Source organism: Macrobrachium rosenbergii, chromosome 37 (assembly GCF_040412425.1).
Source record: "Macrobrachium rosenbergii isolate ZJJX-2024 chromosome 37, ASM4041242v1, whole genome shotgun sequence".
NCBI lineage: Eukaryota > Metazoa > Arthropoda > Malacostraca > Decapoda > Palaemonidae > Macrobrachium > Macrobrachium rosenbergii.
Genome location: NC_089777.1, coordinates 12,988,750 through 13,060,838, shown reverse-complemented (window position 1 = coordinate 13,060,838; position 72,089 = coordinate 12,988,750). Strand labels below are relative to the sequence as shown.

The window sequence follows — 72,089 nt, the reverse complement described above, 5'->3', positions numbered from 1 at the left end:
TGTCTCCCTTGTACACCTAATTCATCTATACATTTCTTTCTAACCCTTCTAACTAACCCTCCAAATAGTGAACCTCAGCTTAGTTAACTTTTTACTTGCTGTAAGCATTTCAATATCTTTGGCAATCCTATTTTGTATTTCATTTTTAAGGTTTTGCTTTGTATACTGTTTTACTTCTTTCACCAGCCTTCTCCTTAATAGCATTTTTTATCAATTTTATTCTACTTTCTTCAAGCCATATAACTATTTCAGGTATCTGCCCCAAATATGGCATAGTTAATGGTTGCCATATAACTATTTCAGGTATCTGCCCCAAATATGGCATAGTTAATGGTTGTTCCAGCAATCCTTTCATGATTCTATAACATATCCCCTCCAATTTCTTCACTTTGCTTTCCTTTATCTTACCACAGTTCCTAAATTAGTCAAGTTAGAGCCATACCTCCTATCTTTCCAACATTTCCATACTTTATACTTTCGTGAGTCATAAATTCCTTTTTTTTTTTCAAATTTTTATATTTACAGTAGTTAATAGTCACCGCCTACTTTTCCGGCATTTCTCTTGCCCTCTCTTACTTCCTATACAGTACTAACTCTTTTATTTCCACATTCATTATGAGTAAGAGGCTTCTTTGCTTATTGTGCTTACCTTGTCAGTGTCTATTAAGCACAGTTTTGATCTAAATACAGTATTGAGCCTTGCTTGAATTTCTTTCATATTTCAGTGTCTTCTGTGTTCTATACAACAGCATCTACAATAGGTCTGCCTTTCTTATTCATTTCATGAATTACAGATACTGAACTCTTTCAACTTAACATCTTACCAAAATATTTGGAAAACAGCCTTCAGACATCTTACCAAAATATTTGGAAAACAGCCTTCAGGGAGACAAATTATAGAAAAAGGTGATAAATAAATTAATAAGAGGGGATCCAAAATAAAACTGATACACGAAAATTCATGAGACATCTGCAGCGAGCGGGAATGAATCTGCCACTCGCTTAAACATTTGCAGATCAGAAGATTCCACGACTTCACTAAGCAAACTATTCCACATTATAGTTGTAGCCAAGATAAAACTCCTAGTAAATTGAGTAGTATTAAACCAGATACTACAAAATGACACATTATTTACACTAACAGCCTGCCTATTGTTACAAGCCAAAACAGCTAGATCAGGTAAAGAAAAGTGCAGAGGGTGTTTAACGTTGTAGTACATTTTATGCAACAAGCACAATTAAGAGTTGGCAAAATAAACTGGAATGATGATGTAAGTCTATCCAAGAGTTTGAGATGAGAGTCAGCACCATAAGACCACACTGGAGAACAGTACAGTACTCCAAACGAAGAAGATGAAAAGTTATAACACTTAGATATAAGTTTCATCCTGAAAGGTTCTAAAACATTTCTGCACCACTTCTTCAAGAGAGTACTTTGTGATGAACAGAGGAAGCAATATTTTACGCATGTGATTCTCAAAAGTCAAATTCTTATCAAAATTATGCCTAAAATCTTAAAAGAGTACACTGACATTTAAAACAGCACCATTTAAATGTAAATCAGGATGCAAAGGCAAAAGTGTTCTGGATTAACTATCATACTTGAGTTTTATAAGGGTTAAGCTTCATGCCCTAAAGCCTACTTAACTCATGAGTACTTGTCACATCCCTTTTCAAGGATTTCGCAACTACAGACCTAAGGCACAGAGATGGAACAACAGCTGCAAGAGTAGCATCATCGCCACATGCAACCAGTTTGTTCTCCAGACCTTGCCACACATCACTAGTAAAGATTATAAACAGCAAAGGTCCAAGTACCCTACCTGGAGGAACACCTAAAATAACATTACTAAAAATGATATTTTTCATAATAAAATAAAGTTTCATATATACTTACCAAGTAATTACATAGCTAATGTATCTACCTCGCATGGCAAATTTTTTAAATTTTGCAGTAGCACTTCTTTTGTTTAAGTAGGTGACTCCCTGTCCACTACCAGCGAAAGACGGAACAACCAGCAGCCATATTCAATCTGTTTCTGCCCTCATGTCCATAGAGGGGAGGGCGGGCTTTGATTCTGTAATTACTTGGTAAGTATACATGAAACTTAATCTTATTATAAAAATATAATTTTCATGTAAGTAACTTTCCAACTAATTACGTAGCTGAATCCCACACTGAATGGAGGTGGGATACATGGACATATTCTACTCCAAAACATTAAAGCATTATAATGACTTTGAAATAAAAAACTGCCAGCACTGAATGCAATGCTTGTTGTTTCCTTACCTGGTAAGAGAGCTACTGCAGGTGAATACTACCTCTGGTTGGTGCTCATCTTAACCTGTAGTGGCGTTGCTGTTGAGCTATGGGGCACCTCTGCATAAGTGGGAGCTTTGTAGTGGAGGATACACCTGATGGTTAGCAAAGGATATAATAAGGTTCCCTTGCCCTGGGCGCAGTACCAAGATTAAAAACTAGACAACGCTGTCACCTACAGTGAAAACACTTGATAAAACCATAACCTATTCACTAAGACTGGTGGATACTCCAAGTATCTTGTACCCATAGGCTCCCCAAAAATCGAAAAAGAGCACTTCCTATGATTTTCCACCTAATACCATGCCAGAGACCTAGAATGGACCCAAGGTACTGGAATTGTTAACACTGTTTCTACTTCCTTTAAGCAGTAAGAAGCGAAAATGGACTTGCACCTCCAGTGAGTAGAATGGATAATGACGGTCAAAGACATGTTGCATCTACAAGCCAAGGAAGTAGACACCACTCTGATATTGTGCGCTCTCACTTTAAAGTTTGGTAAAATCTCCCCCTGGATCTGGGAATGTGCTTTTTTAATTAAAGCTCTTAGGAAGAACAACAAGGCATTCTTTGACAGAGGACGAGATGGGTTCTTTAATGAACACCAAAGATTCCTAGATGGGCCCCTGGTAGTTTCTTTCCTATTCAGTTAGTATCTCAATTCTCTGACAGGACACAGTACTCTCTCTTCTTCCCCTTGACTTAGAAATTCCATTAAGTTCTTCACAGTGAATGAGCGAGGCCAGGGCTTGGACAGGTCCTCGTTCTTGGCCAGAAAGCCTAAGGTGATGGAGCAAACGGCATCCCCTTGAGAAAAAACCCACTCTTTTGTTAATAGTTTGCATTTCACTGATGCGCTTAGCCGTAGGTAAGGCAAAGAGGAAGAGTTTAATGCATCAGATTCTGAAGAGAAGCAGAGCAAAGGGGCTCAAAAGGTGGGCCTGTTAGCCATTTCAGGACCACACACAGATTGCATGAGACCAAAGTGTTGTCTCTTTCGTGTTCCATCGTATCAAACGACTTTACCACGCCTTTAATGTCAGAGATCAATGAGAGATCCAGGCCTCTATGCTTGAAAATGGAGCCAAGCATTGCACGATAGCCTTTAATGCTAAAGAAAGACAAGTTCTTAGTATTCCACAAAAAAAGAGAAAATCTGCAATTTGTGTCAAATTGGTGTGATAGAAGAGGCTAGAAGACTTCCCTCTGCACTTTGCAATAGCCTCTGAAGCTTCCCTTGATAAACCCTTCACTCTGATAAGCTTACAGACAGACTGGAGCTTGACAGAGCGAGAGTCGGCAACCCCTGGTGGTGTCTTATGAAGTGGGGTTGTCTAAGTAGTGATACTTTTTGGGGAAGCAGTCTTGGGTAAATCTACCAACAGACGTAGGAGGTCTGGGAACCACTCCCTCAGAGGCCAAAACGAGGCTGAGGGTCAAGGTCGCAGTGTGGTGAGTATCAAACTTGTTCAATACATCCCTGGTCATGCTGAAGGGTGAGAAGGTGTAATGGTCCAGATTCGACCAATCCTGTAACATGGCGCCCATGGCCTATGTAGGAGGACCCAGAGATGGTGAGCAAAACAGAGGAAGAAGATGGTTTCTGGAGGTGGCAAACAGGTCTATCACTGGCTTGCCCCACAACATCCACAGGTCTAGACATACCAGGGGATCCAGGATCCACTTGGTGGGAAGGACCTGCTTTGACAGCTCAGCTTGTCCACCACCACATTCAACTTTTATTGGATAAAGTGAGTGAAAAGAGTAACCTGTCATGGTCTGCTCACAGCAGGAATTCTCTTGTGGCTTGACAGAGAGGGAAGGAATGGGTAACGCCTTGTTGCGAATGTAAGCTAAGGCCCTGGTATCATCCGCTTGCACCACGACTGTTTTGTTGTGGACTAGGTGCGTAAAATTCTGAAGGCCAAGCTGAACTGCCTTCAGCTCTCTTACATTGATGTGTACAGTACAGTAAGTTGTGCTGTCCTGGAGTCCATGTCCCCAAGACCTCGTGATTGTTTAGCTGGGCTCCTCAACCTACGTCCGAGGCGTCGGAAAAGAAGTCTGAGTCGGGGTTCAGAGGATGAAGGGACTTCCCTTTTGACAGCCTTTCTTCTGACAGCCACCACTGCAGGCCAGATTGTATCTCTGGGGTGATCAGAAAAAACCCTGACTGTCTGGCTGTGTCTTCTTGTTCAGCTGGCCTTCAGGTAAAACTGGAGTACTCTCGTACCTGGCTGTCTTCTTGCAATCTGCCCATTGTGACAAACATTTCTATGGACGCCAGAGTCCTTAATAGACTCATTCATTGTTAAGCTGAACAATATGATAGGGTCAGAAAACTCCTGGACTGTTTGAAAGCAGCTAGATATCCTCTTGGGGGACGGAAAAACCAAAAAAGCCCGAGAGTTCAGTGTCATCCCAAATAGAGAATTTCTTGAGAAGGGCTCAACTGGAACTTTTGGAGATTTACAAAAAGGCTCAGTTCCTGGGCCAGAAGAAGAATCTTGTGCGTCCTTCATGCACTTGTCCTTCGATGGGGATCAGAGAAGTCAGTCGTGTTTCTACTTCCCTCATCTAAGTAAAGACTGACGTTGATTCCCACTAAGTGGAGCTATTTCGAAAGTGGAGCCAGGACTTGGATAAACACTTGGGAGGCTGTTGAAAGACCAAAGCAAAGAGTCTGAAACTGGTAAATATTGTCTTGGAAGACATACCTTAGATACTTTCTGGAACTTGGATGAATGGGGATATGAAAGTAAGCACCTTGTATACCTAAGGTTACCATCCAGTCACCCTGGTAAATGGATGCAGGACTGAATAGTTTGTCTCCATCTTGCTTAAACTTTGTTTTCAAGACAAAGTGATTGAGGGCACCACGATGCCTTTGGTACCACAACGAGACAATTGTAAACATCCCTCTGAGCTAGTGTCCTGAAGCTCTTCTGTGTCCCTTTGTGTATGATGCAGGAGACTTCCTCCCATAGGGCTGAATGTCTCTCGGAGCCTACTGAGTAAGCTGTGGTTGTGATGGGAGAGGTGACTAGGGGGGAGGGAACTCTTCAAAAATGGAATGACTTAGCCCTCCTTTAAAACATTAATAATCCAGGGCTCCACTCCTCTGATCAGCCACCTCTACCAAATCTCTAGTAGGTTGGCTCTTACAGGCACACGAAGGACTTCTGTCTCACTTCCTGCGTGGTTTGGAAGAGCCTTTCTTGATGGCTCCAGATGAAAAGCAGACGTTGAGTGGGACCTGAATGCCGTCCGAGATCTCCCTCCATGAAAAGGCTGTTGCTGAAGGGGAAAGGTGGTTCTAGCTTGAAAAGGACAAGAGTCCGTGGGACACCTAGACAACCTTGTCAGCAAGTCTTGAGTTGTATTCTTCTGTAAGTTCGATGCTATCTCTTTCTTGAAGCAAGATCTAGATGATCCTCAGTTTTCTTGGCCAATGCACACAAAACCCAATCAAGGAAAATGAAGACTTCAAATACTTTGCATATGTCCTTAACCAGATGATTCAATCCTGCGGATGTATACATGACTTTGGCCGACGAGAAAACAGATCGATGAGACCAGCCAATAAGACCAGAGAAATCCCCTTGGGAGGAGGCAGCAAATCCCAAAGAGGGAGCCTACATGTAGGACAAGTACCTCCAGCATACAAGATGAGAAAGAGGAAAAGCGAAAGATGCTTTACTCTGCTCTCTTTTGTCGGAAAACCAGTCTTCTATTCCTTAAAAGACATATTAGTGGAGGATGAAAGGACCATCTTGGGGAGGCGTGTCCTGTCACCCAGCCGGTTCCTTATTAAGAACATCAAAGCAGGCAAAGAAGGAGTAGCTTGGGTGAAAAAAAAAGAGAGGAAAATTTGCCACCAAACACTGCAGCAGGGCAGCGTATGACGAAGGAGAAGCAGGGTCTGGGTGAATTTCCTCTACTGAGTAAAAAAGGAGATAGGTGGTTATCCTGAAGCAGAAGGAGCTTTCATGAGCAAGTACATAATCTGGACCAACTGTTGTTTTTACAAGAAATAGAATAATTTATCATAATATATCTTATAACATAAGTAATAGGACTAAAACAGGCTGGATGCCGGCCATGGTCTTCAGAAGGGTGCTTAAGGGGCCAGGAAGAGTCCAGATAACGTTTGTGGTGTTTCTTGTCCACCCCATAGTCGTCTGAAGAGCTAGAGGACAACAGAGTTATCTCCTTGGGCAAGCCCTCTCAGCTATAATAGGCAATTACCCATAGCAAACCCCATCGGCCTCCTTTGGAATTGGTATGCCTTCTCCCAGGTTTTGGGGAGCAGGACAAGGGCCTTGGCCTAGGCAAACTGACGAGACAAACAGTGATTCTTTCACCTGTACTCCTTGGACAAGCCTTTCCGGTGGCTGTCTGCTGACACCTGGGAGTGGACCACAGGTGTGGCTGAGGGGCCAACTACCTGTGGGCAAACCTCATCAGCCTCCCTTGGACTTTTGGTATGTCTTCTCCCAGGTCTAGGGGAGCAGGACAGGGACATTGGTCTAGGAGAACCGATGGGACGGGTAGCCACCTCCTTCACTTTCACTATCATTGCATTTTCTCTGCAAAGACCTTTTTCAAATCAGCAACAGTACTTTCTACTAGATTAAGCTTTTTATCAAATCTAGACTCGAGACTGGCGATGGCATTAGGATCGGAAGCATGGGAGCCAGGCAAGGGGGAGAAGGTTGTCTAGTAGGAAGGCAAGCATAGTAGTAATAGGAGTAGAAGGGAGAGTAACAGAGCTAACCTCTAAACTAGCTTTTGGTGCAGGCTGGTCTCTAAACTACAAGAGCATTTTTCAGCTTTAGAAACTCCTTTCCTCTTTCTATCTCTCTCTTTACATGTTTACGAACATTCCATTCTTGCCCCCTATACTTACCACAGATCATATGAGGAAAGTAACAAGCTTTAGTAAGTCTCGACTTGCAACCTAACTCGGCACATTAGCGAATACTAGATTTTGACATTTCTAATAATTCACTGAAAACTAGTAAAATCTGCAAAAAAATAAATTGCTGAAGCACTGTCTAGCATAAGCACAAACAAAACAAAACAATTGTACTTTACCAAACACGAATGACTACTATAGGTAATCCCCAAAAAAAAAGCTGCTGCAAAAAAAAAAGTATACCTTAGTTTAACCAGACCACTGAGCTGATTAACAGCTCTCCTAGGGCTGGTCCGAAGGATTAGACTTATTTTACATGGCTAAGAACCAATTGGTTACCTAGCAATGGGGCCTACAGCTTATTGTGGAATCCGAACCACATTATACCGAGAAATGAATTTCTATCACCAGAAATAAATTCCTCTAATTCTTCACTGGCTGGCCGGAGAATCGAATGCAGGCCCAGCAAAGTGCTATCCGAGAACGATATCGACCCATCCAACAAGGAACTAAAAGCTGCTGCAAATGGTGCAATATGTTTACATAACAACTGGCAGAAACAAATTGAATTTGGCTACTGGTTGTTCCTTCTTTCTCCAGCAGTGGGGCAGGGAGTCACCTACATAATACCTGTAAACAATAGAAGCGCTACCACAAAATTCAAAAAAGTTGCCACTTGAGGTAGATACATTAGCTATGTAATTACTTGGTAAGTTACTTATAAGAAACTACTATACTGGCCATGAACATAGAGCCTTTGGGTTCTGCCTATTAAAAATTCATTTAAAATATTAATAAAATAGCCACCAATTCCCAATAACCTTAGCTTGTAGATAAGTGCTTCATGATTCACCCAGTCAAAGACTGCACTAAAACCTAAACCAACCATCAAAGTATACTCTGCAAGTCAGTAGATATTGATAAGAGTGCATCACAAGCATTAACCATATCCTTATCCTTGTCTCTCCATTATTTATTCTAAACCAAAGGATTTCATGTGTTTATTTACTTTTCATTTTCACAAAAACTCTTCCTAGTCATTCCTTCAGTATCAATACTGCTCCTCATTCTCTGTCTCAAATGTTAATAAATGTCTAAAAGCCTGATATCTCTGTCATCTCTACCTAGTCCATATGAGTTTCTGGTAAGCAGCCTGTGGAAGGTTAAACTTCATCAAGTATTTCTTCCAGTGAAATCATTTAGACTTTAATCCATTTATGTTTGCAAGGTCTACATGTTTTGTATCTACTCCTATTTTTCTGCTCCTTCTTACCTTCTACAGTACCTGTATTTTCTTTTTCTATTATACCATTTACATTATCTCTTCTCTCATTCTTAGAAGTCCCTTCTTATTTCAGGCAATATGCTGGATTTTTAAACCAATGCTCTCTCCAACCTTGTAGGTAACCTGCTAACTCCACTATCTGTGCCCGTGACAGGATACTCATTACATCCCCAACTTTGTTCTTCTAAAGAACTCACTTTCCGTTTGCCCTCCTCTCCTATTCTGTTCTCTACTCTATTCCCTCAGGCTACTTTCTTTTTCCTAGAGGCTTCTCATTCTTTGGCTCTTTGCTTTCTCTTCAGCTACACTGGTTTTGCAGCCTGTCTATATCAAAATAATTATACCCTCCTATTTTGTTTCCAAAAGAGTATCTTCTTTCCTGAAGGTACCAGCAAATATCTGCTTTGAAATTTAGTATCATATCTTTTACACCTATGTTAGGCTATTACCAAAAGAATTAGCTCCTCCAATTCATCCACACAGCAGCTTGTCCCTCTTCTGCCATTCAGACTGAATTCCATACTATCATGAATTGGTCTGGATTGGTATGCCACTCAACTGTCTTCCTGTCCTTTAATACCTGCTCTTACCTGCAATGTGGATCACAAAAAGAGGCTAGGCCTAAGTTAATGTTGACTATCAGCCTAAGCTAGGATATGTTTCTTGACAATCTGACATAATAGAAAAGAATAAGGGGTAAAACTGAAGAATACTACAGCATCCCTCTGATTCAGTTACTGCTGGTTTATGTGCAGTAAGGGTGCTGTGTTTAATACCAGTTCCTTGGGGCTGAATGTAAAAACATAAACAAAAGACAGTAAACATAAAAAAAGACATATACAAAAACACAAATTAGAATAAATAGAATTTAGTGCTGAATGAGGTCATTCAGCACTGAAACACAAATTGACAGTAAAAAGGTTCTAAAGGTGCAACAGGAGGAAAACCTTGCAGTTGCACTATCATCATTTGTAAGGAGAGGTTGGAAAGATGGAAAAGAGAATATGAAAGGAGTTAAAGTTAAAGGAATGAAAGCAGTTGCAGCTAGGGGCCGAAGGGACACTGCAAAGATCATTAAGTAATGCCTACAGGGCACCACAGGAGGTGCACTGACGGCACTACCCCCCTAAAGAGTCAAAAGCATAAATATCCTGGTTGGTGACTGGATGGAACCAGAATGCGGCAGTACACTTGTTCAGTTTTACCAAATAAGGTTCAACAGAAGGGCTCCACACAGATAGTTAAATGAAAATTTTTTTACTGAACAATATAGAAGAACGTACATAACACATCACACTTAAGACAATTAGAGAAATTCACCATCTTTCACTTAAGCTTTTACATTCATCCCACAGCAGTTGGTGCTAGCCTAACCATGGGGCCAAGCACAGCTTTTCTGTAGAATTACGAATGGTAAAACTGAAGACAACTACCATGGCCTGGTTCTCACCAGTAGCCAGCCTGAATATTTACTGCCTTTCGTGCACGTTTTTGTTAATGTTTATAGGTTTTGTTTATATTCATGGTACTTACTGTCATTTTCTTATGTTTTTACATTCATCCCCAAAAGGCTGGTACTAGGCTAGGCTAACTACGGCACCCATTTTTCATGTAAACTGGTAGTTAGCCTAAGCCCACCAAAAGCAGAGAAGTGTGGTAGGTAGTCTTCAGTTTTTTGGTAATTCTAAATATTTAGCTCCGTGCCTGTTTTTACTTTTCAACTGGTTTTTTCTACACTTTTAGGGGTTCTGATACTGGCGATGCATCTATTTGTTGTCGGCCAAATGGAATGTCCCTTCGCAGTGTTTAGTACTGGCCCGGGGGTTGGGATGGGTACCCATACGTTAACAAGTTATTGCACTTGCCAGACGGGATATGAACAGTTCGAAACAGACGTACCCGTGCTCTGTCTTGTGAAGATCGCGTATGGAAACCCCTTGTTGGATGGACTTCACGGTTAATTACAGGTTATTTACACTCGCGCGCCAAAAATTAAAGGTAAGTTCATAATTATTAACCAAAAAACTGTAGAAAAAGTTGAGTTCGAAGGAAGTCGCCACCGCGGAGCTACTATATAGTTCAACCCAGTTTTACACCATGAATACACAGAGTAAGTATTAATCTTGAAAAGAACCCTATACTGTACCAAAACACAACTTGGGTAGGCCTGGGCATAGCCTAGCCTAGACCTACCATCTGAGCTCAGACATGAGCCTAAACTCGGCCCACAGCTTAAAACAAGAGGATTAGCCTAAAGACTCACAAAATATATATAAAAAATGGAAATTACCTCTACAAACCTCGATTACTCTAAGGCAAGAAGTGCAAACACTTATCAACATAAACACAAATCACAACAACGATTTCAGAAAGGTAATACTCAAAAGTCATATTTGCACAACATAGTACTTAGATTTACAACGGCTCCTCAATTTACTTATGCAAAGTCTTCAGTTCCTCACATTGACTTATATCTCTTCATTCTTTACTTCTTATATACAACCTTTCTCATTCTTCTACATATAATTCTCATCAAACGATAAATTCTAAATTTTCAGCTACTTCACTTATACGATGTATTATATAAGGCTGTCCCAATTCTGGCATTTCTTTCTTCTGCATTTTAGGCAAAACTTCAAAAACAAGACAGCTCTTCGTCTTTTTTTCTTCGAGTACAGATTTCTCATTCTTCTCAACATTATTCTCATCAAATAATACATTCGAAATTTTAAGCTGCTTCATTTAGGTGTATTATACAAGATTGCTCCATTTCTTATATTTTGTTCTTCTGAATTTTAGGAAAGGCTCCACAAGAGTAAGTCAGCATTATTTAGGAAAAAACAGCAAGCAGCTCGACCCTCAAGTGATAGGCCTATAATATGCATTCTATTCTGACATTACTTCTCTTTTTTTGTATCTTCTATTCTTAGGTTCATTTGCTCATTTACCTTTCTCTCTACACCTAAAACTCTTCAATATAATTTCCTTTACTTCCTAAGTACAGTACTTGCTAATATTAACCCTGCCATCACTTCACCCCTTTTGTATCTCACTATTTTGTTGCCTACGCTACTCATCATCTCTTTTGTTCTGCAACTGCACTTCATCAAATTTTGTTTTTCATCTAGTTTCACTATTCCCAAATTCATTATTCCATCGTTTATTTTGTTTATCCATTCTCATAATGCGTTTACTGCATAAACTGCGTAAACTCCTTCCATTTCTCGATTGTAAAGTTTCTATGCACATTGCCATGTTCTGTTGTGCATTTCATAATTAACTATACCGCACACAGTGTGCTTCTTGCATTCATACAGAAATAATGGACTGTAATAAGGAGATTTAAAATAAAAAATGAAGCACATTTTGTTAGTTTATCAAGCAGGCATAATGGCAATGCCAGCGCGGAGCCTTGGCAAGATCGAGAATTGTTTTTTCAGACATTTTAGTTGAAAGAAAGCATTCTTTGTTAGAAAAACTCAAGGAGAATCAGGTGAGGAATATATGTGAGATAATTTGCAATGTGCAGGGAAGTAATATCAGTAATGTCATACACACACAGACATATATGCTGTATGTGTGTTTGTGTGAATTAATTCTGCAATAAATATGTAGCGGGGAAACACAAATATATATATATATATATATATATATATATATATATATATATATATATATATATATATATATATATATATATATATATATATCTCATAGGCTGTCATCTAACTAAAGACTGCACCTCGATCCAATATTCTACAGAGAATACCGAATTGTTCTCGTTACATAAACATAGATTTATATTAAGGCAACGCATAAGCCAGTGATTTCCCTGTTGTTTACATAGGTCAGTCGTGCCTGGAAAAGTGGAAACAAGACTTATACCTTTCTTTAAAAGTCATTCTTTTGCCCACTGTTTCCGAAGACTCTTCCTTACTCTTTTCTGTGATGTGTGAGCCGCTGTGCTCTTAGGTCTAAGGTTTTGGTGTTAAAGGAAAATAAAAAAAGAAAGACTAAGAAATTAATATGAACATAGATGGTGGGTGAGTGAAAGTGGTTGATTTTTATTGGTATATGTAAGTAAATACAACAGATGATGGGAATAAGAAAAAAGAGGTGAATCACAAAACTGGTGCAAGCAAATGAATTGTGCTAGCCTGAGTTGCCAATAAAAACAGAGTGAAGATGTTGAAAGCATTTGAAAGAAAAGAGTTAGAAGCTGACTGTACAGTATTTATGGCGGATAAACTGAAATGAGAAAAAAATTATGAGGATTTTTATCTCTGATTATTTTTATTGGTTTTTATTTATTTTTGTTCAATTTTACTAATTTTAATTCATTTCTTTTTATAGTTTTCATTTATCTTTAGGGTTTTTTATTTCCAATTATTTCAATATATTTTCATTTCTGTTCATTGGCATCTAGTTTGCAGAATTACGTAAAAGTGGTAAAAAACCAGAGTAAGAATGAGGATAAATGAATGTGTTTTGAGATGGTTTAGTTATTTAAGCAAATGGACGGCGATGGGCTTGTGTCAAGTGTATTGTTCAGAGCTGAGAAGAAGGGGACCTAGAAAGGGTTGGTTAGACGGTTTGGAGAGGCACTGGAGAGTAGATTCCTTATTGTCCAGGAAGCACGAGAACGTGTGCAGGACAGGTGAGTGATGCATTGCCTTAAGGTATCATATGTAGTACTAATGAACCTTCAGAATATTGTAGTTGCAAGAAATTTTATGCAATTGGAGTTCATTCATCTGACTGCACTTAGAATAAGGACAAATGAGTGAGCCATCTAGTTTTCTCTGAGTCTTTAGGAGTCAGGGTACTAACCCCAAACTTTTTTTTTTTTCTTTACCAAAGCAAATGCTGGTACCCATTTCCAGTCAAGTGGTCTGGTAGGCCGGGAACGACCTATAGACATAGTGAATGTAAGCTGAGTGCTGCACCACTCAGCCATGTCATTCACTTTAGCTGACTGCACCTTTCAAAGGTGGTCGATGGGATTGGCCAATACACACACACACACACACACACACACACACACACACACATATATATATATATATATACATATATATATATAGATATATACTTATTTCCAGCTAAGCTATCACAGTCTTATACATATGTATAGGAAGAACAGTCAGCTATTAATAAATTTGTCAATGATGATGATATATATATATATATATATATATATATATATATATATATATATATATATATATATATAATACATCAGGTATAACTTACAACTGAAGGGAATTACATATGATAAATGCACATTTGAACTTGGGCCCTTTTGGGTGGGAATCTGCACAAAAGACACATGGAAAAACACATACACACACACATATATATGTAGAATGGTGATACAAAAGGAATATATATATATATATATATATATATATATATATATATATATATATATATATATGTGTGTGTGTGTGTGTGTGTGTGTGTGTGTGTGTCTGTGTGTATGACCTGTATCACAGGAATTACAACCTGATATATAAAATATAAACAGAGTACATAGCCACGAGGAAGGTGAAATAATGGAGTGCAAGATCTTTTTCCTTTATTATAAAGCATTTCCAAGCAAATTACACACAGTGGAACAAAAGTTTATCAAACAAGAATCGGATGCACAAACAACCACTAAGATTAAAGTTTATATAACAGTGGCGTAGCTGGCATTCCATCAGTGGGGGTTCTAAGTGGGGCCAAAATATTTTTGGGGGGCAAAAGAAAATTACACAAATCTAATGTACCAATTCTGTAATTAGTAAAATCTACTATTCTCGAATGTATATATATCCATGAGAATGAAGAAAAATAATAGTATTAGTAATTAGTAAACCTGTATTTGAAATTATAGAGCTCAATTTTCAGTTAATTTGCACCTCTTACTATATGCAAATGTATCAAATACTGTAATGTAAATTTCCTCACAACCTTATATTCAACACTAGCCTAATTTCTATTATCAAGTTTTAATTGTCAACTATAGTATAATATCCTTGTCATGTAAATATATCAAAATAGTACATATCATCAACAACACAAAAGACTTATGACCCTCCAAAATCTCTTCAAAATTTCAACCTATCCCATTCCCTCTTCTTCAACTCCTCTCCCTAGAAATTAACTCTAAGCAACAGTAACAAATTGCATTGCACTTATTCAAAACTGTAACTATAGGTTGCAATCACTTCATACATAAGTTGATAGCATTAAGTTGGATCAAAATATCATGAACAGACGTGTCATTTATGTTAAAATCCTATAACTATATCCATTCATTTCTCAGCTCTGTGTAAGTTGTAAAGGTAACAAGAAACAAAATAATGTCATGATGTACATAGCACAACCGTAAATAAAATAAAAAGTGAGAATATCTATAGCTATAAAGGGAATTTCAATTGGGGTGTGGGGGTGGGGGGTTCCTATCATCTGACAGGGGGACCATTGTCCTCAAATAGCGACGCCACTGGTAAATAACCATTTTGATTCCTAAACAAAGGTCATTACTTTTCGGGTAGGAAGAGGTGTCAAGGATTATCGCAGGTAACTGGATAAACCTTGGAGGGTCAACGGGTATTAACCAGGATTAGCGACAATTACATCTCCTTCAGAGGAGATTTAAAGGAGAGTCTAAAGATTATCCGTAATCCTGTAATGAATATAAAGCATGAGGTCACTTGGAATAGTATTCTCTTAGCCGTTACTGTAATAATTTCTGATGCTGTAATGACTTAATGTCTGCGTCATAATATAATGCCTTCATCATTACAAAAACAAATGAAAGGTCTGCACTGCTCTCAGAAGGATGGAAGAATGTAACAAATTTAATTATACAGAATTTCATAAGCTTATTTGCATCTTGTAAGCCCAAATTTATCTCGTAAAAAAGACTCTTAAACCTGAAAGCAAAAATTGTAAGAAAATACAAGAAATTGATATGAAAAACTTTTAAAACGCTATAAAATGACATTAGATTATAGACGCGTACGCGATGAATGCATTCGAAGTCATTAAAATTTGTTTTAGGAATAAGACATCTTTATAAACCTATCTTGGTGGTAAGCGACATTGCAATACTACGGCAGACTGTAGTACCTTAATTGTTACCTTTTATGCACATGTCGTAAAATTTGTATCCTATTTTAAAGACGCTAGCAAGTCTAGTTAAAGGATTGTCATTTAAGGAAGAATTTTGAGAAGCGTGTGTCCTTCAACGCACATAAAGTATTGCGTTACATATTTTATGAAGGGTTTGATGCTGAAGAGAAATTAGGCGACTGTGGCAAAACGTCTCAGTGACAAAATCTTTAGGAGTGTAAAAGAAAATAGTCTTACATTATTATTGCACCTAAGTTGTGTAAATTGCCGGTAGGCATAACCAAGTGACAAGTATTTTCAAGGCTGGACACTTGTCAATTAGAAAATTCTAAAGAAAACTTGAGTTATTACATTACAATACAGAGTAATGAGAATACAATGATAAAGCAGTTAAAAGAAAGTCAAATGAAAAGCTAGGCAACATTTCCTCTGTGAGAAAAAGTTTGTATATTTTTTTTTTGTATGATTGTAAATACAACATTTGACCTACGTTCGGATTAAGTACTATACCCTATTGCTTAAAATTCAGGAAACTATGAAATCTTTGAAAGAAGCCGGTTTCGTTTTGAAACCAAAGCCTTACGAAATAAATTCAGCGTTAATTCCAAACTAATAAGAATACAAAAATGCATTTTAGAGAAAGTTGCAAGACAAAATAGGTGAAAAATAACATAACCTCCAGGTTTACACGAGCTACCTATAAACTGGTGCTCCATTTTCTGTGTAAACAAAGTTGAATGTTTTCTCTAATCTGTTAAAGTGATATTGTTTATGTAGGCGCATTAACCATTGAATAAACGTGTCATGTACCTTCCTGGCCAGGTACATTGACGGTACAGAGTACCAGGGCCTCGGAGAGAGGCCAAATATCCAGCCAGAAAGGCGAAAGGAGAGGTTAAAAACACGGCAATGCTCGTGGCTCCCCCACCATGTTTGTTTGCGTTTAGCTTATGTGAAGTGAGGCCGACGCATCAGGTCACAATAGTAGTGTGATTTAAGAGCAAATGTGCCTTGCCAGTGTTTCGTTGCGGCATGACGGGCTTATGTGATTCATGTGACACACGTATGTGAAAAACCGTGATTGTGATCTCGAAGTGCTCTGAGCAAACGGTGTTTGTTTAGGTGAGTTCCATTGGCGCCCAGTATTTACGTGCATATTTATATGTTTTCTCCGAGTCATTTCGGGGTAAATGCTGTCGTTACGACTCCGTTTGGGAAGGGAGAGGTAGACTTGACTCTGGTAATTGTTATGTGTCAATGTAATTGGCGGGTGACGCGTGTTTTAGTGGCTGCTAGGCCTAGACCTAAGCTGCAGCAGTTACGTTAAGCCTATCGTACCAAAGCCGAGCAGAGGCTGCCCCACCATTTGCCGCTAGTTTACCAGAATAACTTGTCCCAGAATAGTTTGTTAGCCACTGCTGTATTCTGCGTTGTTACCCTTAGGCTATTAAGCCCCTAAACTGCAATTTTATTAGGCCTAAAAGTAGTCTAGCTTTGAGTAATGGGCTGGATGGCTAATTGCTACCAACTCGGTTGGTATTTTTGTATTATTATCCTATAATATTGGTTCGTTTTAGGTTTTTAGTCAAGCCAGTAGGACTTTGACACTTCCCGTCACGTATTTGAACCATAGCCTAGGCTTAGTTCCTGTCCAGGATGCTTGTTGTTTTTTATGTGTTTCTGACTGTTCGGCTTAGGCCTACTGTTGGCGTGTACCATGGTTAAACTGGAGACTGCTACCGTACCCCTCTGGTTCGGTAATCGCCAGTTTACATGCAGAATGGTGGTCGTGTTTAGTACCAGCCCCATGGGGACAATTGCGACAACATGAACGAAAAGATGGGTAGTTTGCAGAGTAGGGAGACAGGGATATCCAGCGTCACTTAAGGGGGCCCAGGGCATGGCGCCCTAACCTAGCTTAGGGTGCTAAGGTCTGGGGGGCGAGTCTACAAGACGGGAACAGGTTCTGCAGATGGAAACAAACCTAACCTATCCTAGAATGCCATGTCTTGACCTAACCAGACCTTACCTTCCTAATGTCTCTGACCTGGCCGGGCCCCTGGACCCCTACCCCCCAAAATATTAAACATTGGAGACAATTGACTAAGTTCCCATTCGGAGGTAGTCCAGTCGTTCTGCATTCTACCCAGGCCTGGCAAGGTCAGGACATGGCATTTAGGAAAGGTTAGGATTTTTTACTCCTACCCCGTCTCCGTAATCTGCATCTGCTCCAAAAAGACAATAAATTGGCCTGTCATCAACATAAACAAAAGACTTGAACATAAAAGGCATCAAATAAACCGGTTGCAAGCTGGTGGGAACCAGTCTGTGGTAGTAGTGTTCAGTTTTACCTGTAAAACTTTGTGTGTTTTCCCAGCCCCACTCTGAAACAATTATGGGGACCGCAGTGAGAAATGTTTTATAGAGTCAGGGAAAACAAATGGGTAAAACTGAAGACTACTATCATGGGTTGGTTCCTCTCAGTTGCTGATCAGATATTTACCCACTTTTCTCTTTGTTTTTGTTCATGTTTCTTGTCTTTTATTTTATATTTATATTCATTTTATTTTACTTAGGCTATGTTTTTACGTTCGTCCCCAAGGGACTGGTGCTAAACATGGTGCCCATTTTGCCCTTAAACTGGTAGTTACCAAATCAGAGGGAGTTAGTAGTAGCCTTCAGTGAGGGAGCTAGTAGCAGCCTTCAGTTTTACTAAGAACTGGCCATGAGAGAAGCAGTGAGAAGTATACTTTAGTTTAAAGCTGTTTCAGTCACAAAATACATAAAAAAGAAATAGGCCTATATAGGATGTGCTTCGTAACTTTACACTCCCAGACATAACCTAAAATAGGGTGCCAGACCATAGGGTGAACCTTTGTCATAACCTGATGTAGAATGCTATGCAATAGGCCTATAGAAGTGAAAGTACAGAAATTCATATTACTCTTTAAGCTAGAAGGTAGCTTATACACATATTTTGTTTATTGTCCCAATCTTGGTGTTAAAGGAAAAACAAAAACATTCTGTACCAAGAAGTTTATGTATGCTGCCATTAAAAACGAGATTTTGTAATTGTACATGGGAAAACTGCACATGGTAATCAAGTGCATATGAAGCTTGAACTACAGTATGCTGCCGTGTAGAAACTTTTTTTTTTTATATAATTGTGTTTAGGCCTCCAAAGAATGTAAAATTTTCTCTTAGAAATCAGTAGAATATTTTTTTTTTCAGCAACATTAGTCCAGTAATTGGTAAAACTGAAGACTACTACCTTGACCTGGTCCCTGCCAGTTGCTGACCATTATGTTTATTGGCTTTTGTTTATGTGTATGTCTTTAGTTTATTGTTTATGTGTTTACATTTATTGTTTATGTGTTTACATTTATTGTTTATGTGTTTACATTCATCCTCAAAGGTTTGGTACTAAATGTGGCAACCATTTTGCATTTAAACTAGTAGTTACTGAGCCAGAGGGGTGCTGTAGTAGTCTTTAGTTTTACCCAGTATTTAGCTTATTGATTAAATATAAATACACAGTAATGATCATTTCCAATAGGCTTAATTACTTTTTTAAGTAACATATTTTTTTTCATAGAAGAAATAGAAAATTGAGTGTTATTTGTAACAGTATTCCTTAATGTTAAGTGGAAACAGTAATTGAAGTATGGTCGTGAGGTGGTTAATTGGTGGTAGGCTGGTGAATGGGAGGTGTCTCCCCCACTAACTTACTGTAAGCCCTCACATTTTTTCTTCGGCTGTGTTTAGTTGTATTTGGGGTTTAGCTCTTCTTGATTTGAAACTATTTTTTTTCTATATGTATGGTGTTATGTTTGTTAGTGCACTGGAGAAAAACACAAGTGTGAACAGTGAAAGTGTGAAGGACATAAGTAGGTTTGTGGCTGCTATATGTCCTTGATGTAAGTGTGACTAATATTGTTGTTCTGCAAGGCTAGGTCCTGCGGCCCTAACAATCTGCAGTGTGTGCAAGCTGTCTCTTTCACAGTGGAGAGGTTTGGCAATCAATGTAAGCCAAGAGATGTTGGCTGGTATCTTCAAGGAGATTATTTCACTTTTTACCAAATGGGACTGTCTTCTCTCTCCCCCCTACGCATACTGTAGTTAGTTCTGTAGCTTGTTCCGAGAGGGTAAGTATTTGAGGATAGGTGACCAGCACACTCACTCTAATGGTGTTGACCCAGGTGTGGTACTTGTTAAGCACTCCCCATGTGAGACAGCAGCTTGTGCTTGTTTGCCACCACCCACCAGTGCTTCCATCGGTATTCTGTGCAACTCTTTTGCTGCTGGTGTACTAAGGAAGTCAACACTGTTGAGCCTCTGGTAGTGGTCATCTTGCCTGTGGAGATATGTCTGCAATACTGAGCACAGGCTGTAACCCTTGAAAGCTATTTCCTACCTTGACACGCTTTTTGCTGTACCTGGAGGAGAGTTCAGAATCTTGGGTGGAGTAAGGTGAAGAAACGCAAGTGTGTATAGTCTTCCTCCTCATTTGTGTTGAACTCTTTCTCCTCTCCTCCTCATCTGTTCCTTCTTAAGAAAAAGGAGGGAAAGGTCTCAGGGACCCCTCACAATAAGTCTTGTTTGACTTAGAGTGAACTTATTCCTCTTTGGAGGGTTCGTGGTGGTATTTGCTCACTTGCTATAGGTTCTCTGCCATTATTAGGGTTGACACTGGGTTCTCTAAGTCTGCCTATGAAGTAGTGTCTCACTGTTCCTTCTGACACATGAAAACTGTCCCAAATGCTCCCTGTTTGCACTTCTACTGACTACACTGAAAGGTTACCACTACCTTCTCACTAGGCATGTGCAGACAGAAGGTTCATGTTTACAGGTTGCCACTGTATGACACTGTTGGGTATCATGGCAGTTTGCATGAGCATGATTGTTCAGACCTTTGGTTTGTGCCTGGTTCATCCTGAACTCCCATTGTACATATGCACCTTCCCTGGATCTTGCGTGTGCAGACAGAGGGTCATACAAGATAGGTTGCCACAGTACTGTATGATGCTGGTGGGTATCATGGCAAGCTATTTGTATGTTATTGTGCAGACACTTTTGGTGTGTGCTGTTGCCTATGGCCTTGACTAGTTCAGTTCTGGGCAATAGTTTGAAAGTCTATGGGAATATGGACCATGGTTTCCAACATTTACAAGTCAACCTGCTTGTGTGATTCTGCTACAGGTACTGCCAGGTCTGATTGTTTGAGTCCATGGTCCCAAAAGCATTCACCGGGACAGATAGGTGTTAGCCTCTCTTTTGGGAGAGGATCCAACTCATGTTTTTATATATGGAACTTATCAAGTAATTAAAATGCCTTTAGTTTGCCTTGCATGGCAGCTTAGAAAATTAAAAATTTGTGGGTAATGCTTCAAAGTTTAGTGCAGGTGACTGGTTCCGCCCACTAACTGGAATCTCAGGAACTGCTAGCAAATGAGCTTGTTCTGTTTCCTGCTGGTGTTTGGGTAACACTGAGTGTCGATGATAGCTGTGTTCTTAAATTTGCCAGTTGGAGACTGGATTTTGGTGAATATTATCGCTGATTTCAGGTAGCTTCAAGCTTACAGCTTGCAGGATAGTATTTTATTGTTGTGATAAGATTGGATCCTAGTTATCGTATTTTGCTCAGTAGCGAATTCGCAATTAGGTTGTTTACTACCAATAGCGTAGCTTACTGATTCATGTATAATTTTGTGTTTGATTTCTGATTAACATAATAAACGTAAACATTGCGTTCACAACTGAACAAATATTTATGGTTACGATACTTTTCTGCAAGTCTCATTAATGTTTGTTAGTATTTTAGACGTCTGTGTGGTGATACTCATGCACTTTAACTAGGGTCTGTTAAGGTTAATTTCCTTTTCCGTATAGTGAAACAGAATATAATCTTGCGTTTGGTACCTACCCAATATTTGCAATGATAAATATGTACCAAAGGGTTCCAATAATGCTGGGATATATCTGTACTATGATAATCTAGGTACTTCAGCTTTTGTCGGTAAAGGTTAACTTTTCTTTCCCAAGTAGCGTATTAACGTAATATTGCGTTTGCTACCACCTTTTCCGATGATAAATAGGCTACATATCTTCAGGTTCCAATAATGTTTGGGGTGTATCTGTACAATGATAGCCTAGGTACTTTAGCTGTTGTCTGTAAATGTTAACTCTCCTTTCCCAAGTAGCGTATTAAGTGATATTGTGTTCGCTACCAGGCCAACATTTTTTGGTTGAGAATACATTTCTGAAAGTCTTGAATAATGTTTGATAGGATTTGATACTTACCTGCATTAGGGTGCTTCGCACTTTGGGTGATAGAGGGTAACTTCACTTTTTCAAATAGTGTATAACGTTAATATCATGTTTGCCACCAGACCGATATTTTTAGTAATAAATGCATATCGGCAAGTCTCAAATAACATTGGACAGGAATCAAGATATATTTTTATAATGATTCTCTGTATCCTCAGACTATTGTTGGTTAGGATTATTTGATCATCTTTCACTTCTCTTTGCAGAGAGCTGGAAGTGTAAGGCAGTGCATAGTAGAGAGAAATTGTGCCTAATATTTGTGGGAGTAGCCGTTCTCGACAAGTGAGACCAGTAGGCATCCAGTTAGTCTGGCGCCAGGTCTCTCCCTCTTCCATCTTCTCTCCTTCTACAGGTCCTCGTTTTATTCTCCACTTGCTCCCACGCCTAAATCTCTTTGCTTACTTCCCGTGCCTTTGGCAGTCTTGTGTCTGTGTTAACAGATGTTAACCTTGTAGTAGTGAAGTGGTGTGCTTGGCGGAGGTGGCTGCTCATCCCACGGATGCTCCTAGGCAAAGGTTCACTGATGTACTCCCCTACACCTGAGAGAAGTCATACCAGAAGCCGAAGGGAGGTCGTTGAGGTCAACTTTGGGTAGTCGTCCCCACTCAGTCAAGCCTGTTGCTGGTCCCAGGTATCGACAGACAGCCACTGGAAAGGCGTCTTGCTGGATGTGTAGTGGAGGAGGTGGCTGCCCGGCCCTGTCGGTTCTCCTAAACCCAGTTCCTGGCATGGGAGTCTGAAGGGGTTTGCCCCTGGGTAGTCGCCCCTCAGTCGAGCCTGTTGCCGTCCCACGTATTGACAGACAGCCACTGGAAAGCGGTCTTGCTGGATGTATAGTGGAGGAGGTGGCTGCCCGACCCTGTCAGTTCTTCTAAACCCAGTTCTTGGCATGGGAGTCCGAAGGGGTTTGTCCTCGGGTAGTCACCCCTCAGTTGAGCCCGCTATCCGCAGTTGTCGACGGACAGCCATTGGAAAGGCGTCCATAGATATGTTCTTTTACTCTAGAGATACTTCAGTGTAGACAAGAGTGCTGGTGACGTTTTTTATAGCGAATCTTGGCCATTGAAGAGGCGCTTTTCTGATGATATTCGCTACTCTTCCTTCTCCTGTATGTGGTACACTAGTGTTGGCGCCAAGCAGAACATCAGTGTCCGAGTGTTCTTTTTTGTTGGTTCCTTAGCACCCAAGCTTCCTATAACACCCGCTTGCACCCACTTGCACCCATTAGCGCCCAGTAACGCCCTATAGCGCCAGAGCTCGTTTTCATATAGAGCTCCCAGCACCACCTCTCATGCGTTTGGCACCAGCTTACTAGTGGCTTACGTCAGTCTCTCTTTAACTCGGTGCCCCTTTTTTCTTCTAAGAATATACTATTGTTCTTTTTGAGCACAATTTCCATGGAACACCTAGCTACGTTCTTCAAGTGGCTGACGCTAGTGTCTGTTCATCAGGTGTCCTCTCTTCAGTTTCGGACTCCCCTCCTTGAGTATCATACAACGGCTCTTAGGCAGTTTTGTCTCTTTTCTGCTGTTCTAGGAGTTACAGTCGACCTGAATTGATCCCTTGTGTAACGTCTGTTTGGGTCTTAAAGCTCTGTCCTTTGCAAACAAGAGTCTTTTGTGTACAAATTTATGAACTTGTTGAAGAAAGCTATCACCTTGACAGGGAGTTGGGAGGCTAGCTTGGGATCTTAAGGGAGCAAACAAGTGCTATTTGTCCTTCACTCCCTCTGATGCTTAATGGAATTAGCCTCCCAGCTGAGTTCTTGTCAAGTTTTGAAGGAAAGGTCTTCCTTGATTGACATCAGGAGCAGGTGCTAAGAAGATAGGAAACTCTTAAGTGTTGCCAAGAGACTTTGCTTCGTGTGGTCACTTAATCCTGTCCTGTGTGGATAAGGACAGTTAAGGTAGTGTTTGAGATTTCAACTCCTTTGTGATTGCAAGAAGGTGGTTTGGTGCTCTTTTTTGTACTGTGAGAAGCATCAGTCAGTTTTTCCCTTCGGATGACAATTTTTTCACTCCTGACCGTTCTTTTATGGAGGACTTTTCATGAGCTCCAGGCAAAAGGAAGCTCTGTGTACCCTCTATACCAGCGCCCTTTCCCCAAGTGCCTGATCACCTTCAGAGCTCTTAGCACCTGCATCCTGGTGCAGTCGGCACTTATAGCCATACAAGGCTCCCACCACTGGGCGCTTAGTTCCTTTTCACAATTTTTCTGCTAGAGCATTGTCTTTGACTGAGGTGGAAGTCGTTGCCAAGTTCTGATAAGTGTGTTGGACAATTGTTCTATCCAAGTACTGTACAGTTCTGCATATGTTTTTAGCCTATACGAGATGTCACCGAGCCCACACTGGGTGTTACCGTGTACAAGTCAATCCCGCCCTGATGGCCATGTGTCTGGGACTTTCAAGTATTGGCAAGCACGACAACTAGCCCACTCAGTTGTCTGCGAGGCTGCACAATGTTCTGCTAATTTGCTTGGTTACAGAGTGAACTGAACAATCCTTTAGTCCATTCTCCAGGGTGTTTGAATGAAGTTCTCTTCTCTTGGATCTGTAAGAATACTTGGTTTTCGTGTCCATGTATAGACTCTAAGATTTCTCAGACTTGTCATGTAAGACAGAGTCTGCCGGTTTGGGAGGTTAGGCCTCGACATATACAGCACAAGCCTTCTTTCGAGTCTTCGCTAACTTTCTTCAGTTTTCTTTTCAGCCCATGACCTTCAGCCTGTCCCACAAGATCAAGAGAGACAAGGAATCATAGCCAGGCTTTGCTGATTTTTCAACAGGACCTATGATGGTATCTGTCCAATTTTAGTCTTTCAGAGGAAGTCCCTCTTCATGAGACCAGTCTTAAGACTGCTTCTCACTCCTTGTTCTTGTTGAGAGAGCCCGCTCGGGGAACCAGGTATTTTCTTGGACATGTCCCTGGAAGATCAGAACTTTCACACATTTGTCAGAGAACTGAAAACCTTTAGCGTAAGGCTTCAGTCCTTCTCATCGTCACTTCCTAGACTGCAATATTCTTTTACACAAGTCCACTGTCCTTATGGCTTACATTAGCAGTGAATGATTGATAGAGTTTTTCTAGTCCAACTGGGATTTCTGGCAAATGAACTGAAATGTCAGGAACTCACTCTTTTGTCTGAGGGGCCTTTGTCCTCCTGTGCTGTTGGGTTATGTGCTATCTGTGGGACAGGCCAACTTTGTCTGCCTGCCAACCTAAGGAACCTTATAGCATGGGCAACATCACCATTCTCCAATGGTAATTTATGGTTCCCAGATTGCTGAGATTGTTTGGTGAACTCTCCCAGAAACTTTTCACATTTTGGTCCTCCTCGAACTACCTCACTTTGGCTGTCCAGGTGTTTATCAAGAAGGAAGGATTTTTTGTTCAGAGGTGCTACAATTGCTTTTGAGAAATCTGAAGGAGGTATTGAGCTATGTCTGACTTGGTACGCGGTTTGCTCGTTTGCACTGGGAATTTTAACTGAGAATGATGAATCTTCTATGACCTAGATCCATTCTCTCTCTCTCAAGAACTTACGGAAGAGAAGACAATTGACAGCAGGGGACAGTGCTCTGGGCTCCCAAGAGCACATATCAGCCCCAATCTTTTTTTTACCTCGCCTAGCTTCCATCTCACCTAGCTCCAGCTGTGGCTGGGCGCCAGACCTACCCCGAGCTCCTAGGAGTGGCTGCCAGCTCCCGACCAATTAGCTATTTTACGGCCAGATCAGCTGGCTCCACCTATAGCCTAGCACCAGCTCAGTACACCCAACGCTGGGGTCCAGCTCCCTATTGTCTAGCGCAGACTCTCCCTACATCTTTGGTTATGGGAAAGAGTAAGAAGCTCTCTATGCTGTGGGATTTTTCGGGTATTACTTGAGCAGGATTGGAAGCACAAGGCTGCATTGATAACATTTAGTGTGCTGGCAAGGACATTTCTCGCTCACCATCTAAGAAGGTATGGAACTTTCTCGTGAGTCTATTCTTTAATTCAGGGGAGCCTTTGGCCAACATTTAGTAAAGCTAATGAAGTCGGCACAACCTCTTCCTCATTAGCCTTCAGGCACTGTATGTCCCTGACATTCATTCTACAATCGACCTTTTCTGAGACACACTCAGATGCAGGAGAGTAATTTTCTCCTTTTATGAAACCTAAGGACATTGGAACAGTGCATGCCTCATTAACTTCTAGACACTGTATGCCCCTGATGTCCATTCTACAATTGACCTACCAGAAGTGCAATCGATTGTCACTTCTCACATTTTCGAAGAAAGTTTTAACAGTTTCAGATTCTTGCAATACCTTGCGATCGTTGTTGATAACCGGCATGGCATCGTGGAAGGCAGAGGAGTTTCTCCAACTATCTGTTCTTTTAGTAGGGTGCCGAGATTTGTGAGAGCTGGGTTGGTACAATGTACCTGGAGCACCCATCACTATCAGTGAATGGGTTGTGGTCTTTATTTCACTGCAGGTGACAGTATTCTTTGGTTGTGTTTATATTGGTACTGCGCCCAGGGCAAGGGCACTTATGGATGCTTTGCTAGCCATCAGGGTTACATCCTTCGCTGCAAAGCTCCCCTAATACTTAGCTAGCCATGAAGCCATCTCCTTCGCTGCAAAGTTCCCACTTTAGTAGAGGCGCTCCAGGGCTGTACCGCCCCACCACTACAGGTTAAGTTTTTTATTTTACTGCAGGCTCTCTTAACTAACAAGGAACTACAAGCACTGAATGCTAGCAGTTTTTCTATTTCAAATTCAATGCTTGAGTTAATGTTTTGGAATAGAATATGTCCATGTTCCCACTTCCTGTCAATGGTGAAATCAGCATTTTAATTAAAGGCAGTCCCCGGTTTACGACGGGTCCGGCTTACGACGTTCCAAAGTTATGATGCTTTTCAAATATATTCATCAGGAATTATTTCCCATTTTACGACGCATGTTCCGGGGTTACGAGGCGTTGTACGCCAATCCGATGGAAGAAATATGGCTCCAAAACAGGAGAATAATAAAAATTTGGAGGTTTTTTGATGAAAAACTCAATAAAAACACAGTTTACATCATTTTCCATACACCCAAAGCATTAAAATTAGGCTTTCTTAGGATTTTTGAAGATTTTCAATGATTTTTCGGTTTACAACGGTTTTCGGTTTACAACGCGGCATAAAATGGAACCCTGTTGTAAACCGGGGACTGTCTGTACTTCTGTGTTTCTTCTTAAACATACTTGTGGATTACATGCTACCCACATACTTTGTGTGTGCATGGTCTGTAGTGGGGTTAGCAGTACCTTCTGCATTGCATTTATTCAGAAACGTACTGGTGGATCCCACTTTTCTTGCAGGTTCTGTGCATGCATGGTTTATGGACCATGCTTGTCACAAGTAGCAGGTTAGGTTCTTCCTCTTGTATTTTCTCAAGAAACTTTTTGGTTGAGGCACAAGACCCACTCACTCCAATTATGTTTGGTCCCTGGATTGTGCTTGTTCAAGCAGCTGGGTTAGCTCTACTTCCTGTGTTTCATCGGAAACACACTGGATAGATCTCATGCTTCGCTGCCAGTGCCTGCTCTACAGACCATGTGTATGCAAGCACTGTAGTGGATTAGGTTCTTCACTTCATGCTTCCTTGAGGTACAAGTGTTCAAACCAATGCTGCCTACTAGTTAGTTATTTGGTCTTTGGATTGTGCACGTGCCAACAGTGGTTTCACTCGTGATAGACCCCCCCCCTCTGTGGATCAGGTGATTGTGGAATTTCATTATGAGTTCTGGTCTTCCTTGGCTCGTGTTTTTGGTACCTAAAGGATAGCATGGTCCTGCTACAGATACAAAGGGAGATTTGTGCTCTTGCAGGTGTGATCAGTTCAATGGCTTGGCATGTGTAGTTGAGTCAGCATTACCATATCATTTACTGCGTATATGCTCACTGGACTGTATGCATATAGATGAGTTCTCATGTAACAGACTGCATTATGCACTGCTCACAAGTGCTAGGATGATCTGTTCATATGGAGCTGCATGACACCCAGGTGTACTAATGGTTCACCACAGACCTGGTGTTTTTACTCAGTAGAGCTTTACTGGGTTTCCTTGAGCAAACATATGTAGCCTGAGTTTCTCCCGAAGTTTGTTGAGTTGAGTTACATTACCCTCTCATTCAGTGTGTGCACTGCTTTAATGTGTGCATACAAATAGGATGCTTGTGCTATGGTTCTGTATGGTTTTATTACCTTTATTATCAGTTGATTTCAAAATGTGAATCTTTTTATGTATGTCAGTGGTTATCACAGCAAGGCTGAGGCTAGCCTACCGATAAACATCACTTAGAATTCAAGGTTTGATTTTTAGAGTGGTAGTATAAGACGACCCCCAATTTTTAGGGCGAATTTTAGGATTTAAAGGTTGTCTTATATGCAGAAATATACAATATGGTATTCAGTTTCAAATGATCGTGCAAAAATTTACAGATATTTTATACCATGATTAGAGAGGTTACTAGGTAGCCTACAATTGTTATTGTGCATTTAAGAGGTTGAGGTTGATAGGCCATGGTTTCAGGCTGTTATGCTGTCACAAATGGCTTTTTTTGTGGGCAGTCAGCACCATTAGGTCCAGTTGTTCTTGTCCACTATCTAAGAGCTTGTCAGGGCAATTGGTTTGCCAGCTTTTCTTCCGGGGAAGGATCCAGCACTTACTTAAGGAAATCTGTTAATCCTCAAGGTTTATCCTCTTTGCAGACTCCCTTCCACAGTGTTGGCAACATCAATTGTGGCTCCTTCGACAATATCAATGATAAACAGTCTAGAACAGTTCTCTTGCTAAGGGGTAAGCAAGGCTTGAAATGGGGCAGGAAGGAAATCATAAATATTTTCCTTACTTCTTTTTTGTTGTCAAATGCTTCCCCATCCTCCTCCCCCCACTTCCTTCATCTTTCTTCTTGAGAAGTAATAGTCCAAGAGACCTCTCAGAAGTTCAACACACTTCAAATGAGTGGCCTTCCCAGTCCCTAGAAGGCAATGTTGTTGGGCCATCCATGGGTGACCTGGACACCATAACTAAGGCTGGCACTGGTCTTACTAAATGGTTGGTAACCATGCTTCAACCTACCCTGAAACACAACTTCAGCCAGCATTACGCTCTTTTTTCAGTGCATTCACAGTCCTTGGACATTACATGCACAGTCGTCATTCACACGTGACTGGTCTCAGCTCAATACTCACCAGTACTAGGATGATATTGCCTATGATCATGCATCTCCTTTCCTGGCCTGTGGCTTGGCTTGTCATCACCCTCCAGGATGGGTTCACACAATATCCCATGTACCTGTTCCTTTACCCTCTTCTAGTTTGAGTGTCACTGAACAAAGGGGGTCATATGATTTGGTTGACTGCAGCTCTCTGAATTTTCTGGGGACTGGTTTGCCTTGAGCTAGGTACATCAACTAGTAGGCTACTGGCTATACTATGTGTTGGTCCCATGAGCTGGCACAGGAGCAACTGGTGTGGAACCCAGAAAGTATCTTTGGTGTTTTCAGCGAGACTGTCTTCCAGTTCAAGCTCCATTCTCAGGTTAGCGAACAGCCCCTGTTTGTTTCGATGTCATCAAAGGCATTATTTCAAAAAAGGTAATACTATTCATTTTTTGCCACAGCTTGGGGATTGTGAACTGAGAGTCAGGTGTCATCCCAAGCAGTAGACAAAGCACTCGGGTACTTTTATCCTGTCAACCAAGGTTTGGTGGGTATTCTCAGCCACCTGTCATATTTGTGGCAGCTCTTCCCAGACAAGTGACTTCTCTGTGACTGCCTTGGTAAAACCAAAGTAACACTGATCAACTCCAAGTGATCTGTTTTTTGCTACAGCTGCTTCTCTCAGAACCCTATCATACCTGATGCTGATTCCATGCTGATGAAGTGTATCAATTAATTGATGTCTTCTGATTTTTGCAAAGACAACGAGAACAAGTAGAGTAAGGTCTATTGGAAATGGAGGGTCTCTGGACTTAGGATGACTGGTAACTGTTGAAGCTGCTAGAGTCTTCCAACAGTTGAAGTGCAAAAGTTGTGCTAAAGTTAGCTCAGTAGGTGATGCTCCATATTTAAGCAAACTTGGTGACAGATTCTCTCCTAGTGTCTGCTGTTAAGGTGCCATCAAATTCTGTCTCATGTTCAAGCATCTGGTTCCTCAATATCTTTGCTGCTTGGCGATGATTAGTGCATCATTGTAGTCACATGCCTTGGCTATGACTTCTACTTCCCCCTTGTAGGAAAGCCAAATCTCTCTTCCCTTTTTGAAGGCCTCAAGTTATGGGATATAGGCAAGGCTATATGTTCTTCCAACTGTATTTCGTGCACAAAGGAAGCATCAACATATAGCTTCAAATATGGAGTACAACTAGGCTCAGATGTTATAATCCTATCCCTAGCCCAATCATTCATTCAATTCTATTTAGTTCTTGTGTGATCTGTATGCCTTCCAGAAGGCTAAAGCCTTGTCATCTTTGGCTTGACTCTCATGCGCTCTGATCATCTTTGGCTTGACTCTCCTGCGCTCTGAAATGAATTAGGAACAGCCAAATTCATTTCTAACCTTTGAAAAAAACTGATCAAGATTAATTTACCCCATTCCATGTATTTTTTTACCTTTGGCAGCCATTTTGGATATAGTAACTGTCATCTTGGATGTTGCTAGGCAACAAAATAATATATATTAATACTTACAGGCTAGCTTTCAGTATTTTAACATACACTGAGAGTGATTGAGGAATTCCAATGGATTAAGCAATTACATGTCAATACTCATTTATCAACAGGAAGCCATTCTAAAAACTTGCCAGCCAACTTGGAAAATGGCAAAATTCTGTGTGGCCAGAGGTTGATTATGAGAAAGAAGTCCAAGAAAAATTATGCCAAAATATATGCTTTGTGTCTCCATTTGCACTTTTTTCCTATTAATTTGGCATTACCTGCTCTGCTGCTAACTTGGAAAGCTATGGATCTCTTATTGTTCTTTCCTGAGCGAGAACTGATGAGTCTCTGAGAAGAGGCGCAAGACTTGGACAATCCCCCTCCCCCTCTGTGGATGGTGGCTAAGGTTGCAGTGCTTCTGTGCCCACGTGAGCCATAAAGTTTTATCTTAAAATGATCTGCCCTCTTAGGCCAGTGCTGATGACTTTTCATTAGTATCAGCAAGCAAAGCTTATGAAGGAAGTGTGTGGCAACACCTTTTCTTTCTGGTCTTGTGAAATGATGAAAGTTTCGTGAAGTCACCAAATGGGTTTATGACTCCTCAAGATGATAAGTTTGCTTCTGTGTTGGATTAAACTGATAGGTTTTTTAATAGTATATTTTTTAATAGTGTATTGAATAAATTAGAACAGCCAGTACTACATTCTCTTGGGCCTGTGAAGTAGACTGTCAGTGTCAGACAGTAGTTCTTGAGGTGGTTGCTAATTGTGATAATGGCTTGAAGCTGAGTACTCTGATTTAAGGCCTGCTGGTTTTGGTGACAGGATATGGAGATGGTGCAAGGAGAGCTGTGTTGCATGGTATATCTTGCATCCAAGTCCAAGCAACGATGCTATTGTAGTAATAGTAGTAATGTACTCATTTTCATTACCAAGTATGCATGATTTAAGATATTGAGGGAAGACTTGAAGTCTTAAATCTAGAATCACTTAACCTTTACATGAGTTTAATGTTGAACTTTTACACGAGTTTAGTATGAGGAATCTTCTAAGGAAGAAGTGCAAAAATCCTGACTTTGGGTGATTTACCATGTTAATTATAAACCAGAACTTGTCTGCAGGTTATAGATAAGTTAACAGCATATTTTACTACTTAATATACTGTACATAAATTTTAATGGTTTATGTTTGTCAAGTAAAACTCATAGTAAGCTTTCCCCCAAGAATTTTATTTTTAGATTTTAGAATTTCTTTTGTTTTTATTGTAGCTTATGTTACTTTAATTGCTAAAGGCATTTCATACAAAGTTCTGGACAGATTTTAAGATATATGAGGTTTTGTATGTAGTTATGATTGTGAATCATAATTCTTTATGAGGTATATTAGCAGGCAGAAAGATTACTAGTGCGTCTCGAAAAGGAATTTATCTGACAGAATTAAAATAGAGGATCTTTTGTAATAGTGTACTTGATAATGTCTTACTTTTACACTCTTCTGTTTTTTTCTCATAATTTCATGACACATTTATTTCAGGTGTTCATCCTGAAGGCAACCGTATAGTAAAAGAAGCGTTTGACATCTTAAGAAGCCATCAGTTCGGTGAAATAATAGTTACAATTTAATGATTAACATCTGATTGGTATGTTCGGTTTTTGATGCAAGCAGTAAATGTAGGTAAAGTATTGTATGGTGGTTAAGTTAGATGGTACGTGTGTAAAGGAATTCTTTTGAAGAAGTAAATTAACCTTGTTGATATGCTTAAGAATGAGAAAAAAGCTTAGATTTGTTATTTATTTTGATATAAGCTACAGTGCAGCACTATGCTCCTCTTTGTACTATCATGTAACCGTTAAAATGGGGTTGTGAAGTGTAATGCCTTGTTTGTTGTGGTTGGTGCCACATTGTAAGCATGCTTCATCATGTTAGAGTGTAGAAGCAGCTGTGTGTATATTTGCAAGACTGAGAAACCGGCGCTCAGTGTTGAGTGAGGAATGTAGAACTTCATTGCACAGCTCAGCTTATTTTGTGTTTCAAAATGAGCAAACTGAAAGAAAGCAAGATGGACTCTAGGTCCTTAGAAAAGCGACTCTCCTCAGTCCGGGAGACTGCTGATGAGATACAGACATTAGCCAGATGGTGTTTGCAGCACAAAAACCACCATCATTCCATCATTCAAGCATGGTCCCGTGCTTTACGAAAAGGTGAGATCACTTCTGTTTTTTGTACGTGTATTCATTTTTTCCCTCATAAGTAATTTTGAGAGTTATTTTAAAATTTAACCAGGCTATTCAAGTTACAATTGTCTGTCATAGGGGTAACCACTATTTAATTTATTGCTTGATGTATGATAAATGCTCTATCTAGTTACCTATGGTTTGTACATAGTTAGCTTTATTTTAAATTGCCTAGTACAGTATATACAGTATTTGTATGAAATTGCAGGTTTTCTCCTTCTCACCTTATCACTCTCTTTTATGAATTACAGTCCTTGTCAGTGTGGCAAAGCTAGTGTCAAAGTTTCTGGTGTGATTGTAATTTTTCTTTTTTGGCTTGGGATAATCAAATAATGTAATTCACTTTTTTAAGGGCATATATTACAGTATTCCATTGTAAAATCAGGTAGCAGTATATTTTATGCTTCATATGTATCAGTTTATAACAGCCTTGCCCATGTTTAAAGCATATCTTGTATCTTGTTAAAGATTATATTGCAATACACTCCCTGATTACCTGAATTAGCCCTTAATCCCACTAACTAGCCCGAACAACCCTCAATTACCCATCCCACTATAGAGGGAATTTTAACAGCCAGTGTTACTAAAGCTGCAGGTAAAATCTTGTCACTAGAGCTACCATAACAAACGGTTGGCAACGCTGAAACAGGTGTGCGCCAACATGCCCCATTTTCGTCAATTGCTTTTTGTTCACGCTGCTGGAAGGTTGTTTCCTTCTGCAGTGCAAGGTTTTAATCCTATTGCCTGACTTTTCTTTGTATTTTGGACTTCTGGTGAAGACCTGGATTGTATTTAATGGTTTTTCTCCTGGATTTTCTGGATATCTTCGATGTGGAATGCCTTTTGGATTGGACTAGCTGGTTCCCAGTCTCGATTGTTCATCACGGACTTTTTCACCTTCTACTACTGTGCTATTGGCTTCAACGTCGACCTCAACTACCCCTAGGACAGTGGACGCTGGCACTCACTCGCTGCTTCTTTCTGCAAAAGACGGATGAATACCTTGAGACATGATAGACATTCTGTCAGTGATGTAGGAAGGTTAAGTGTGATGTGCAGACTCATTGCGATGAATGTTCCGATTGGAAGGCACAAGAGATGGAGGATTACTTTCGTTATCGCAGGTCTTTGGCTAGTAAGGGCGGCAAACATCGGTAAGATTCTCGTTGCCTCAAGTGTCTCAGGCTTCTGCTACAGATCAGTTGATGGATTTAGCGAGTTCAGAAGTAGTTAAAGTAGTCAAACAGATAGAGGATAGGATTGCAAGTAGTCTGGAAAATTTAATAGCTAGTCTTCTTCAACATATCTCAGATAGGGATAGTAGTAGTGTTAGGATGTAGGGATAGTAGTAGTGTTAGGATGTCTAATCCTTCTTCCTTTTCAGTTCCCCTGCCTGTTCCAGAACCAGCCCTAACAGGTGCTGAGGGTAATGGCAGAACCGCAAGCCTCCGAGTGGGTAGGGTCTGCTGCCCACCTCGGCGCAGAGCAGGCATTGAAGGTCCCCCCAACCCCCTTGTAGTATTGATAAATTTAATGTTGATAATGTTAGTCAGGATCAAGATCTAGGTGTGATAAAGGAGGATAGGTCTGGGTTAGGTAGTGAGGAGAAGGTATTAAGGGTGCAGAGTCGTTCTCCTGGACGGGTTCTGGTTTCGGGTTTGAGTGTTTTTTGTGCTCTGGCAAGAGTTGCGCCTTCATCGCTTCTTTTCGGTCTGGCTCAGTCTCAAGTCAGTGTTTCAGTTACGGTGGTGCAGAATCCTTCTGCTTTTGCTCCTAACTCACTTCCGACTGTTTTTGAATCTCCTACTGTAGTTTCCCCCTTCTTTGTGTTTTCTACTCCTCCATGTAGTGTGGCAGATTCTGGTGTGTCCTTTTGGCTTCTAAAAGTAATTTGCGGGATTTGCAATTGGATGTGGCGGAATATAAGGCAGAATTGCTTGGTCTTTCAACAGGTACAGACCTATGGTGAGAGGTTAATTTTCGAATGGTTTCTCTAATATTAGCGTGTATGTGACACAGTAGTGTCCAGAATTCATGTCGTATATGTTTCAGGATTATTGAGGGGGGCCAGATTCAGTGTACCTTTTGTCCTTTTCGTTCTAAGTTTTCTTCTGGGTTATCTGTCACTTCATCTCCTGCTCCCACATTCTCTGTTGCTCCTTTTTCAGTCTCCTCTTCGGTCTCTTCTTCTTCTGCTCCAGTCTTTCCTGTGGCTTCCGCATCTTCTGTTTTCCCTCCTTCTTCAACTTTGGCTTTCCTCCTCTCAGGTAACTTTTTATTTTTTGTGTCTGCTATTCCCCTGCCTCCCGCCCTTCCTTCCTCAGTACAGTCTTCTCTGGCAGGAGCCTCCGGACAGGTGAAAACACAGTTTCGGCAGATTTTGGCCACAGGCGTGTCATGTTCCATCCCTTCGGGTATGCGCAACCCCTTGCTTCTGCTTCAAGCGGCTGTTCCGGTAGTATCAGGTATTTCACAGGGTTTGCCTGTCACTTCCAGTTCGGGTTTGCAATCTGCGGTTTTGGCAGGGCTTGCGGTACCTTCTTAGAGTGGTACGCGGCTTTCATCACCTTCATTTTCTTCCATCCCTCCGCAAGTGGTTTTGTTTGTGCATCCTCCCCCAGGGTTTAGCAATGTGGGTTTGGCTACTCTCACTCGTCTTCCCCTTGGTTATAATGGGGAATCGGCTCTGGGTTTTTTCGGTTCAGCCTTCTCTTCTTCCCGGCGGTTTCAACCATGCGGATTCAGCCCGGACACCCAATCAGGTGCGGGTGCGCAACGTTCTGGTTAGGGTGGTCTGCTTGCGGACTCTTCATCGTTGTCTGAGCTTCGTTCAGTGCCTCCTCCTTTGTCGGTCTTAGACCTTTCAGACATTGCGGAACAGGATTCTTATCCGGGGGTGCAGGAGATTCTGGCAGACTTACAATGTCCTCTTGCCAGCAGTAACGATTACGGAACATGCTTGAGTATGTTACTTCTTCGTACCCTCAAACAAGAGTTCCGGACCTCCTGATTTAGTCAATTCAGTCTTTTTTTTTTTTTTTTTTTTTTTTTTTTTATGACACTAAGCCAGCTCCTGCCTCTTTTTCGTGTTGGCAGGTTTGGTTTGATCGGGTTAGACAGGCTTTGGAGGAGGCGGACGTTCGTTTAGCATCAGTAGTGTCTTCTGATAGACGGGGCTCTTCTCTTCTCTCTAAGCGTAGGACGATTTACTCAGTTTGAGGATCCAGTCGGTCCTTCAGCAAGTAGAAGGGTTCCTGTCCAGCAGGGAACAGCCAGTACCAGCTTGGAGTAGCCTCTTAGAGAGAATCTCTCTCTCTCTCTCTCTCTCTCTCTCTCTCTCTCTCTCTCTTCAGGGGTGTGTTCTTGCCTGTTAGATCAGGTGTGGTGGTCAGAAGAAGTGCATCTGACACCGGGAAGGTCTATCAACTCCCCTCTTCCCAACGTTCATCTGTTTACAGATGCCTCAGATCAAGTTTGGGGAACAACCTTGGAGGAAACCCAGGCCTTGGGCCTCTGAGGGGGTTTGGGAAAATCAAGGCTGTAAAGGAAGCCCTCAGTTGTTTTCAATCCTAGTGCGCGACAGAGTAATGGCTGTGTTTAGCGACAGCTTACTTGCTGTGTTGTATTTGAAGAACTCGGCGGGGGACAGGCTCAACAGAACTCAATACTATAGCACAGAGTGTCCTGAGAGGGTGGGAAAAGCAAAAAGTGTCTCTTCTTACCCAATTTATGTCTGGGAGTCTCAGTGTACTGGCCGATTCGCTAAGTCACTCCTGTCAGGTATTGTGGGGGGGAGAGTGGACTTTGGCTCTGGAAGTAATATGTCAGGTTCTCCAGAAGTGGCCAGCAACTGTGGACTTATTCGCGACGTGATTAAACCATCATCTTCCGGTTTAGTTCTCACCAATGGTGGTCCCCATATCGATAGGCACCAATGTGATGTTACAAAATGGGAATCGCATGCAGGTGTATGCCTTTCCTCCACCCCGGTCTCATACATCAGGTAATAAGGAAATTGTGGGAGAGTGTCAAGACATCTATGATGATAATAGCTCCCTGCTCGCCATAACACGCTTGGTTTCCGGAACTCCTAGAGCTTCCTACGGAAGTTCCGATGCCCCTACCCATGTGAAACTTCTTCTGAGACGACCGCATTCTCACCATTATTATCCAAACCCTCATGTGCTGTACCTAGTTGCAGGGTGACTAGAGAGAGCCGCTAGACAGTCCAGGCTCCCTAAAGCTGTCTAGATAGTTTTCTTTTAACTTCAGAAAGTTGACCCGTGAGCCTTACCAGGTTCAACTGGACAAGGTATAGAAGTTAGTGTCATAAGGAAGGTCATTCCATCTCTAGATCTTCCATAACCAAATTAGCTGATTTTCTTTTATTCCTTCAGAAAGTCAAGGGTCTTTCGTATTCGGCTATTTCAGACTACCGCTCAACGATTAGCGGTACAATTACTTTCCACCTTCCTGAAATCTCTAGTAGTAAGATAATCGATAATTTATTATGTTCTTTTAAGATTGAACGTCCTGTCTTGCCGACTCGGACCACTCCGTGGGACTTGTTGGAAGTGCTTCAATATTTTCTTGCACTCCCCTGCCTTTGAACCCATTGAAGCTATAACGTTAAGACACTGACTAAGAAGTTGCTTTTTCCTACGGCTTTAGCATCAGCTAAAGGGTTGGGTGAGCTTCAGGCAGTGTCTAGGTTGGGTTCCTATGCGAGAAATGATACGTATTTGTCTGTCTTCCGGAATTTGTGACGAAGACAGAGTCAGAGGTTAAAACTCTGCCTCATTTGTTTTAAAGTTCTTTATCTGCAGGTGTTCATTCCGGCGATCCAGCGGAGATATCTTTATGTCCGGTGCGAGCATGAAAGTCTGTGTATCAAAGGTTGGGAAACTCTGTCCGCTTCCCCACACACTTCTAGTCTCTCCGCGGAATCTCCATCCGCTGCCAAAGAATGCGATTAGTTACTTTAGGAGGGAGGTGATTTCCCAGGCTTCTCAGTGTTGTTCTTCGTCGTCCTCAGCTCTGTATTTCCACGACCAAACAGTATTCGGAGTATGTCCACTTCATCTTCCTTTCTAAGGAATTATTCAGTGCTGTCTATTCTGGAGGCAGGTACTTGGAAATCTGTCTTAGTGTTTACTTTCTTTACTTAAGAGACGTTCGATTCGCCTCATAGCGTGTAGCAGCGAAGTCTACTATCTAGGATGCGTTCATTTAGCTGAGGTGGTATTCACTTAGTGCGGAGGTTCGGAGGGTTATTCTCTTAGTCCACGTGTAGTGGCGAAGTCTATTATCTAGGGTGCGTTCATTTAGTTGAGGTGGTATTCACTTAGTGTGAAGATTCTTAGGTTAACCAAATAGAGGAATTCCTTTTAGTCTTTAGAATTCTTAGGCAACAGTGATAGTATAATCAAATGAACTTAGGTTTAGTACGTTTTAAGTATCTTAGTCTTTGATAGTTTCCCTACAAGAGTCCAAGGGGATGCTCTAGTAGGCTAGGCTATTTCGTCGGCGCTGAGATAATTCTTTGCTCGTCGATCATCGGGCCATATCCGAAGGATCAGCGGCTCGGCACACTGCTTCATTTCCCTCCATACATGAGAGGCTATGAATAGCCACATGGGAGGTCACCATACTCCTCCATACATGAGAGTTTCTGAAGAACCACATGGGAGGTCGACGGACCGAGACAGTACGGACCTGATAGGCGATCAAAGTACTCTCCAGCATGTCTTATCACCAAAAGGTGAGCGTATAACTAAATAGGTATCCTATGCAGAGCAGATCGGTGAACTACCATCTCTGCGGTTGTGAAAGGGGGTGTGCCACAAACTTAGATGGTTCTCCCAGAGGGACAGTGGCTCTGCACTCTGCCTCATTCTCCTCCATGCATGGGAGGTTCTGAGGAGCCACATGGGAGGTCGATGGACCGAGAGTACTGACCTGACTGTCGATCAAAGTACTCTCCAACATGTATCTTCACTGAAAGCATTGATTGATATGGTGAGTGTATGGCTAAATGGATATCTTATGCAGAGCAGATTGGTGAGCTACCATCTCTGCGGTTGTCGAGGGGGCGTGCAATAGAGTTGATCCCTCCTCCTCTAAATGTTGTTAATCGGGCTAATTCAGGTGTTCAGGGAGTGTATTGCAATACAAAGTTTTCATGATAAAGTTAATATTGTAGTACTTACCTGAACACCTGAATGATTCCCACCCTCCTTTCCCCACATCAATTTTAACCTTGAATAAAGCAATTGATGAAAATGGGGCGTGTTGGAGCACACCTGTGTCAGTGTTGCCAACCGTTTATTATGGTAGCTCAAGTGACAAGATTTTACCTGCAGCTGTTAAAATTCCCACTATAGTGGGATGGGTAATTGAGAGTTGTTCGGGCTAGTTAGTGGGATTAAGGCTAATTCAGGTGTTCAGGTAAGTATTACAATATTAGTTTTACTATGAAAACTTCATTTTCAGCTTCACATTGGCCTCCACTTTAATTGTTTTGTGCCCTGTATTTTTTATGCATTTGTATTGACCTCTGCTAGCAACTGTTCAACTTCTGCAACTTAATGTTGCTGGAGTTTGCAGTGCTTTTAGAGAACAAATTTATTGAGAAAGTCCGTTGTTGGGGCTCCTTAGAATGTCACCTGTTGCATTTCTTAGCCTACGTCATGACAGTGATAGTTTTATGATACAAGGATTATCAAGAAAAAATGTAGCTTGATTGTAGGTAACTGCAAATAGGAGTAATATATATGACAGTCAAACATCTTAATTTTACACTGAAGAGTTTAGAGTATACAGCGTTTTGACGTTGTCCTTCCTCTCCCTTTTTTTTTTTAACATAGAAAACTAGAAATTTGAGAGATTAAGATTTGTGATAAACTTTTTGCTTTTCCCCAGAGACTATTAGATATTGTATGAGAAATAAAAATTTGACTTCATTGGAACATACTGATCTTTACAGCTAAAGTACCTCATCGGCTGACATTGTTTTACGTATGCAACGACATTGTACAAAATGCCCGACGAAAGAAAATTCCTGACATGGTGCAGCATTTTGCTACAGCCATCAAAGAAGCTGCTCCTCTTGTCAGGTTAGTCATTTATTGTAACCTGTGCAGTTGTGCTTCACCATCTACTGTATACCTTTTTCCTCATGGGGGATTGAGCCTATCTCATGCTTTATTTTTGTCCATTTTGTCCATGTTGTGTAGGTTCTTGACTCATTTACACTTCCTTGCTGAGCTGCTTATTTTTATGTTGTAGGTAAGCATTGAAAGCTCTCTTGGGTATGATAATCCTACTCTAATTTTTTCCATAACTGTCTGGAGGAATCATTGTCCAAGATAATTTTCATGCAGTACTTTAATTTCTTTTGGTTATCTTAATTAAAAAAAAAACTTTGTTAAAACATTAGATAATGATACTTTCAGTGTACAGAATCAAAATGAATTGGTAATTTGGGTAAGTTTGAATTGAGCACAGTGTTCATACTGTATCAGTTTTAGCTTATAGATGGCAAAGGGTTTTAATATGTCTCTTATCTTTGTGTTAAGCAGTTTAACATTTAATTAATACCCTGCAATGAAACTATAAAATAGATATGTGATTTTACACAGTTTTATGAATGATTGAAATTGCTGTACTAATAAGGACACCTTTTATTGCAGAGATGAAAAGATTCGTCCAAAGATTATTCGTATCTTCAACATATGGGAAGAGCGGGGTATATACGATGCTAAGCTCATTGCAGAATTTACTGAAATTGTGGAGAATGTTGGCACCGTTAATGCAACTGAAAATGAAATTGTTTTATCAAGTTTCCAGGTACAGTAAATAATTTTGAGTACTTAAAGCAAATACACTCACATATTTTTAACAGTTTGTTAAAATGTTAGGTTTAGTGCAGAAATGTTGACTAAATAGTTTTATTATTTTGAAATGTTAGTTGCAGTGTTTAAAAGGAAAATGTTACAAAGGTATTCACAGCAACTGACATGGAACCCAGGATATTTAGTGAGTTGTGTTAGTAGCTAAAAGCAAGTGAAAACTAGTCATTCAAGAAGACATTGAAGACATGTCTGTTAAAAAAATAGTTATGACTTGGAAAAGGGGTTCAACCCAGTGGGTAGGAGCAAGAGGGCGGATTGGAGTCTCCAAGAATAAGTTAGGAAGATGATTAATCCTGTAAGGTGCTGAAGACACACCTAAGATTTTTTAAAAATCACTTCTCAGATGCAAACCTTAATATTCACAAATGACTAGTTAATAATATTTTCTAGTGTATCTAAAGATTGGCACTCTAAACTTACTACTTGGTAATCACACTTGAACAGTAGCCTAGTTGTTAGTTGATCTGGTATTACCAGTTCTTCAGATTATTGTAGACAGCTTATTAGACTACAAAACATTAACTGTACAGTGATTAAGACAGGGGTGAATTTAACAAGTATGAAAGTAAGAGGACCACGACTTTTGATCAGGTAGTAGTTCAAGACCTGTACTCATAAATATCTCTGGAAATGGTATGATTTGGTCAAGGCAGTTTTGATTCTTTTTAGCATGGCATATTTTACAATATATAGCTTTTGGAATAACAAATTTCTGTTTACAGCCAGTGCAGCTAGTCGAGGGAATACGAACAGTTGTCGCCCTGGAAAAGTCTACAGAGTCACTTCGAACTGATCTCAGAAATCAAGACTTCAGTCTCACAGATGATGAAATCAATCAGCTTAGGCAGACAGTAAAAGGTTGGTTGAATGCAGTCACTTGAAAATAAATTGGACATTAAAAGTTCATTTTTTAAATTTTATTTTAAAGAATTATAAATAAAGAAATTAAATGTGGCTCTTAGAAAGGGCTTAGATTGGTGCAGTGCTTTAATAGGTAAATTTGTTTTTAATAAACAATTATGAATGCCATTTCAAGGATCAAATGATTATATGTTTACAAGGGTGATACAGCAAAATGGGTTCTGCAAAGTTAATAAGTATGTAATACTTAATATGTTACAATGGGCTCTTTTCTTTTTTAAACATGCTATCATATTGAATATTAAATAGTCTTACCTTTTCATTGCTCAATAGAACGTGGGACTAGCAGAGAAAGAATGGAAGAATTTGAAGAAGCTGTTGTAGCCCTTGAATGCTACTTAGCATCGGTACAGAAAGAAATAGAAGAAAGAACTCAGGTTGTCACTTTGCTGGAACAGGCAGAGATCTTCTATGAAACACAAAGAGGAGAAGCGAAAATGGTCGCCAATGTAAGTTTCTGTAGTTTTACTACTGGTCATTCTTTTGCTTCAATTTATATAGGTTCTTAATTCATGAGATGTAAATTATATTAGAAAAACTTTGTTGTTTTTGGGTTTGATAGTGTTGCATTGATTTTTCTGTACTACAGTAAATTTAAGCATGTTAATGAAAATTTTTCCTAATTACTGTGATGTTGTTCAGGGGTTTTTGCATTTAATTTAATTTATCAATTGGAATTAAAATGAGATTAGTAACTGATGAAAACATGCAGGCCTGGAGTGAGGGTCAGGTGGTGAGTTACAACTTGAATTTTTTTTAGTACAGTACAGTATTCTTTATTTTCCCACCACGTACTGTTATACTGTTTGTACTATACATGAAGAGAAGAATGTAGTGATAAGAAGTAAAATCAGTGACAGTGATGAACTACAAATACTTGAGATATATTGAAGGAATTTTGTGACCTGACACAATCTAAAATATCCACAGTCACTTCAACCCCACTGTGGCCTCACTCCACTTCTTACACAAAATTTACATTACTAATGCAGTTTGGTATTTTGACGTGACATGTACTGTATTTAATGCATTGTTCGTATGACTGTGCTTGATAGTTGGGAACTTGGAGTGTTATGGATGAGTATTTGCCCATTGCCATTTAATTGTGTGTTCATTCTTGCATTTGTTGCCTTGCTGTATGTTTAAATCCAAATAGAGAAAAAACATGAGCAACATCATTGCAAGGGATGTGACTGTCCTTGTGGGAGGTCCATGTCACCCTTTAACAACTGACCTTCACTCTTTTTGTGTTGCTTGCAGGAAATGTCCTGTTTGAGATTTGCATCCATAGGTCAGGTTTGGGAAGAAGGAGGAGGATAAAAGGCATTTGCTGGCTTTGTTGGGGGTGGGAGTTGCATAGGGAGGGGTTATGCTTATTTTGGGCTCCATCTCTGGATTTGGTTCATTGTGGCAACGGGAGGATTTCCTTCTCAACCTCTCAACATTCGGAAGGGTGTTGGAGGGAACCTGCACTGTTCCCTGCGGAAGGGTGTATGAGGGAACCTGCACTGTTCCCTGCGTGGCTTTACATACTCTCTGGAGTGTCCATTTTTTGAGTGCTCTTGCTCCAGGGAGAGGTATCCTTTCAGCTTGTCCACTTCTTGTGTGTGCAGTTCGCCATGCAGGAGAGAGGGGTAGTTTGAGGGCCAGTTCTTCCCCTCTGTCAAGTGACTCAGTGTCTACTGAGTTTAGGAGCAGAGTGGTGGCAGTGTCTAGGTTGGAAATAGGTTTTGATAGCAGTCCTGCTGAGTCTTGTACCTTTCTCTTGTCTGTGATTGGGAAGCATTGCCCTTGTCCTCTCCATTATGACAAAGGCAAGTGAAGACATGGTAGAGTTTAGTCTGGACTCTGGAACTCATTACTTGGTGATAGCCAGAACTAAACGTCCTACTGACATGAAGCATCTAATTTTTTTCCTTGCATGAATATCCTTTAGTTTTGTGGGTACTCAACTCAGAGTGCACACATTCTGACAACCCATTTAACCGTATGAGGAGGATACAGGAGTCATGGACATTCCCTGTTTACAAGGCAACTGGTAGCATAGTCCCTGTTTGCAAGGCAACTGGTAACATGGCAGTCCTATGGTGGTTCTCAGCCTCAGTCAGTTGTGAGGACTGACCTCTCTTCTAAAGAGTAAGTGTCCATGTATAAAAGGCGATGGTTTGTATTTCCATGGGAATGAGTAAATTTTCAAAGTAATTTTTGTTTTTCCCATGTATACAAATCAAAGCCTTTTATATACTTTAATAATTCCACCTAATCCACCCCACTTAGCCCCTGCAACTTTAGGAAATGTGAGTACAGGCAGTCCCTGGGTTACGCCGGACTTGGCTTACAATGTTCTGAGTTTACAAAGCTCTTCAAATATATTCATAAAAAATTATTTCCCGGGTTACAATGCTATTCCGGGTTTACACTGCTGACAACACTGATCCGATGGAAGAAATATGGCTCCAAAATGGTAGAATGGTCAAAATTTGGAGCTTTTTTGATGAAAAACTCAATAAAAATGCAGATTACAACATTTTCAAGACACCCAGACAATTAAAAGTAAGGTTTTCTTACGATTTTTTACTGTCTCTGGTTACGCCACTTTTTGGCTTATGCTGCGGTGCTAGAACGGAACCCTCGGCATAACCTGGGGACTGCCTGTACTGTATAATGGTGATGGAAACTCTCCCACTCACCCCGCCATCTCCATCTATTAAATACCTTGTTACCAAGTTTTCAATGACTGATTCCAGCTCGCACCAAAGGATATCCCTATATGAAAGGCTGTAGTTTGTACACCTAAGAAAATTACAAATTACTTTTAAAATATGATGTAATTGCTTATTGTCATTAATTGTTTCATTTTGTAGCCTCTCACTTGTAGAGGGGCATGTTGGACTTCATAGTCAGTTTTTCTAGGATTGTCAGTATTTCTTGGTACAAAATAAAAAAGAATTAGTAATAGCAAAGAATTAAGCATTGTATGCTTGTTATGTTTTTAATTCCTTTTTTTTTCCCCACAGGCATACAAAAGTTTTGGAAACCGTGTGAAAACTTTAAAGACAAAATTATTAGAGAAAATTAAATCGCTCCCAGATCCTAGTCCAGTACCTTCACCAACTCCTGATGCTCCCTCACCTGAGAATAGTGATGATGAAGACTTATCTTTACCAGATACTGCTCAGCCAGGTAATGTGTTCTCTTTATGCATAGTATTATAGTTCGTTTTGCATTGTAGAGTATTTGTCACCACCTTATCCATAGTTTCACTCATCTGTGTTTTAGGTTGGCCTCAGAGCTTACTGTATATGACTTGTCTCCTTTTGCTCCCATACGCACACTTGTGGTGTTTGTATTTGATGCCACAGTTTGTAAATGTCCTTATACTAGAGAGCATAGTGTAATAATAATTTTCACTGTTTCTTTTTTCATGGCTGAGAGAGAGAGAGAGAGAGAGAGAGAGAGAGAGAGAGAGAGAGAGAGAGAGAGAGAGAGAGAGAGAGAGAGAGAGAGAGAGAGAGAGATTGTATAACACTGTGTGATAATGCATAATGAAAAATGTTCTTCATAATTGCCGGTTCCTATGCCTTTTAGGTAGGATTATTCCTCAGCAGTTGCTGACATCAGATGTTGAAACTTTTTACAGTACAGTTAACTGTTGGTCAGTGGGTGAGTCGTGGTGAACTGCCACTCAAACTCCATCATCAAGCGCTCTTTCTGCTGTTTGTACAGACATCTATGTTCTACTTGTGCCTGTTGGAATTTATCCTATTTTTTTGTGTATACTTTGTCATGCATGATTTCTGAATGGGGGTATTTAAGAAAACTGAGCAAAGAGGGCATGAAGAACACAAGTTGTACTTCATTGATTTCTGCTGTCCCTCACCTTGACTAGTTTTCATCCACCATTATTGGAGAGTAAGATACTCCTCTTCCTCTTATCTTTGGTACAGGGCTCTATCAACCTTCTGTCCATACCAAAAATGGAGATGACCTCCTTTGCCTAGGCAGAGCAACCTGATTCTATTTTTGAAGAACTTAGTACCCCAGGGAAGGTATATCCAGATGATTTCCCACCCAAATATTTTCTATCTACAGCAAGTGTTAGGTTACAATTTCTCTTTAGCTGAGACAAGTTTTGAGAGTGGTGCATGGGATTAGTATGTCAGTATAGTGGAGCTCTTTCTCATATTTATTTTTTAAGCATATTCTTGATAATATCGAAGTTTTAGTGGCAGGAACATGAACAACTTTGTACTTCCTAGAGGTAACTCACAAGGTGGTTAGATTCTCACTCAGTAAGATTGGTAGTAGTAACATGGACTTCTGTTAGTGCAACGTATAGTATTTTAAGTAAGTGTAGTCATCCATTTTAAAGATTGCTACATGGTCATGCATAATAGTGTACATTGTTTTTTTTTTAATGTTTGTCAATGAAATATATGAGAGAGGGGAATTCAGTGTTGTAGACCTACTACCAGCTATATTTTTGAGTTTTGTTAGGGGTTAACGTCATTCCTCATAACTTTCTTTATGCACTAATTTTAGCTAAATCTTAAGAGACTTAGTAACCACAGTTCTATATCAGAAGAGAGTATCAGTGCAAACAAAGTAGCCTCATCTGCTTTGATGATTAGCTTGGTGTCTATGCCAAGCTACTTGTACATATACATTATAAGTTGTACAAGACCAAGGATGCTATCCTGATGAAGTGTAGAGATTAAGTTCATGTAGACACTGTCGATTTGTCAACATCTTTTGGTCTGTATGTTAGATGTATGGTAATAATGTACTAAGAAATCCTAACTGAACTTCCACCAGTCTTTCAAAAGCAGCATCACTTGCTTGACAAGTGGTAGTGGCACAAAGCAGAATTATTGAGGTGTGAATCAGGAACGTAATAATTTATACAAGTTTGAATTTTAAGAAATGTCTATTTTTTATTATACTGTATGATTTTCCAGTGTATTCATATACTAATACCCACATTATTTTATGCTCTTAAAATGAACTTGTAGAAGTTATTGTGTGTGTGAACTACGGCTAAAATTTACTCTTTACGTCATTTTTTGGAATATGTCTGGGCTATATGTAAATGCACACTGCAAGCAAAAATTACTAGAAATCGTAAATATTTCTCAGATCTTTTAAACCTTATCTCCTAAGTATTTTTTAATTTTCTAATAAACTGAAAGATGTATTTATTGATGCATGCATTGCTCACAAGCATTTTGAAGATTGTAATTTTTCCTCTTGCGTTTAATGTGATCTGCCATATGGTTAACTTACTGTAACTTTTCCAGGTGTGAATTCTTTCATGAACTCGTCAGCTTTTGCTGAATTTGCCAAAGATGCTCTTAACTCTTCAGGAAATCTGGATAGTCGTCTCTCAGCTCTCCACAGAAATGATGAATCTCCATTGAAGAGCATGCCAGAGATGTCTATGTCTGCTGTTTTGGAAATGGAGATAAAAGATGTGGATTCTTCAAAAGAGAATATATCGGATGATGATGTTGTAGAAATCCCTAAGAGAGAATTTCCAGCAAGAGACTCTATGGAACGGGAACTTTCCCGCAAAGCTGGTTCTGTTGGAAGGGAAACCTCTGAAAGACGGAAATCCAGTGAATCTCGTGACTTCATCAGAATTAAAGACTTAGATGAGCCTCGGGAGAGGAGTGAGGGCCGAGACTCCCGAGACCATATTAAACCTCCTAGTAGGTGGGACATGAAAGAATCCAGAGGCCTAAAAGACTTGGATACAAGAAGAGACAATCATGATTTGAGCAGCAGTAGTAGAAGGGATAGTCAAGAACGCAAGGACATGAGGGATGAATGGGAATGGGATAGGGATATCGATCACAGGGAGTACAGTTCAAGAGAGCGTAGGAGCTCAAGGAGTTCCAGAGACTCTAGAGATTCCCATGATACAGGTGCTGGAGAGGCGAGAGATAATTATCGCAGTAGCAGCTGGGATCACGTGGGATCAGAGAGAGATTACCCTCATAAAACCAGGGACCGGGATTTCTCCCACTCTCTCAACAGTTCCTATGACACAACGCTACAAATACCGAAGGTAGAGATTTGCTTGTTTTGTATTTGTTTATTTGCTGTTAGTTAGTTCTTGAAACCTTGGTTGGCAAAGTTGTAGGAATACAGGCGGTCCTTGCTTATCGGCGGCATTGATTAATGGCATTTCGGTTTTACGACGCTTGGCTAACTACGTCGTTAACCAGATTTTTTGTGGCGGTAAGCAGTCTATTGGCATCGGTAAGCAGTTTATCGGTGCCAGTAAGCAGTTTATCAGTGTTAGTAAGCAGTTTATTGGTGTCAGTAAATGGTTAACGGTGCCGTTAAGCGGTTTATTGGTGCTTATGACATAAACGGCATTTATTACCATAATTTTTGTGATGTTTTGGTTATCAGCAATTTTCGGTTATCGGCGCTCGGCTGGGAACGAAAACCCGCCGTTAGCCGGGGACTGCCTGTAATCAAGTTATTCAACTACACAATTATTGATACAGGCAAATCCCTGGTTATTGGCGGGGATTCCGTTCTGAGGGTGTGATGATAACCAAAAATTGCGATTTCAGGGCTTTTTTGGGGCTTATCAGCACCGAAAAGCGCCGATTTTTGGTTATCAACGCCTCTGTTAGGTATGTATCGGCACCAGTACCCAGTTATCGGCTCCGTTAAGTGGAAATTGGCGATTTTGGCGTTGAAAATTGCCGATTTTCGTCACTGAGACAAGCCCTGTAAAACCAGACCACCGTTAACCAAGCCTGCCGTGATCTGGGACTGCCTGTACTTGAAGTAATGTATCAGATTAAATAATATATATGTCTGCGTGTTATATTTGTTAATATTTTGTATTTGTGATGAAAAATATTTCTGTATCTTGACTAACATTTATTGTTCAGTCATCCTGGTGTATGTAGTTTTTCTAAACATGATTTTACTGATGGTGTTAAAAGCAGTAATGATTGTGTTTCTTATTTATAGAAAGAGCAGTTAACTATACTGCATTAGGATATTTGCTCACTCAGGAGGCTTTTTATTTAAACATTATATTCTTCCTCTATTTTCAGGATTTGAAGCCAATGAGTGCAGCAGAACTGTTGGATACATTTGGTAAAGTATTTAGTAAATCTCTAAGCAGTGGGAGTAGTGTTACATCCCCAAGTCCGTTTGAGCCTGTCAAAGCCCCATCAACACCAGTTGTGCAGCCTCCCATACCTGATCTGAGCCGTCCACCGCCAAATCTCTCAATACCCTTGCCACCCACAAATCCTCCTGCTACAGACTCTCCGGCACCTTTTGCTTCGACTCCCTCTGGGGCTGGTGCTCAAACTCCTTACACTCCCACTAAACCACTTTATCAGCCTCCTCCTTATGCTGTCACTCCAGAAAATGCCTCCAAATCATCTTACTGTCCACCTCTTCCACCTCCTCCACCTCCACCACCTCCCCCTACCACCACTGCAGCATCTGCTGCTGCTGGTACTGAATCCCTTGCATTTCCACCTTTTGATACAGGAACAGCTCCAACTTGGATTCCACCTCCACCTCCACCACCACCACCACCTGAATTAGGGGAAAATGAAATTTCCTCATCTGGAGCAGATTATGATTCAGGTGGGAGAAATTATGGTCAGAGTTGGTCTGATTACGATGATGAATCTGATGACCGTAACTGGGGAGAACCTCCTGGCAATGAAGAGTTGGAAGCCTTAAATTCAGACACTCCATCTTCACCACCACCTTATGAGAAAGGGTTTGTTGGATCACTTGCCCCCCCTCCATTACCTCCAGTCTTTTGTGCCCCCAGGAGCAACTTAAGGGAGATTGTGTCTGAAGATCATAGAACCAACCTGGTCAGTATTCAGCCTAATACTGTTGACAGCGACTACCGTTGTTATAATTACCGTAGTCTTTCAGAAGAGCCCAAGCCTTCACCAGCCCCAATACCTTCTATCAAGTCCTTGTTTTCCTCAGAAATGGATCAAGATCTTAGAGTTAAAAAGCCAGGCTTAAAGCAGGGTAGAACAGAATCTGGTTCAGATATGGATATAAGTAACTCGGAGTCAGAAGACAATATGGATATCAGTGATGAATCAGTAAAGGAAGATGCTAATAATGCAGGTAGAGAACCTCGAGAAAAGCATTCTGAAGGTAAAGTGAACCAGGGTGACTCGAAAAAGAAGATTGCAGAAGAAAGAAAGGATGTGCATAGTGATGAAGATTTACCAGGTAGTGGCCCAGAGAAGAAGGTAAGTGAAAAACTTGAAGTTGAGAGTGTAAACTCTATACCATCAAAAATTGATGTAGAAAAAGATGTAAAGCCTATTACATCTATTGTTGGAAACTCTGGAAACATAAGTCCAAGTGAAGATGTGGATGTTTCGGAAAGTGTTATGTCAATAAATGCTAAAGAGGTGGAAAGCATATTATCACAAATGCGTAGAGCTTCATCATTAAATAGTGCAAATAAAAATGTCGGTTCTAATAGTTGTGTAGGAGTTAGCAGTAATGTTAAGGTTCTTACTAATGCTGAAAATGATAATGATTCACCGTTTAAAGATGATCATGATGAAAGGAGTGAGTCAGATGAAAATGAAGATCCTGATAAATCTTCAGAATTTGTGAATCAAAAAAGTGATGAAATAAATAATGGACCAACACATAGTGCAAATAATGACGCTACATTGTTGGATGAGAAAAACCAAAGTGGTGGCAGTAGTAGTAATAAAAATGAGGAGCATATTCCCACTCTTATTGCCAAAAATGGTTCCAGAGGAAATTTAGATAAAGATTTTAACACATCTCGTAATGTTACCGGGGGCAATATGATTGATGTGATAGACGTTATGAAAAATTTAGACCGCGAATTTAATCAGCAGAAACTGCGAGGCCCAAGAGGGGGACCTAACCCCCGTTTTATGAACCGTGGTCGGGGAGTGTCTCAATTTGGAGGAATGGGTAGGGGGGAGAGATTCAGTTCTCCACATAGTCCTAGGGGGGGCTGGAACTTCAGTGGTCCAGTGTTTAACTCTCCTCGTGGTAGAGGTAGGGGCCATCGTGGAACGCCTCCTTATAGCCCCTCAGGTAGAGGATTCCGTGGTCCAAACCCCAATAGAGGAGGCAGAAACTGGTATGGAGCTGACAACTGGTTCTAAGGATTTTTGTTGTACATAAAAAAAAATATAGTGCTGCACTGTAGTTCTCAGAGGATTTTGGTAAAGCAGTATTTTGACTTTTGTTACTGTCTGATCTTTGGAATTTTAGAAACCATTTCCTGGAGCTCACGAATTGTAGTGGAATTTGTTTGAAGTAGGACGTACAAATATTCATAATTATGGATATAACAATTTAAATAATTGGAAGATTTATCCCCCAATGCTTCCATATGAGACTTATGAAAATTATGTCCTGTGGACATTGCATTATGCTATTAGAGATGGATATATTTTTTGATTCAACAATACTGTACTTTAGTATGTGTTAATATCATGAATTTTACCTAAATGAAGTTTTGAGTTGTACAAATAGATTTGTATCAGTGATTGATATGTAAGGCATCCATTTTGGTATATTTTGTGGAAAATTTTGCATTGTTTTGGATTTTTGAATGCCTTATTACCGTGGAAGGGACTCTTAAGTAAATTGCATCTGATTAATAATTTAAGAGTCTTGATATTTAAAGTACAATTAGAGCAGTGTCATTTTTTTAATGTTTGCTTTTATTATTTTGTCTTGAAACCCGTTGTAAAGATGTGGACAGATTTTGGCAAGTTTTGCTTTTTAGAATTTCTGCATTCTGGTCATTTTGGTAACAAAGAAAATACAAAATAACAGATAAATGACAAGTTAATATTTAGTGAATAATTTTGTATTTTCATTTAAGCTGCATAAGTTTAGACATCTAAACTAGTGTGAATCAAGTTCCCAAATACAGTTTATAACAATTCTTTCATTTAAACTGGCGAACTCTAGAAAGTAGATATTGGTTATGTATTAAATTGGATCTCATGAAGTAAGTCTTACTTTTTTAATCCTTATCAAGAATAGATTTTGTATAGTTGGGGAATTATCATAGGTATGTTTTGGGAATTATAAATATGTAAGTATTCAAAGGCATTGTGTACTGATGTTGTTAGTGTTGGCAGGCTTTCTGCCACAACTTTTGGGAGTGTAACATCAGAATTTTTGTTTTGTCATTTATTTCTGAAGCAACATAATTTTGCTATATTCATTTGTAAAAATGTCTTGAGGCATCAGCTAACACTTATAGTTAATTATTCCCTAAACAAGGAACCCATATAAGCCAAAATATAATTAATGAGATGCTTAATTTAAGTTTTTAACCCTCCAGACAAGATAGGGGAACTTGTTCATGCTAAGTTGAAAAGTGTTTTTCATGACTAAATTAGGAGAAATTAGTATGTGAAGGAAATATTAGTTACTAGATGGAATTTTTTAAAACCATTAAAGGAATAATATGAATTTAAATAGAGCAACAAATGCATTGTGTATGTGAAAGTTTTATTGATAAGAGGCAGTGCCCAAGTTGGTATACTATTTTAATTGAATTTTAAAAATTTTCATTGATAGTAATAGTTTCACTTAATGATTAGGTTGAATATTTTGATATTGTTTGCAGAAGATTAACATGTATTTCACAAGAATTTGTTGACATAGAATTACTGTGCAGCAGTATGTAGGCTTTCTCCTTTAAAGCTTCACACTGTGTAATATGAACCATTTTGTGAATAGCTCATAGACCCATCAAGATTTTGTTAAAAAAGCACACAAGTGATGGTAATTCTTGAGAGTTCTGGTATTCCTTACATAATTTGTAATGTACAGTGCTGTATATGAAAATTGCAGTAAAAAAGTTGAAGAGTCGGCTTGGAGTAGTAATTGACAAATTAATTAGCTCCTTATTTTTGAGAGGTTACCTTTGACATGTCACCAATTCACGAAACCTTTTATCCTATTTGGTACTAAAAATTTACAGCAGATATTGGTTTAATAGGAAATTGAATGTGAACAGTGCACCATATATTTTTCAGGGATTTCATACATTTTGGAGAGGTAATTTGAAATGTCAGAGAAAGTCATTATTGAAAATTATAAATTTCTTGTTAACTACTTGTGTAGGTTGCTGTTATTTGGTCTGAAAAGTTGGGTATGAACTGCATCTTCATTTACCAGTAATTTATTATTGTCTCATGTTTGCTACAGTTTTAGCTTGTGATTTGCACTTATTATTTAGGAAATCTTTTTTCTTACCCAGGGAATTATTTTGTGAGACTCCACCAACACAAGTTGGTACTGTATCATGGTTTTTGTTACCTCAAGACCACATTATTGCTTGATTGCAAAGCTCTAAGAAGTACTTTAGAAGGGGAATTGAACCATTGTTCAGGAAATAGACATTTTTTCCAAAAGTCCCATCATGAATGCCGTACTAGCTGATGAGTGCAGCAATTTTATTTCAAAAGGGTTTTTACCATTTGTTAAATATTCGTATTCTTTCCAGTAAAAATACTTTAATAGCTGGAGTTGAAATTGAAACTTTTCAAAATAACCTTAAGCCTTACAGTTGGTCAAATTTTTTCCTCTCAGTTACACTGACATTTTACTGGATTTTGACTGTTTTTGTCACCATTATTAGTAGATATTATTGTTGATGTTTTGTGATATTATTGTTTAAGTTTTGTGGCACTACATATAGCTTTTATACATCACCAGCTTTTCCTTGCTGTAGTGATACAAAAGGTTTCACTTGACTCTGCTTAGAATTTTGTCAGCATTTTGTGAGTTTTTCCAATATGCCAAGGATACATTCAAATCCCTCAGACTTTATCATCTTGCTTAAATGGAAGTTTTAGGCCAAGCCCTGTGCATTATTGAGCATTTGAGCATGGTTGTATGGTAACCAGGTCCCATAGTTCTTGTCATTGTAAATGATATGGCTCTTCTGAATTGTTGGGCCTTCAGGGCCTAGATTTATGGAGGACTTTTTATTAAATAGAGATGGTCTAGTGCATAGTTCTTTGCTTATATTCTTTGGTGTAATTTCAGGAATGCATGGTTAAATTTTTGTTTTAACAACTTCATGCCTTTGTTAGATGATTAGAGTTGGGTTTGTTTTTAGTATTTTTATGAAAAGTGTTCTTATCTCTCATAACAAAAGTCTGTTATGTAATGTAAATAGTTAATGGGCTGACAATCTGGTGACCTTAGGAACAAATTAGTAAAGTTGTAATATATTTCCTTTGGGGAGTTCATGCCAGTTAATGCCAGAAGTGTTTTGAACGGTAAACTAAATATTGCTCACAATTTTGTGTATATAGTTCCTTTTGACCCCAACAACATTGCTTTTGGTGTTTCACTTTTCATCTGTTCACTTTGATGGCTTATTCACCTGGCTGTCCAACTTCTTGAACCCTACCTTGCTCAAATTTGTTCTTAATTTAAAAACAAAGCCTTCATATAAGCCACGTGGGAGTGGCAGGAATTACTCTGTGGTCTTGTTAAGCTATTTAATGTGTAGTATATAATATATTCATCACTTCTTTTCATGTGCAGGAGGATTTATTTGCTCATTTGTGGAAGCACACTTGGAATAAGCATTTCGATTTCTTATGAATAAATAAAATTACTTGGTTTGTTGAAAGTAGCTAGAGAATCAGACATTATAAGAGTTTGTTAGAGTGTATGGAAGGTGTAAATTATAAATTTGAAAAGGTGAAGCACAACAGCTGAAAAATTTTAGACAGCGTTGCTTGGACACTCTATGAAAGTGTGGGAGTAATCTTAGCCCCATGAAGTCAGTCACCTAGATGGTCGCAGTAAGGCAACTACAGCAATATTACTATTCAGAAATTTTCATTCATGTATATGTAGATTCTGAGAAGGCATACCCTGTACCAAGACAAGCAGTTAAATGAGCATTTCAAAGAGAGTTTACTACCAGAAAGATTCATTGAGTACAATCAGGAGTGAAGACATTTGTTGGTATGTTAGGAGAATCTGATAAACTTTGGTGTTCATGAAGAACTGACATTAGGCCTTTAACTGTATATCAAAATGTCGGAGGTAGCAACAAGGAAGTATAGAAGAGGAATCAGATGGCTTGGTGTTGACAGCAGAAGTGTTCTTAAATGCGCCAAGTTGAGGGGGAAAGAAAAAGATTGGCAAAACCTTTGTAATTGTGACTAAAAAGGAAGCTAGTTTGACAGTGATTGTGTGACTGCTGTACTGATGATAAAGTGGGTGAACACAACTCTTTGCATTAAACATAACATGTCAGAGATAATTAAGGTTACATAAAGTGGTTGGACTAAGGGAAGTGAAATGATGGAGGATTATGGTTCTTGTGTGATGATATGTTTTGGGCATCTGATCAAGATTGATAAAAGTAATATGGTACTGATGTGTTGCAAGATTTGAAAAAATGCTGATGGGTTTAAATTAGGGCTTAGACCAGTTAAGAATTCAGAAAATGCACAAGATAGAAACAGCAAGAACTCATCAGACATGATTTGCCTTTAAATGAAAACCTGAAGTAACAGCTTGAGTGATGATAATGGATTACAACCTTGGCAAAGCCTTCATTGAGAAGGAATGTTCTTTGAAACTTACTTTCTTTTTTGGGACCTCAAAGCACGAAAGTATTTTTGTAAAACTGGGAACAGGAATCCCCAGACTTACATTTTTGCGTCACCTGTGTTCTTGATAATGTGACTGAGAGTGAGATAGCAGTGGTTAAAAGGATACATTGTGATTTCTTACAAAACATCAACTAGCTTCTTCCAGCATTTCACTATTGAAGGCAAAGAATTTCAAATATTGATCAGTTATTTTATTAATGTGGTATTTAATTAAAGTTTTACTTATTGGCAGGTTTTGCAGTTTTGTAATCACTGGTTTCATTACATGTGTTTTTGCCAATTTCATCAGTGATTCACCTGAGAAAAATAAGTACAGGTCTTTGTTCTTCATATTCAAACTTGATGCTCATGGTAATAAACGGTAAATAAAATAACAAGAACAGAGTAATTGTAGTGATCGATATACATGCTGTGATTAAAGACTGTTCATGTTGTGGTGTATAAATATCAGTTGTTTAGTGAAACTGAATGCGGTAAACAAGGATTATTGTATTTTTATTGCAGTCAACTGGAATGTTCCATGTTTTGCTTAAAAATTGGGCATAATGGAAATAAATATTTTATTTTTGGTTGACTATTGTTACTAAAATAAAACTTGAACATGCCCTGTAACATTGCCTGTACATCCCAGTTCATCACAGGCCTGTTAAAGAATATAAAAGACAATTTTGGTGGGATTAATAACATACAATTTCTGATTTTCTAATCAAGTTCTAGTTTTTGTCAGTGCAAGTTTGAAGAAAACAGCTGTTATGATAAATTTAGTAGTAACTGATGCAAGAAAGACCTTTGGATTTGTTTTGCAAAGATTCATGTTGAATTGTTCATCTGTTTTGGGTTGAACTTTTGAGTGGAAGATTTTGTGAGATTATGTTCTCTTGCTCTATTTTTTATCGTTTTTTTATCGTGATGGGCATTCGTGATCTACTTTTGATATTTACTCTGTCTATATGGTTAAGTACCATTTCACTGCGATATGTATCATCATGTGAATTTATTCATAGAAAAATACCTTGCATTATGTGCTCAATTTTCTACAAGTAGGAAGATAGTGTAGAGCCTTGTGATTGATGTTTCCTTTTGTCTCATCAGTTAAAAAGATTGACATATGATATCACTATATACAAGTAAAAATTCATTTTATATTAATATTAAGCAGACAAGTCCATTCTCTACACACAGTCCATTCTTCCTGTATGCAAGTTCCTAATATGTGAGGTAGGCTCAGAATTAGGAAATCCTTCTTAATATGCAAAACTTATTCATATAGAGTGAACCCATCTTTTGGAAGTAAATCAGAAAAGCAAAAAATGCAATATGTGAGCCTCCCTTGAAAATGCAACCCACAGGAGCCCAAAGTGCACAAGGAAACTTGACAGAAGGTTGCAATCTTGTATTTTTGATAATAATAACATAGCTGTATTTTTAATTTCAGTAGTAACATAGAAGTCCCCAAAAGAATGAGTGCAACAATGTAATTCCATCAAATGGATTGAGTAATTAGTCTAGTAAGTTGGAACAGGGATTGGAGTGAAAGTGATGTTATAAAATTATTCTGATTTGAAATGTTTCATATTCTAGCATTAGAAGTTAACACCCGTTGTACCATGTAACAAATACATTTTGAACAGGATTAGAGATATCACCCTCTCTTTGAGCTGTCAAGAGTAGAAGTAGATGAATTCTTTCTTCAGAAAGCTTTTTTTTTTTTAAGTATTTGCGTCGTGTTGTTTACATGTGAATCATTCGTAAAAGTAGGGAAACACATTAAAAACATAAGTAGGCTGTCTCTTTCTTTGTTAATCTTAAGTGCTTCCATGAATGGAAGAAGACTTGAGCACAACAGTTAATCTTTGTAAATAATGATTTTTTAACTTTGGAAATATGAAAAAAAAAGTTTGTGATATGTATGTTGTGCATGCTAATCTATGCATAAAACTAAATAAAAATATGAAATGAAAACAATTAAGTATTGTAGCAGAGGCATGAATCCTAGCATGTGCTTTTAGTGGACTTCTCTCCTCCCTTGCAGTGAAGTAGTTTCTCGTGGTTTATTATAATTAGTTTTAATTTTATTTTAATTTATAAAATACAGTGTACATTCATGTAACTTTGACCTTATTTCAACTGCCTAACAAGAATTTAATCTGAAGTGTTAATCATAATATTGTACATATTGGACAAATAAAGGTTAAAACCTGGTGTTATGCCAACCAAAAACATTTATTCTTATAAATATTGCTCACATCCCTATTACGGAAGGCATTCTGTCAGCCATATTCTCACATATTAGGAAAATGGACTGTTAGCTTCAAGGGATTGTAAATGATGAACATGAACAGACTAGGAAGAGGGGAAAAGTTGTAAGGCATTGCATTTGGAGACAAAAGAAGTCTTATAAAGAAAGGAAATTTTTTGGAATGAGAATCACAAACCTTCAGATTTGTGCACATTGATTTACCTTGTAAAAATTTTTTAAAAGGGTTGGCCATCATTAAGGTCATAAATTGATTTCTTTGCTAGTACTTTATAGTTCATGTTGGTAGGTACTGACCTTCACTGATTTTTTTATGCGTTATTAAGCCTCATTGTGATGTATGCTTAGATGTAATTCACTCAGTTCAGCAACATTCAAATCGAGTATGAAAGTGAGAGCATTATTACTGTATCATTACTGGTTTCTAAGAAATTACCTTGTGATAAATAGATGTAAGTAGATTTACAAATTACATTTTCATGTGCAAGGTTTCTTTTACAATAACTTTTATGAAATGTAAATTCCATGATGCCCATCTTCTCACAATCATGATTCCTTGTCCTTGGCTTTGTGAATCACTTCTTCCACCATGTTCTCTGAAACCCCATATTATAATGGTCTTTTTGTATGACTTCCTTCTTTGCCTGTGTTAATTTTTTATGGCGTCACTGAGCTTTACTTCTTGCTTTAGGGTGACAGGTGTCCGAATGACTTTTAATTGTGGATTTGGTGGAATACTACGCAATCCTTAGAACATTTTCTTCCACTTTTTAAAAGAATAAATCAGTTCTGTTCCTTTAAAGGTAAGAACAAGTTGTTGCTTTTGTAGCCGAAGTGTGTTTAGATGGTAAGAGAGAGCAGATTTTCAGCATGATTTAGGTAGAATATACTTATTAGGTTTTTGAATATGGTGTACATAAATCATTATCAAATTAAGATGGACCAAGTCCATGCTGTGGTTATAGATGTATGATCAGAAATCTTGAATTTATTTGGAAAAATGGTTGCGTTAGTGGTATGAATGTCAAATAAAAAAGACAAGAAATTTATTCCAGTAAAATAAGCTGTAATAAATTCCTTGTGATATTTTACCTTGGTGGTTACATACTAGAAGAAAGCAAGTGTATGGTGCAACAAATTTCTTTAGTTTTCATGAGATTTCAAGTAACTGCAAATACTCCACTTTACTTGATATGTTTGCAGGTGTTTAGAAATGGTTAGTTTGTTTAAATTAGACCAGAAAACAAATGAAGAAAATATGTGAAAATTATTTAATGATATTGTATTTTTCTGCCAAATACTAGGTCACCCATTAGTCAGAGATGCAGGGAACTGAAGTATTTGATGTAGCAGTTGACAGAGCACTAAAATGAACTAGAAGGTGCACTGAAGTTTTACTTAATTGAACAGAATTATAAAAGGTTTCTGTAAGTAATATGTACTTTAAACGTATAGATCCATCATATCATTAGTTTAAGTATGTTATGGCACTATGGATTGTCTTACTGGTCTGGCCAAGTTTTGAAGGTTACTGTGTTCATATGGATAACAAGCCTTATTTTTACCTGAAGAGCAAACTTCATTTTAACCTAAATAAAACACCCTGTTCAGTGCTGATTAATTAAGTCCAAGATACCTGCTTGGACTACCTTAATATTGCTATAAGGATGAGGACCCCACTACTGTGGGAAGTGACCTGGCTAAACCATTCATCATTAAATATCTCAGGTCTTTGTGAAATGTTTGTTTGTATGTATGTGCATGTTCTCTTAGGATTCTTTTCATTTATGTGATCACCTGAATATTTCTTCTCTTAATTTATTGGAGAACGCTCTTCATCTGCCATCAGAATCCAATGTGCTTTCTGGTGTAACTGGTATCAGTCATACATTAGGTAATTGCATTTGTACACTAACTACTTTGTCCAATTTTCACCTGTTTTGCTTGATTTTTAACGTGATACAGTCAGCAAGATTCCAGCAGGTTGGTCATGGACTGTGACGATTGGCAAAGAGAACTAGGGCATTGAGGAGCTGGCCAGTGAAGCTCTTGGGGATACCACTGTGCCGGGAGGTGGACAAGGACACTTGAAAGTGTCAATCATCGATGTTATAGAGAGGAACCAGTTGTTGAAGCTGTGAAGTGGAAGCTAGGTATGGGTGGTACCTGTATATAGGGGAGGTTGGTCATAGTCTTCCTTGTTTCATCCCCTATCCAAACCAACCAAGAACAGACGGAAGAGTGACTAGGAGAGAAGGTAAATGTTTAGGATGGTTTTCTGTGGTCAGAGATGATGAATACCCAGCTTTTGCCATCAGTATATTTTTTAAGAAAACCCAGTTCTTGCAAGAAATATTTTTATCATTGGAGGAGAGGCAGTTGCCGGAGGCATAATAAGCAGCTCCAATCACCAGATGACCAAAATCAGACCAAGACCATGCATTGTGAAGTTGACAGATGTAAGAGCTGCTGCTCTTTCTCATCGTGCTGTCCATACATGGTGCTTTCTCTTCCACTGTGGTGGAAACTGTAAGTCTGAAATTTTACCATTTCTTTCTAGAATGTTACGGTCCCAGTGTCGTGTTTTTTATATCTGTTCCATGCTGTCCTTTCTTGTTTTGATTTGCTGCTAGTGTACACTCATTTCTGGACTTTACAAGGATATACCAATCAGGAGAGTAAAGGGAGCACAGACTGCACCTTTGACACTACCAGTGGAGAAAGTATCTGGGAGGGAACTGCTTATGATAATGAAAGACTTGGTGGATGGCACTAATGCATGAATAGAAGATGGCATGGCAGCATTTACTTGAGGCCAAGACTGAATCAGCCATGCCATTAACTTGGATTCAGACATACCTGAATCAAGATCTCAGATATTGGCGGTGGCAAGGAAGCAACCAGTAGACATGTTAGCCATTAAAAGCCTATTATGGTTCAGATCCTGTGATAGATTAATGGTGAGAATTTACAAGGAACTGAAAGCATCATGTAAGGGAATGGTCAAGGTTGCTGAACTGCTCCCTTTTCTTCATGGCACAGTATCCTGTATCAGTGGTGGACAAGGGGTTACAGTCTCATATCAACCTCCAGTCAGAGTTATGTGGACCTTTTTCCAGCATAGCCTAAACTTCTAGAATGTAGAAAATTTTTAACTGGTTGGGGAACAACTTAATCTTTTACATAGTGAATCATGCTGCTGTTGTCATGGATATGTTGTTTGTTCTTGCTTGTCTGAAGGATCATGGCCTCGCCCTATGTTTCCACAGTTTCTGCTGAGTTGAGGAAGGTTTACAACTCTCTCTTGGCAATAGCTAGCTTGAAGAACATGGATGCAATAAAGCATTTTCTAGAAAGGTTATTGGTTTCTATTACAAGATCTATGTGGCATCCAAGGCAACTGGCAGATGCAGAAAAAACAATTTCCAAGTCCTGTTGGTAAGGAAGTACATCCATAAGGGAGACTTAGTGGCATCCATAGATCTGAATGATTCGTCAAGTTACAATCTTATCAGTCTTGGGAACATTACCACCTGTGTTGCTTACATTGCCAAATATAGTACTCTACATAGACAGTGAGTCACAGCTGAGGCAGTTACATTGAAATCACAAAAACAAACTGTGGCCTGGATAAACTGCCTAATAGTAATAATATTGAGATGATATGGTTCCAGTAAAAAAGTCCAGGAAAAGACAAGAATTGTACCAACTTCTTTATTTTTGCCAAGCAGATTTAAAAAAAAATAATTAAGGTAGTACATATGCTTAAAATGAAAAAACCTATAATCCACTCATGCTTGATTATAGCCAGTGATGATGGTAATTTGCCTACACCAGTTCCATTATGTAATAGTTTTCATTAATTGGATAAATTATTAGGTAAACAATAGTTTATTATCCATTAACTGACAATAGCCCCATTCCCAACACCCTTTATTGTATTTAGGGATTGGTCCAAAGGTTTGTACAAAGTATGAACAATACAAAATTTCTATACATATAAATAATAATTGCAAAAATGGTAATTTTTAATAATATCACATTGCTTCATTCATCATTACTGTACTTGCCTTTTACCAAATATAAATTGCTTGTAACAAAGTACATGTAAAATATTTCTGATGCATTTCATCATGATTTTGTTTACAATGTACTATATCACAGTTTATAATATAATGAGACTTGCTTCATTGTATTAGAACACAAGGCATGTTATATCTCAAATGTTCGGTTGAAGGTAACAAATTCCTTTACAAAGTATAAAAAATTGTTTTACAAATACCTGTGTTGTAGGTCTGCATGTTTGATAAGTTCAGTTTAAAATAACCTTGTCAGGAATGGTTTACTGAGTTGAGTACAGTAGTTCTCTTGGTGCAACACTTTCCCACTCCTTGGTTCATTCCAGTTTTCATTGTGTTCATTTGCTCTTCTGGCTTGCTCAGCACCTCAGGCACCTTCACACATGACAGGGAGGCAGAGCTTCCTTATCAGGGTGGAGCTGCTAATGTGTCAGCTTTAAAAGAAATTACAGACCACATCTACTTCACGGTTAAAAACATAAAACAGCAGACTGAGAGATATAGCAAAGTTCATGGCTATATCATGTGTTGAGATCTGTAGTAAATTGAAAATGTGTCAAAAGAGTCTAATAGAATAAATAAGAAATTTTGTAAAATATAGAACAAAAGTAACAGAAGACTTGGAATCTCATGAAAAAGGAGGTATGTCAGCCTATTAATATATAAACAAAAACATACAAACCATACTCTAAATTGTAAACTTAAGAACAGAACAGCTAAACAATCCTAGGTTAAGTACAAAACTAGAAGTATCTAAAGAACAATACAAATACAACTCCAGTTTTAATAAAAAAAAAAAAGGAAAAAATAAAAATATTACGTTTGTAAATTCACCTGACGACCCTCAGTAACTATGCCGTTCAGTGATATGTTAATGGTCTTAAACATGCAAAATGCACAATTCCATCAATAGAAAATTATGTTCCTCAACCACTTTAGAGAGTAACTTAGGAACTACTGCATTAAGTTACACCTTGAAAGCAGTAATGCTCTCACAATAATTCATTTATATACAATCAACCAAGTAAGGCTTTCAACTTGACACTGCAGATAAACCTTATCAAATAATTTTCAACAGCATGAATAACAGGAGACTTTGGTGCCCACAGTCCAGTTTGACTGTGTTTGCTATACAACAGGTAATGCTGAACAGTATATTGACAACTGATGAATATATGGAATGGGCCCTGTCTAAGTGACAGTGAAACATTTTCCTCTCAAACTTAGAGAATATTTTTAACAGTTGACCTAAATATATGCTCCTCCTGTGTTGTAGAAAGGTTTGACTAGAATATCTTGGTAGCAGTTGTCACTTTCCATTAATAATAAGTGCAAAGCAGTATAGCTGAGCTTACTCTTCTATAGGATCTCAGTAAATGTATATCAATTACACTGGAGAAATTCGCCCAGATCTATAATGAGAGAGTATAAAGAAACTTAACGTTCATCACTATGTTCACCATCAGCATGGCAAGTACAGCTATTCCATTATGATCTGACAGATCAGACCTGATTAACTCAAACTTCCAGTATGAAGACATCAAGATACATTAAATAGAATATATAAGAAACTTCCAAATGAATGACCCATAAAAGACAGAACATAACTAAAAATGGTTACCACTGCTACAGATATGATTAATGAAAAACATACACTAAAGTCCCTGCTGAATTTATGAGAAGTAAAAAGAGCAAGAAATACAATTTGGAGGCATTGTGTAGTTTTGCTGTCCATCGAGACGTATTCTCTAAAGGAAAAAAAAATTCACTATGGAATCATTAATATTGTAGGAAGACATTTTGGAAATGGGTTTTGGCACCAACAGCTTAGATGAACACTTTCCTAAAATTTAGGAAAAATTAAATTTTTAAAAAGCTGAGGAGATATACTTTAAAAAAACTGCACATGCAGTAGCTCTGTTTTAGGAAAAGATGAAGTCTCCTTAAGTTATAAAGCACTGGCAACAATAGTAAAAGCATGACAATTTTGCAATTGTTTTTTGGCCATTAAACTTGTTCTCCCCAACCCAAACTAAAATAGGTCAGTGCAGTAATTAATTCAGTAGCTGAACCCAGCAAAGACCCAGGTCATCAGAGATGTCGAAAGGGGTGATAGATTGTAACTTCCTGTATTAGTAAACAAGAAAAAGAAAGGAAAATAAAAACAATACCAACATACTATATAAAAGGCTGGAATATCTAGTAGGGGCAAATGATGCTTGGAAGCTTCAGGGACCAGTTGTGGACTTTAATTAATTTTCAATAACAGTAGAGATGATGAAGAGAACCCTCCAATAAAAGAGTAAATTGAGGAGACTTGATGCTACAGAAACCAGAGAGTATCCCCATCTGATCTGATAATTATTTAATCCGAAAGAAATTATGTTGTTTTCACAGAAACTGGAAAGAATTGCTGCAGCTTCACAGGGAAGAGCTGCAAACTCCAAGAAGGAGCATTTTGTATGAATGAGTACACAATATATAAAGCAAAAAGCTTATGGATCCAAGCCCCTAATAACCTAGGTACCAACCTGGCATGAGAATAATAGCCCTTTGCAATGATCCAACCCACAGACTTTGGTTGTTTTTTGTCATTTGTTTTAGTCAACAATAAATGTCTGAGGCCATAAATTAACTAATTTGGTAAGAATTATATTAAATGTATAAAAAGAGAAATATTCATTTTGAAAACAATGAAAGAACGTAGAAATTACCAAAATTATATCTTGGTAGAATTATAGCAATTGCAAAGGACTACCAGAAAAATAAATATGTTAATTATCATATTTTATATAAAAGACCTAAAGTTGAAAAATACCCCTCCAAGAACTGAGGTGATGGTATACCTGGTATCCTCATTTTGACAACCAGAGGAAGCAATCCTGAAGATCTCCAAAACTGGTACATGCAACCAGTACAGTAGATAATTATATAGTCTGGAGAACTAAGCGTTTGCCACAACATGGCTGTACTACCAGTCATTTATGAAGGCAGAACCGCTGTTGGTTTTTATACCCTAGGGAGTGACTGAATTACAAAAACTGAGTGCTTATAAAACACTTCTTGCATCACAAAATATTGTAAAGTTGTCATGGTCTAACAGCTCCATGAGTACTTTACTATGTGACATGGCCATAACATTTTGTTGCTGCTTAGGGAAGAACGTTTTTATAATGAAAACAACATAAGCCAAATCCAACACTTATCATTGGATTTTCAGCTATCCATAAAAATCCGAGTGGAGTCCTCGTTCCTTGCAGTATGTTCCACACAAGTCCCTCTCATATCTAATTCAGTCAAATTTGTTCCTACGGAAACACAGACCATCACCTTTTGTATAGGAGTATCCTTCAGTGCAGGCTTGAATTGGTCATGAAACTTGGTAACAAGGTAGTTACAGTAATAGGTGGATGTGGAGGGGTAGTATCCCTCACTCACCAAATGTTATACTCATTTTTTTGTTGGCCTTGTAGCAAACAGAGCTGCTACACTCTTGTCCCTCCCTAGAGGTTGAGAACGTGGGAGTGTTTGGATGATCGTTTACTCACTGCCAATTAATTGTGAGTTCTTTTTTGCTTTTTGGTGCCCTGCTTCGTGTTTCTTTCGAAGGGAGAAAAAACATGAATGACGTCGTTGCAATGGATGTGACTGCCTTTGTGGGTGGTTCATTATCACCTATAATGAATAATCCTCCCTCTTTTTGTGCTGCCTGCAAGAAGTAATCCTGTTTTAGGGCTTCTTACTGGGATTTTGGTGTTTGGGATTCACCCCTGTAGTTTAGATTTGGAAAGAAGGATAAAATGCAATTGCAGGCTTCATTGGGGGGGAAATACTCATGTGGAGATGCCCTGTAACCCTTCAAGTTCCTTCCGTTCTCTGTCTTCCATTCCTGTTCCTCCTGAGTGCTGTCCCTTTTAGGTGGGTTAGTACTAGGCATTTTAAACCTGATCATTTCCCCCAATGAAGCCTGCAATTGCATTGTATCCTTCTTTCCAAGCCTAACCTACTTGGGTGAACCCCAAACACCACAATCCCACTAAGAAGCCCTAAAACAGGACTACCCCTTGCAGGCAGCACAAAAAGAGGGAGGATTATTCATTACAGGTGACATGAACCACCCACAAGGACAGTCACTTCCATCACAACGATGTTATTCATATTTTTTCTCAATTTGAAAGAAGTACAAAGCAAGGCACCAAAAAGCAAGAGACACAATTGATTGGCAATGAGCAATTAATCATCCAAAAACTCCCAAGTTTTCAACCTCCAGGTAAGGAGAAGAGTGTAACAGTTCTCTTTTCTACCATGGCCGAAAGAAAAGTGAGTATGTTTGGTGAGTGGGGGATACTCCACTCCTCATCCACCCATGAACTACCTTGTTGCCAAGTTTTCAGTGACCAATTCAGTTTGTGCTGCCCCCGTGGGGGGGTTAGTGGCGTCAGTGTACTTCATGCGGTGCACTGTAGGCATAACTTAAGGCTCATGAGGCGTGCCTTCAGCCCCTAGCTGCAACCCCGTTCATTCCTGTTACTATACCTCCTTTCATATTCTTTTTCTTCCATCTTACTCCCCACCCTCTCCTAACAGTTGATTCATAGTGCCATTGTGAGGTTTTCCTCCTGTTACATCTTTCAAACTTCTACTGTCAATTTCCATTTCAGCACTGAATGACCTCATATGTCCCAGTGCTTGGCCTTTGGCCCAAATTCTATATTCAGTTCAAGCTTGTGCTGCAAGATACTCCTATACAAAAGGTGATTGGTTTGTATTTCCATAGGAGAAAATATGACTGAATTGAATATGAATGGGACTTTGGTGGAATATATTGGATTTTTATGAATGGATGGAAATCCAATGATGGTGTTGGATTTGAGGTTTATTGTTCAGTTTTCATTAAGAAAAATGCTTTCCCAAAGCAGCAACAAAGTTTTATATCCATGTCACATAGTACTTCTAGAGCTGTGAGACCATGACAATTTCACAAAATTTTGTGATGCAGTGTTTTATAAACACTTAATTTTTGTAATTCAGCCACCCTTGGCTATAAAAATCCAACAGTGTTCTGCATTCATAAATGATTGGTGGTATATCGTGGTTGTGGCAACTGCTTGGTTTCCCAGACTGTAAGACATCTACTGGTTGAAAGTACCAGTTTCAAAGATCTTCAGGATTGCTTCCTCTCTGGTATGTAGTCAAATTAGGATACCAGGTACACCCTTACTTCAATCACTATTGAATCTTTGCACATTGATCTCTTCATTTTTCTTCAACAAGATGCCTGTCAACTGGACACCTCTTTCCTCTCACTGTTCAGTCTAACAAAAGTTTTATCCTCCAGCAGTTGGCCAAATATTCTTGATACCACACTGCTGGCTACAACGAAAGTAGTATTACATCAGCCTCATCACTTTGTGCCTCCTTTTTGGCTTGACTGCCTACAATATCCCACTTAAATAATTTCAGCACAGTCTTTTGACATCTGTTCTAAGTGCCTGAAGTTTATCCTGGCATTTGGAAACTCAGAACAGTGTGAATTATCAGACCCTGATGGAAATCACTGTTGGGCTGAGCCAAGTAAAGCAAGCCATGTCCTATTATTTTTATTATGATCTCCCTCCACTCACCAGCATTCTTGATCAACTCTCCTCATTCTATAGCAGTTAATATTTCTGGTTTCTTTATGTGGAAATGGAATGGTAAAGAATGGTCCATCTAACTTAATGGCAACAAACTGTGTACTTACTGCTGGCTATTGTCAACACACAGGTGGAATCTGACCTTGCCTCAGCAGTTTGAAGAATCCATGTGGACTGTTAAGATTACTCTGCAGATGGTATTTCTTGTGGTCTTTATATCGCCAAGAAGAGTTTAAACATTTTTGGACTAAGTTAACATGTACTGGGGTAGTTTTGATGATTGACAACCAATTAAACAGAAAATTCTTTTAATATTCTGTTTTATAGATTGGAATGCAGTATTTTCGCTGCCATTTGTGGCTGCTGGGAATTCTCTGGTGTCACATTTAGGTGCCTTATGTCAGGTGATGTCCATGGAACACAAGTTTTCAAACCCTTAGTTTACATATAACATAGACATGGCTCACATTCCCTTGCTCGAGGGTGCACTAACATACAATGTACTTTGTTTTCCTTATTTATTATATTTTTGTTTTTGGCTAAATGTATTTTGTTTCATATACTCTGTACAGTATAATATACACATTGTATGATATACAGGCAGTCCTCGGTTAACGGTGGGGATTCTGTTCCTGGCCAAACACCACTAACCGAAAATCGCTGGTAATAGTGCCAATAAACTGCTTAATGGTGCCGTTAACCAGTTATCGATGCCGATAAAGCACTTACAGGCACCAAAAATCTGGTTAAAAAAGTCTCTAGCCAAGTGCCGTAACACCAAGCGCCATTAACTAATGCCATTGGTAACTGGGGACTGCTTATATATATATATATATATATATATATATATATATATATATATATATATATATATATATATATATATATATATATATATATATATATATATATATATATATATATATATATATATATATATATATATATATATATATATATATATATATATATATATATATGTATATATATATATATATATATATATATATATATATATATATATATATATATATATATATATATATATATATATATATATATATATATATATATATATATATATATATATATATATATATATATATATATATATATATATATATATATACATAAAGTATATATATAAAAAAAAATGCATTTATCCAAAATCAAAATCAAAAATAAATAAATATATATATTTATATATATATATATATATATATATATATATATATATATATATATATATATATATATATATATATATATATATATATATATGTGTGTGTGTGTGTATATACATATACATATATATATATATATTTTTTTCTTCGTTTTAACGTGCTTTTTCCCATTTTTATATGGGGTAAGCACGATGCCTTCTTTTTGAAGGACTTTGATTTGACGTTGGGGTAGGCCGTAGCCTCGATCAGCTACCCTGCCTGACATCACTTAGACCCCGGTAACGAATGTGCACATGTATCGTACCAAATCCCCAGCTCCCTTTCTCCCAGCAGTGAGGAGAACTGGGCGGTTAGGTCGACATTTCGAGACGTGTGAGGTGTCTGTTAAGTTTTTAGATGTTGGAGTGGCTTTGTTTGTGTGTATTAGTCTGTAACACCCATATGCTTCAGCAAACCTATCTGTTGATTACATACGTAATCCCGGGGTGTCTACATGGATAGCAAAGTGTCCGCCTCTCTGACCGGTTGGCTGCAGATTTGAACCCGCGCCACAGACCTTTATGAAGACCTAGGCTGCTGCTCTACCGACCGAGCCATCGAGGCTATATATATATATATATATATATATATATATATATATATATATATATATATATATATATATATATATATATATATATATATATATATATATATATATATATATATATATATATATATATATATATATATATATATATATATATATATATATATATATATATATATATAAGGCATATACTGTACTGTATATATTTAAATTTTGATTTTCATTTTGAAATTAATGGATCAAGTTTATACATGCCTTGACTGATGTTTATACAGTATTCTTAGAAAAGCCTTTTCAAATTATATATATATATATATATATATATATATATATATATATATATATATATATATATATATATATATATATATATATATATATATATATATATATATGTATATTTATGTTTATATATTCTTTAATTTATGTACTCCTTAAAGTGGAGGTCTGGAATTGAATGTAACCACTACAAGAACTTTGCAATTACTAAGGGCATAAAACATCACTTGTAATAATGTTATTTTTGTATGTGGGTCTTAGGGGAATTTCTGGTTATTTCATAAATTCTAACTTGAGACATTTCTAATTTTGTTGTATAGGATATTATGGATAATTATATACATTCTTTACAGGCAACGGGAATAGGTCATACGAATTACATCAGTCATAATAGTTACTAGGCCATCACTTGAGATTCAGTTTTCTGTTCATTAAAATTCCTCCTCCATAGTATGAATCAAATAAAGTCAGAATTTAATGAAACTTAATTATTATACTTTTTGGCCTGTGTAATGAATGTACTTTCAGTTATATATTTGTGTTTTATGTGGATTTTCTCTTTTCGTTGTTGTGTATAATTTTTACCCTTTATTAGTTTTTGTATTTGTAATAATTGGTCACTGGTGATCACTTGAGTGTGTGGGTTTGGTACCATAGTGTAAAAGGGCATGGGCCTAGCAACCTCATCCCAAAAGACTTGATGAGGAGAAGGTTTAACACTGCCTGGAGCTTTAGGTAACGACAGTAGTTATAGTGTTTATTATGGGTCGTATGATGACCTTAACATTGTTTGTTTGTTTATTACTTCATCGTTTTATCCTCTTTCACATTAAGTGTAAAATTTAGCCAACATCTCATTTTGATAGCTACACCATTTATTTAATTATGCAAGTGTTGAAAATTCAAGGTTCAGTCTATAGGGACCAAACGACAAATGCAAAGATTCAAGAGCTTGCCTGGTATGTAGTATGGTCATCAAATTAGGCGTCATTCATTAGGAAGCCTGGCGAATATTTTAAAATAATAAATAAGAGAATTCTCATGAAAGTTGTTTGCGAAAACAAGGATGGCTTGTTGGTTTTGCGTGATGGAATATGTAAGGGGTTGCCAATGGCATTTTGCATTAAACGACAAGTTACCCATCCTAGTGACTGAGGAAAGGGTGTTAATAAAAGAAAAAAACGAGTTAAAAATGCACCGAAGTTTCTCTGGCACAATGAAGTTTTCTGTACAGTGTATGATGCTGTATGGGCTGTGGTCCATGAAGCTCTCAGCCACGGCCTTGTGGTGGCCTGTCCTACAGCATTGCCAAAAGCACAATTATGGCTAGCTTTAACCTTAAATAAAATAAAAACTACTGAGGCTAGAGGGCTGCAATTTGGTATGGTTGATGATTGGAGGGTGGATGATCAACATACCAATTTGCAGCCCTCTAGCCTCAGTAGTTTTTAAGATCTGAGGGCAGACAGCAAAAGTGCTGACAGACAGACAAAGTGTCACAATAATTTTCTTTTACAGAAAACTAAAAAAATGAAAAGAAGGAATTTACCTACCATTTACCTTTCCTCGTTTGTTAAGAGTTTGATTCCTGGTCAAACTCTAAGCAGGATGTAAGGTCACACCCACCAGTAGGGTTTGACCTGACCTATTATGTTAGGAAAGTTTATTGGTTTTTAAAATTTAGATAATGTCAGGCTTATATTATATATATATATATATATATATATATATATATATATATATATATATATATATATATATATATATATATATATATGTATAACTGAATAACGAAAATATGTAACATGTGATGAATATATATATATATATATATATATATATATATATATATATATATATATATATATATATATATAATGTATAACTGAATACGAAAATATGAAAGAATGTGAATATATAATTTTATATTAAAATATATATATCTAATATATATATATATATATATATATATATACAAGGTATATATTTTTATGGTTGATATATATATATTGCTGGTCCACCAACATACCCACCCCAAGAGCCCACTTCCCCCAGAAAAAATATTTCCAGCCAAGCTGGTGTGGTAAAAATTCATAAAAAAAAAAAAGTTACAATAAAGGTGCAATACTACTGTACATTCATATTAAGGTATGTTAAGCATACATTACTCTTGTTTGGAATTGCCAAGATTCATTGCATACAAAATAAGGTATTGGTGAAGAAGTAATTTTTTTTTTTTCGTATTTATAGTGCTCATATGGTTAAAATGAAAGTTCTGTGTCACGGTTAATTGTGCTACCATATATTTCGAAGGATGTTGACGGCAGTATCATTTGTATTACTTGAGGTTCTTTGCAGCTTGTCTTCGGCCCCTAGCTGCAACCCCTTTCGTTTCTTTTACTCTACCTTCTAACATATTCTCTTTCTTCCATTTTACTTTCCACCCTCTCCCAACAATTGATTCTTAGTGCAACTGCGAGGTTTTACTCCTGTTACACCTTTCAGACCTTTTACTGTCAATTTCCATTTCAGCGCTGAATGACCTCATTTGTAAATGAAAAAAACACATTCGTATTCTGTCAAGATGTGGGCCTGTACTGTGTAGTACATTCCCATATAGTCTGATTCCCGAAATTGCTTCGTCTGTAAGGTTTTTTCGGCTCA

General features: G+C 38.6%; 1 protein-coding gene across 1 annotated transcript; it reads left to right on the top strand.

The window, feature by feature from the left end:
* The first annotated feature begins 16,351 nt into the window (after positions 1-16,351).
* LOC136825318 (uncharacterized) lies at positions 16,352-58,284 on the top strand. Its single transcript, XM_067081471.1, has 9 exons — positions 16,352-16,767; positions 32,197-32,864; positions 39,883-40,012; positions 40,589-40,745; positions 41,533-41,668; positions 42,005-42,180; positions 44,749-44,914; positions 47,029-47,798; positions 48,811-58,284. Exons 2-9 carry the CDS (start codon positions 32,699-32,701, stop codon positions 50,896-50,898), a joined length of 3,789 nt encoding a protein of 1,262 aa, XP_066937572.1. The 5' UTR covers positions 16,352-16,767; positions 32,197-32,698; the 3' UTR covers positions 50,899-58,284.
* Positions 58,285-72,089: the final 13,805 nt, after the last annotated feature.

Excerpts from the sequence above, each read along its gene's own strand:
- LOC136825318 (XM_067081471.1), top strand. The coding sequence starts at position 32,699 with ATGAGCAAACTGAAAGAAAGCAAGATGGACTCTAGGTCCTTAGAAAAG. Across the intron at positions 32,865-39,882 it reads GTCCCGTGCTTTACGAAAAG|CTAAAGTACCTCATCGGCTG; the intron begins GTGAGATCACTT and ends TGATCTTTACAG. Across the intron at positions 44,915-47,028 it reads ACCAGATACTGCTCAGCCAG|GTGTGAATTCTTTCATGAAC; the intron begins GTAATGTGTTCT and ends TAACTTTTCCAG.